The sequence below is a fragment of the Pseudochaenichthys georgianus genome, chromosome 12, assembly GCF_902827115.2.
Source record: "Pseudochaenichthys georgianus chromosome 12, fPseGeo1.2, whole genome shotgun sequence".
Lineage (NCBI taxonomy): Eukaryota > Metazoa > Chordata > Actinopteri > Perciformes > Channichthyidae > Pseudochaenichthys > Pseudochaenichthys georgianus.
Genome location: NC_047514.1, coordinates 12,858,659 through 12,927,714, shown reverse-complemented (window position 1 = coordinate 12,927,714; position 69,056 = coordinate 12,858,659). Strand labels below are relative to the sequence as shown.

At 41.1% G+C, this 69,056-nt stretch overlaps 4 protein-coding genes across 6 annotated transcripts in view; 3 read left to right on the top strand and 1 right to left on the bottom strand.

Annotated features, from left to right (window-relative positions):
* Positions 1–6,194, top strand: part of ccdc80l2 (coiled-coil domain containing 80 like 2) — a 12,026-nt gene extending 5,832 nt beyond the window's left edge. Inside the window, exons 10-12 of the mRNA XM_034095442.1 lie at positions 1–40; positions 5,442–5,522; positions 5,606–6,194. The exon at positions 1–40 is cut by the window's left edge and continues 64 nt beyond it. Coding sequence (XP_033951333.1) covers positions 1–40; positions 5,442–5,522; positions 5,606–5,895 — 411 coding nt within the window. The 3' untranslated portion in view covers positions 5,896–6,194. The remainder of the gene's footprint in view (positions 41–5,441; positions 5,523–5,605) is intronic.
* A 2,142-nt stretch (positions 6,195–8,336) lies between these two features.
* fyb1b (FYN binding protein 1 b) lies at positions 8,337–26,299 on the top strand. Of its 3 annotated transcripts, none has more exons than XM_034096015.2 (19): positions 8,337–8,520; positions 11,749–12,706; positions 14,280–14,409; positions 14,499–14,551; positions 15,419–15,441; positions 17,582–17,649; positions 18,021–18,153; positions 18,312–18,471; positions 18,644–18,764; positions 23,285–23,304; positions 23,434–23,503; positions 23,635–23,721; positions 24,174–24,214; positions 24,485–24,554; positions 24,639–24,738; positions 24,983–25,145; positions 25,288–25,321; positions 25,514–25,545; positions 25,638–26,299. In XM_034096015.2, the coding sequence occupies exons 1-19, from the start codon at positions 8,518–8,520 to the stop codon at positions 25,658–25,660; spliced, it is 2,289 nt and encodes a 762-aa protein (XP_033951906.1). In that variant the 5' UTR covers positions 8,337–8,517; the 3' UTR covers positions 25,661–26,299. The 3 variants fall into 3 exon arrangements, with proteins under 3 accessions (XP_033951906.1, XP_033951905.1, XP_033951908.1); XM_034096014.2 differs by having other exon boundaries at positions 11,749–12,727; XM_034096017.2 differs by lacking the exon at positions 23,635–23,721 and having other exon boundaries at positions 11,749–12,727.
* A 20,051-nt stretch (positions 26,300–46,350) lies between these two features.
* pde6b (phosphodiesterase 6B, cGMP-specific, rod, beta) lies at positions 46,351–54,662 on the bottom strand. The gene is made up of 23 exons (XM_034096227.1): positions 54,504–54,662; positions 54,016–54,327; positions 53,198–53,350; positions 51,375–51,464; positions 51,145–51,285; positions 50,976–51,050; positions 50,770–50,834; positions 50,587–50,653; positions 50,436–50,483; positions 50,157–50,306; positions 49,861–50,004; positions 49,658–49,723; positions 49,321–49,470; positions 49,131–49,238; positions 48,875–48,984; positions 48,034–48,121; positions 47,852–47,952; positions 47,621–47,728; positions 47,479–47,542; positions 47,315–47,389; positions 46,866–46,949; positions 46,586–46,730; positions 46,351–46,397 (listed from the first exon to the last, which is right to left on the bottom strand). Exons 1-23 carry the CDS (start codon positions 54,660–54,662, stop codon positions 46,351–46,353), a joined length of 2,550 nt encoding a protein of 849 aa, XP_033952118.1.
* A 10,663-nt stretch (positions 54,663–65,325) lies between these two features.
* rbp4l (retinol binding protein 4, like) lies at positions 65,326–66,599 on the top strand. Its single transcript, XM_034096480.1, has 4 exons — positions 65,326–65,442; positions 65,534–65,670; positions 66,177–66,289; positions 66,376–66,599. The coding sequence occupies exons 1-4, from the start codon at positions 65,326–65,328 to the stop codon at positions 66,597–66,599; spliced, it is 591 nt and encodes a 196-aa protein (XP_033952371.1).
* Positions 66,600–69,056: the final 2,457 nt, after the last annotated feature.

The following is a 69,056-nucleotide window of genomic DNA, read 5'->3' as shown; positions in this document are numbered from 1 at the left end:
CAGCAGCTCTCTGCTCTCAGTGGACAGGGGTGTCACTTGGGTCGGTCAGACACACACACACACACACACACACACACACACACACACACACACACACACACACACACACACACACACACACACACACACACACACACACACACACACACACACACACACACACACACACACACACACACACACACACACACACACACACACACACACACACACACACACACACACCATACTTCTGCTGCACAATACACTGCTTGTCTTCTCTGTAGTTTTCGGTGCAATGAGGAAATGTTTCAACAGTCACATTTCCTGCCTGACCTTCCAACCAACGGTGCCAGTTGCCTTATTGGGCAGAATTGCATAATAACTATTTTTCAAAGAAGGACATACATGTATATAAGTGTACTTTATTATTTTACTATAACGTATTCTTATGTATTACAGTTTTTCTCAATTGCTAAACCCACTATTTAGAATCAAAATTCATTTCTTCAAAACAAGAACATAGCCATCTAAACAGAAACACACTTGCCATAACTCTGAATATCTTTTGCAAAATGCACTTACATGACCAAAACTGAAAATACTGGTCACAAAAAAGAATAAGTCGATCGAAACAGAACAAATTGTCCTCTAATGAGACAAATGTGTTTTCATAACTGACACTCCGGTCACCATAATAACACATTCTACCATAACAATATACATTTCTTGCAAAGTGCTCGAAGGCACTCAAAACTAAAAATACCCCTTCCAAAACCAGATACCTTCTCCAAAAACAAACATTTGTCAGCTCATTAGAAGACTATTTGAACAGTCATTACTAAGTGGCACACTAAATCTAAGTGGCACACTAAATCATGTAATCAATACACACACCTCAAGCTATCGATATTGGAAACTGAACGGAAAACTGACAAGTTGGGAGAAACAAACTTACATATAGGAAAAACAGTATGTTACTGTAAATATTTCATTGTTTTTATTGTCTCATTTTCAGAAGAGCACCGTAACAGAAACAAAAGATGAATAGCAATACACTGGGAAAAAAATAGCATGGGTAAATGATGTAAATCAGCAGTAAAGCAGAGAATGAGATCTATATAGCTTTACTGATCTGCTCTTTGGCCTCTGTCTGGCTACATAGCCTCATCTACGTCACAGCCTATATCTCCTTGCGTGTCGACACCACCCTTGACAGGATTCCGCAGAGATGTCCCGACAGCCAGCATTCATTGCGTCCAAAAGGGGCATTCTGTCATGAGGATGATGGTCACAAACCTTCCATCTCCAGGCAGAGAAGAACTCCTCAATGGGGTTTAGAAATGGGGAGTATGGAGGGAGGAACTCCATGACCATGTGTGGATGAGCCTCAAACCATGCCCTCACGTCACGAGAGTGGTGGAATGCAACATATGACCACGTGAACCGACCTCACTTGATCCCTCTCTTCTGGTGGCACAAGTCGGTCATACAGGACATCTAGGAAGGCAAGGACACGTTGCGTGTTATATGCTCCCATTACAGGGATGTGAGCAAGGACGCCTTGTGTCGAGATAGCCGCACACAATGTTATGTTTCCTCCCCTTTGACCTGGAACAAAGACTGTTGCTCTTTGCCCAATAAGGTTCCTCCCACGTCTCCTCACTTTGGAGAGGTTGAAGCCTGCTTCATCCACATACAAAAACATGTGGTAATGCATTGCCTTCCAGCTCCATCATTCGCTAAAGAAAATGAAACAAACAGAGGACCGTTTTACATTACTGTAAGCAGTCTGACATACTACAAATATAGGCAAGCCATCACTGTGATTGAGGTCCTTACCTGTACATATCGGTGCCTTAATACCGGTGCCTTAACTCCTTCACACGGTCAGAGTTGCGTTCAAAAGGAACCTTATAGATCTGTTTCATTCTGAGGTGGTGCCTCTTTAACACCCGGTCATTGGTTGCAAGACTTATAGATGGAATGTTACTGAAGACATCCTGGTCTGCAATTATTCTGGCCTGAATCTCCCTTAAGCGGATTTCATTGTTGGCCACAACCATATCAACAATGGCAGACTCTTGTTCTGGAGTAAAGGCCTTTCCTCTGCCACCAGAGCGGGGTGCTCTTTCAGTTCTATCAATACATATTTGAGAATGTTATGTACTGTAATATAAAAACAGTGATCGAAACCTACATAAAAATAGAAATGCATGAAGTGCTGTAAAAAAGGGTTACAGTAGCTTACCTATTTTCGTGCCTGAAGATCCTAATAATGGATGCCACTGTTGATCTCCGTATATTGGGCTGAACCCTTTGGCCAGCCTCACTGAGGGACATGCCATGGTTTATGACGTGGTCCACAATAGTTGCACGGGTGTTGCACGCATTGGTCCCCTTTCAACTCTTCCACCACGCATACGTACAGCTCTCCCTCTTCCTCTGTGAACATCAGGGTTCCCTCTTCCTCTCTGAACATCAGGGTTCCCTCTTCCTCTGTGAACATCAGGGTTCCATCTTCCTCTCTGAACATCAGGGTTCCCTCTTCCTCTCTGAACATCAGGGTTCCCTCTTCCTCGCTGAACATCAGGGTTCCCTCTTCCTCTGTGAACAACAGGGTTCCCTCTTCCTCTCTGAACATCAGGGTTCCCTCTTCCTCTGTGAACATCAGCCCTCCCTCTTCCTCTGTGAACATCAGGGTTCCCTCTTCCTCTCTGAACATCAGCCCTCCCTCTTCCTCTGTGAACATCAGGGTTCCCTCTTCCTCTGTGAACATCAGGGTTCCCTCTTCCTCTGTGAACAACAGGGTTCCCTCTTCCTCTCTGAACAACAGGGTTCCATCTTCCTCTGTGAACAACAGGGTTCCCTCTTCCTCTCTGAACAACAGGGTTCCCTCTTCCTCTCTGAACATCAGGGTTCCCTCTTCCTCTCTGAACAACAGGGTTCCCTCTTCCTCTCTGAACAACAGGGTTCCCTCTTCCTCTCTGAACATCAGGGTTCCCTCTTCCTCTGTGAACAACAGGGTTCCCTCTTCCTCGCTGAACAACAGGGTTCCCTCTTCCTCTCTGAACATCAGGGTTCCATCTTCCTCTCTGAACATCAGGGTTCCCTCTTCCTCTCTGAACATCAGGGTTCCCTCTTCCTCTCTGAATATCAGGGTTCCCTCTTCCTCTCTGAACATCAGGGTTCCATCTTCCTCTCTGAACATCAGGGTTCCCTCTTCCTCTCTGAACATCAGGGTTCCCTCTTCCTCTCTGAACATCAGGGTTCCCTCTTCCTCTCTGAACATCAGGGTTCCCTCTTCCTCTCTGAACAACAGGGTTCCATCTTCCTCTCTGAACATCAGGGTTCCATCTTCCTCTCTGAACATCAGGGTTCCCTCTTCCTCTCTGAACATCAGGGTTCCATCTTCCTCTCTGAACATCAGGGTTCCATCTTCCTCTCTGAACATCAGGGTTCCCTCTTCCTCTCTGAACATCAGCCCTCCCTCTTCCTCTGTGAACATCAGGGTTCCTTCTTCCTCTCAGAGCTCCTCTACCTACTCGATCAGCCATTTTGTTCACACAAACATCTTACTGAAGTGAGGGAGGTCTTTTATAGGATTCTCACTAATTACGATTACGATGGGAAAGTCATTGATATCAGCTAACAGCAACATCATTACTGTAAGGTATACAGTACATTCCATGCGGTTACCTTTTTCAATGGGGTGATTGACTGATAACAAGTGTTAATATTTTGCACATCAAGTGTCAATTAGTGTAGCTATGGTCTACGTTTATGAGGAGTAAGTGTTATCCACTGTGAGAAGATTATTTTGTTTTGTAGACATGAGTTACACAAAAGATTGTTGATGTTTGTGTAGAGCATTGTAACTTCAGTTAGAGAATTGTGTGCTCTGTTTTGCAAAACACTGCTTAGCATCTGCATTTTGTGTGATATCAATGATAAATGGTATACTGTTGTAGAGAAATGGTTTTCTGTTTCGATGGCTGTGCTGTTGGTTTGATGAAAGGAATTTTGATTCTAAATTGTGGGTTTAGCGATTGAGAAAAACTGTAAGCGGATTTCATTGTTGGCCACAACCATATCAACAATGGCAGACTCTTGTTCTGGAGTAAAGGCCTTTCCTCTGCCACCAGAGCGGGGTGCTCTTTCAGTTATATCAATAAATATTTGAGAATGTTATGTACTGTAATATAAAAACAGTGATCATAAAAATAAAAATACATAAAAAATACATTAAAAATACATAAAAATAGAAATGCATGAAGTGCTGTAAAAAAGGGTTACAGTGCCTGAAGATCCTAATAATGGATGCCACTGTTGATCTCCGTATATTGGGCTGAACCCTTTGGCCAGCCTCACTGAGGGACATGCCATGCTTTATGACGTGGTCCACAATAGTTGCACGGGTGTTGTCCGAAACTACTGTTCGCATTGGTCCCCTTTCAACTCTTCCACCACGCATACGTACAGCACTCCCTCTTCCTCTGTGAACATCAGGGTTCCCTCTTCCTCTCTGAACATCAGGGTTCCCTCTTCCTCGCTGAACATCAGGGTTCCCTCTTCCTCTGTGAACATCAGGGTTCCCTCTTCCTCTCTGAACATCAGGGTTCCCTCTTCCTCGCTGAACATCAGGGTTCCATCTTCCTCTGTGAACAACAGGGTTCCTTCTTCCTCTCAGAGCTCCTCTACCTACTCGATCAGCTATTTTGTTCACACAAACATCTTACTGAAGTGAGGGAGGTCTTTTATAGGATTATGACTAATTACAATTACTATAGGATTGATATCAGCTGATTACAGTACATTCCATGCAGTTACCTTTTTCAATGGGGTGATTGACTGATAACAAGTGTTAATATTTTGCACATCAAGTGTCAATTAGTGTAGCTATGGTGTAAGTTTATGAGGAGTAAGTGTTATCCACTGTGAGAAGATTATTTTGTTTTGTAGACATGAGTTACACAAAATATTTTTGATGTTTGTGTAGAGAATTGTAACTTCAGTTAGAGAATTGTGTGCTCTGTTTTGCAAAACACTGCTTAGCATCTGCATTTTGTGTGATATCAATGATAAATGGTATACTGTTGTCGAGAAATGGTTTTATTGTTTCGATGGCTGTGCTGTTGGTTTGATGAAAGGAATTTTGATTCTAAATAGTGGGTTTAGCGATTGAGAAAAAATGTAAGACAGCTAATTGCAGAGGTCGACAATTACAATACATTTACATTTGAGTACTGTACTTGAGTACAATTAGAAGGTGTACTTTTAGTGTTTTTAATGCCACTTTATACTTGGATGCTTCGACATATTTTCAGAGTTTATTACATTTTTGAAAATACATTATTTATGTAAAAATATATAAGTAATTTTATAATTGGCCATCCTGCAAAAGCTATTTTTTTAAACATTAAATAAATCTTTAATAAAAAAAATGTTGGGTCTTTCCTCAGGCATTCGCCACTTTGCCATGTTGAAGCTGATTGGAACTGGGAACAAAGCAACAGGAACTGTTGAACTATTTCCCCTAAACGGTAATAAGTTCATTTTTGTAATTCCTTCAAACAGTCTTTATCGAGAGGAAAACATACTTTTCACCTTGTCATTGTTCTTGCAGGTCATAGTCAGAGTGAAGTCGAACCTCTATCCAGGGACATGGTAAACAATCTGAGAGAACAGCTGAAGATCAGTAAGGACTATTTCAGCATGCTGTTTGTGGGGAAGGACAGCGACGTCAAGGCGTGGTTCCCGTCCCCCATGTGGACTCTGGATAACGTCTACGACCTGGTGGACTCCACGGAGCAGCGGGTGCAGGAGGAGAAGCTGCAGAAGAGACTGGGGATCCACTGCCCTGAGGACAGAGGGAGAGGAGCCAGTGATGCATACTATCACCAGTCACAGCAATGATGAGAAGGAAGGAGGAAGAAGATTTAGTGGAGTGAAGAAGAGCTTCCTATATTCTGGAGATGACACAGCAAACACATGAACATACACAAGTTAATAACAAGGACCTACAAACACATCTTCAGCACAATAATAAGCTGTATATGTTTATGTTTGCAAGAAATAAATGTGAAAGCTGAACAGAAAATGTTTCAGGAATGGTTTCATTCAAGAAAGACTTAAGGAAAACACATGTGCAACTTGTTTAAATTGTATTTTAAAATCTGGTATGCTCATTGAAGTAACAATGAAACATTAAACTGTACTCCAAGGACGAGCAGATTGAGCTCTCTGGCAACACTTCTGTCCACTCTTTCTCAAACACAATCACTGTCTAAAATGGAAAAATGGAACTTCCCTCTGCTGAAACGCTGTGATAATCAAATTGAAACTGTATTTAAACAAAAAACATGTTCTTCATTTTAATTCTGGGCTAAACATCTGTTTTTTAAAGAGCTGCAGTCTCCAGACACCTCAGGGTCAATAAAACAAAGAGTTAGTGATGCATGACACGTTGCATGCTTCAATAACATTCTTAACAACGTTTGATTAAACGGCATAGTCTTTCAGTTCTGAAAAAAACAAAACATTTGACATGTACGTATCTGTATGCCTATGATTAGATAAGATAAGATGGACTTTTATTAATCTCTCGTGGGGAAATTGTTTCTCTGCATTTGACCCATCCTAGTGTTAGGAGCAGTGGGCTGCCATTTTGAACGGCGCCCGGGGAGCAGTGTGGGGAACGGTGCCTTGCTCAGGGACACCTCGGTAGCACTTGGTCTTGCCGGGACTTGAACTAGTGACCTTCCAGTTGCCAAGCCAAGTCCCTATCGACTTCGCCACCACCGCCAGAGTGGTTTTAGAGTACATAAAAGGGCCTCAAATTCCATACAGTACATAAAAAACAATCGTGATTTTATAGGAGAGAGCAATTTATATATATGGGGACCAGTAAATAGAAGTGTGAATAGTCATGACATGGCAACGCTGTAAATATCCTTAAGCAATGCTTCGTAATTTAATCCAGATGAGAAGATATGCAGTGAGTTAACAGGAAATTCGTGTAAAACATCACACATGCCTAAATGTGGATGTTAGTTTCTGCAAGTGAAGCTGCATCTTACAGAAAGGGAAGAAGAAGTAAGTAATTATAGGTTTGGAAACACTCTGGTGGGCAAATAACGTACAAATACAATTAAATATCTAGCAGCGTCTCATTATAGGAATGATCAAATCTGCATGTGGGTGTGTTGTAGCTTCCACGGTCCGAATGAATGGCAGTCAGATTAAAGACAGTTTTAACATAGACAGGAAAATAAGAGTAAAGTCTGTCTATTTTCTCCAGGTACATACTTTGATGAAATATGTATTTCAAGGGTTTAATATTTGTTTGTTAACAATTCTCCTTATTTTCTAAGAAATGTGCTTTATTATTTATTTTCTTATGAACAGTAGGCCTACTTAATTGAACCGCCTGTTTTATAGTCCTCCTCCTGTTTCTATAGTTGGATACATACTGAAGTACAAAAACAAAATACCTGTGCCAATCATGAGGAAGTACAGCTTCCTCTGAATAGTCCCATTGAAATGTGTCATGCAATGATAATATAACCATGACATCCACTAGGAGGACTGCTCAGCTATCATTGGGTTCACTGACCTGTTCCACTTTCTCACACAATGCATTTGTCAACCTCTTTCTTCCAAACACTTACTCATACTTTTCTCTGTATTCAGGGAGATAATCCAGTTTTTCCCACCCTACTGAGTGCCGAAACCACTAACCTAGGTTTAAGTGGCCACAAAGTCAACACAAAAAAACACTACATGGTCCAGAGTAAAAACTAAACTACCAATACAATACATTATACCTGAACTATTACTTCAGAAAGATCAGCACAGACGTTCACGGACCCTATCACACCCCTGAGTGTACCTGTGGTGCCACTTTCAGGTGAAAATCTAAATGTTTACAGAACTTTGTATGACCAAATACCTTAGATAAGTTATACATGCTTATTCGTACATTTTAACAGGCTAACATTGTAAACTTATGGTGAACATCGTTAACATTTTACTGCCACATTTTAGCATGTAAGCCTTATTATCATGAGCCAGTTGCAATGCAAACTTATATGACATTTCTTTCCCCAAAATAGTCACATTTGAAGTGTTTCAAACAAAGGAACAAGCCTCACAGTGTTTTCTCTTCACCTGCCGCTGAGTGAGTGAGTGAGTGGGCACCAGTTGTTGAGCACAGAGGGAATGTGCAGGAAGTTTGACAGGGATAGGCAAATCCGTCAGATAAAAACACACAGATAACAGAGGCTGGGACACTCACACAAAACATACTTACTACTAAGAGAGGAAGTAGTCTCCTACCAGAATGTTCATCCCCCCAACATACAAACACACACACTCACTTAATGCTTTGTCACAGTCGCTGTCATTCACCATATCTTACCTCTCTCTCTTCGACAGCAACAGAAACTCACACACACACACTGATCAAACACATTCTGCTGCACTTCACACACCAACCATTCGGACGTAGCAGAGGTACCTGGGGCTGCTGTTCTCAGTATGGTGAGTACAACTAAACTGGCAATTAAAACTGTTAAGTTACTATTGAAAGCTACAATTTGAAATATGTCGCACTATATGAAGATTTCACAAGATTTATAGTTATATGAGAATTGTGAGTGACAAGTATTTCATTGCAACAACTTCCTATAACATGCTTGTACACATTCATTTACCAATGCAATGTGTTTAAGCAAGTTGTGCACGTGTGATTCAGGAGGATTAAGTTAAATAGAAGTTAAATAGTGCACTGGCATTCAACACACCTTGGACTTCAGAGTCACTGTAGTGATGTGTAGGCTTTTAGTTAATCTAATAAAAGAGCCAAATTATTTGAATTGCATTTAAAGTTTCCATTTGATTTCTTCATTTATATTGTGTAAAAACAGTATTCACCCTCTTGGTATTTTTCTTGTGCGGGTTCGTGTTAACTAGATTGAGCAAGAGAACTTTGGCCTCCACTTTTCATCACACTGGAAATAGAAATCATGTTTCCTCTTTACTTGGACAAGAAGTGAGTTTTTTCTCTTTCATTTCTCAGCTGGTCATTGCACTTAACATGTACCTATGCTTAATGGCTGCATAGACGGCAAAAGTATATGGTATATTTGCAGCAACAGGAAATGTAGCTATAAGCTAACACCTAACTATATTCTAAGAGGAGTTTCAAACATTTGAAAGTTCTTTAAACAAAATTGCAACTGGACTGACATTTAGAGAACCGGTAATTGCGACTGTCTGGTAAAGAACATATTGGGCCATTTTTAGTACACTGTGGTTAAGAAACAGACGCGTGATGAGGGAACTTTCCTCTGATTTCATATGCAGTCACATCATGACAGACAAAGGGTTATGGCACCACTGCAAGATGTTACTGGCACTATTAAAGCGAGACTCCACCCTAAGCCTTTTTTTAGGGCACCAAATACGGAACCTGCTGCAGAGTTTGCTTAAGAAAGGTGGTAGATGTAAAGTAAAAGTGGGCAGTGGCCTTCTCAGCTAAAAACAATGCTCCAACATCCCTTACTTGTCCATTCCCAGACCAAGAATACAGCAATATACCGTAATAAAAGATTTTTAGCCATATTTTGAATGATGGAGGGATAGATAACTGCAGAGCAGAGAAGTCCAGTATGTCAATTAAAGTAGAAAAATGTAATCTGAAAAGCAGCAAAACGTTTAAACTGGCAATCATTTTCCAACAAATATCTGCTTGTAGTAACCTACAACTATGACATTTTCTTATGGTTATGTTTTGGCAAGTCTAAAGGCAGAGTTAAGGTTATATTTTCTCCAGCATATAACAAAAAACATAATAATTTCCTACAACTTCCATGCCATACAAAAGGCACAATCTTGACTGGAAATGTTTTGCAAATGAACATAATTCTAAAACATGAAAGCCAAAACAATTGTCAGGGTCGTGAGAAGACATGAAGCTTCAATCTCGAAACGTAACTCGTTCAGAATTATTAAAAAGTAAACATGAGCTTAACTTGGGTTTGCATGTCTCATAAACATCATGCAGAAATCATTGTTGTTACAATAACACCCAGCAGCTTCTTCTTTTTGAAGCAAGTAGGACTGGTTTTACAATACTGTAGCTAGGTATTTGGTTAAATGTTGTTATTAGATCTGACATTTATTAGTTAACTTCCTATTCTTCTTCAGGTATAACATTATACTTTGCATCACACAGTTTTCCCTTACTTCCACTGCTCTGTTGTAGGACTAACATCAGATGTGTGTGCTCATGATCTTATCTTTACTTCCTGGTATGGTGCTGACTCCAGTCCAACCTGCCTCATTACAATAGGAGTGGCACCTACTGGGTCTGTTTATTGTTACACTTCGTAAAGCGGCATGAGATATCCTGAGTTATAACATGTTGCACATTGTGCTCAAAGGAGAGAAACATTCCAGATGTTTGAATGGCTCAATTGAAAGCAACACAATAGACTATTTTATTTACATTTCCCTTCCCCCAATCAAACTGCAATAAAATAAACAATTGCTAAGGCTCAAAACAGACATTCATTTCATTTCAAACCTTTATTTATGCAGGTGAATCCCATTGAGATCATTGGTCTCTTTTTTAAGGGTGACCTGCTGAAAGTAGGTTCCACATGAATACATAAAACAGAAAAACAAAAAGGACATCATACAGCATATTTACAGTGACTACAGTTTACATAGCTAGTGACATTTACAGGTTCCAACAGTTTCCGATTGGATAGCATCTATCCGTGCTTTAAAAACAGTTAGTGGAACCAAATTGCTCATATTGCAAACATAGCTGCCTCTCTTCAATACATATTTGACAAAAGTAGCTTTTGTTAGCCTGCAGTAATAGAGCACTTTACCTGCAATTACGAGTTTATCTATTTTATAGTTGTGTTTAATTTACATATAAGACTTTCCCTTTATGTGGCGTTTAACTTTCATGAGCTTTTAAGAATGTTTTCTTTATCATTTTGCGGGGAATAGCTTTCAAGGGAAGTCTAAAAAAATAGACTGACAGTATAGCTAACAATATTGGCACTTTTTTTTCTTCTTTTGGAGCTTGTCCTGCTAGCTACTTTTATTGGAAACGGATAACAACACTTGGTTCGTTTTATTTCAGTGTGATACTTTCAAAATCAACTCTACTCTTGCTAGTTTATAAAGATTGCCAATCCAAGCTCTAATAACCCAATGTTGGTGACACACACATTCACACACCAATGGCTTACGTGGAAAGGTGAGCGTTGATGCTAATTATAACTTTGGGTTTAGTGTCTTTTCCTTATGTAGCAAGCCTGAACCTCTGATGAATGGACAACTACTCTTCAGCAAGAGCTGTGTGTGTAGTTGCTCTGTGTGTTTTTATCATGGTTTGTGTCAATAGGTAGGTTTTATGAGTGGCCAATAGAAGCAAACAGAGAGGTTAAGTAACCACAGAAAACAGCATGTATCACATAAAGCGATTGGAAAAGAGAGAAGGAAATCCCCTGAGATGAAATAAGGCTTTTTAATGTTGAGCAACTTTCCGTTCCCATGTGAACTTTCATAAAAGTCAAATAATGAGGATTTCTTTCTTTTTTGCTCGTTCCAGCAGTTTCAGTTTCTGTAGCAGAATATTTTGTTGTGCTGACATTATTTTGCATGCTGCACAGCCCTAATGTTATTTTCAATTCTGCTTTTGTATTCTGATTATAATTCTTCTTCCTGATTCTCTTCCACTCTTTCCAGGCAAACAAAGCCGATGTAAAGGCCATGATGGCTCGGTTCCAAGCAGGTGGGGTCAGCACTGACGAGTCTTCGTTCACACCGCCTGGACGCAACAAACCAACTTTTAACCCCACCCCCTCCTTCGGCCCCATTCCCACCATACCCACAAAGAAACCCGTCCAGGAGTCCTTCTCAGGCGGTTCCATAAATACTCCTTCAAAACCCTCTTATCTGAAAAACACAGCATCAAATAAAAGTGACTCAGAGGTAAATGATCCAAACGTTGCTAAAGCCCCAGCAAGCAGGTTTGCCAGCACCCAGGATGATTCCAACAGCAACAGAAAACCTTTCACCGTTAATAAACAGCAGTCAACCTTGAAGTCACCTTTTTTACAGTCTTTTGAAGCTAAAGGCCCTCTACAGAAGCCTCCCCCCTTCAACAAGCCCCAACTGATCCCCACCCTGTCTGACCCTAAACCTACCTATCCTAAACCACCAATCAACTCCAAGCCCAGCTGGGTGAAAGAAGACAGCGGTGGAGGTTTACAACCAAAACCGAGCAGCAGCATTGGAAAGTTAATGCAGCAAAATGAAGAACTGGCAGGAGCTGGCCTCAACACTGCGAACAAACCTTCACCTCCGGCAAACCTTTTTAAGCCCCCGATCAACTTCAGGACTGCTCAGAATACCTTCAACAAAGAGTCAGATAACGGCCAGGTAGCAGATGACATACCGTCAAACGGGGGAGCTAGAAAACCGCTGCTCACCGCCACCAACTCTGTCCCTCCTCCAAAACCTCTAGCCAGTAAAAAACCCAGCATCAAAAAACCTCCAAAGCTTTTTCCTCAGACAAGCAGCATTACCAATGATGCCACTTCAGGCCCCAAGAAAAACCCCCTCCCCAACAGTTTAGCGTTGGGCCCTGCTCCTGCCAAACCCAACCGACCCCCTAACGTCCACCTAGAGAGCTTTAAAAGAGGTACTGTGGCCTCTGATAATGGTAAGTAGGGGTACATAAGGAATTAAAAGGCTGGTTTGTGACACTATACTGTACATGTACCAATCTAGGGGGTTAATATCTGTATGAGTACAATGTGCAATGCACTACAGAGTTGCTTCTTACAAAGTTGCATTACAGTTTGAGGCATCACCAAATTAATAACAGCTTAACCCCGGTAAGGAAGTGTCATCACACTTTAGGTGCTACCGTTAAACCCAAGCAAGCATTCTTTATTTAGATTAGAGTGAGAAGTTGCAGGCTTCAAAGAATCAGAATCAGAATACCTTTATTAGTCCCACAGAGGGGAAATGTACATAAATACAAAGAGCTCTATATAGGGGGGACCTTTGCTTATTTATCTGCTGAAGATGGCAATTATTCAAGAAAGAGGAATGCCTTATTCCTTTATTTTTATTTTGCTGGATTCAAAAGTATAAAGTTGAATTTGAAGATATTACAGATTTAAATGTAAAAAACAAGCCGATCTCATTTTGTGCATGTATAAACATATTTCAAGTTAGAGAAACAAATTCCTCTTGCAGTGATGATATCTGTATGTTATTTGTGGTGACCTGTTGCCATTGAGGACACAAGGTTTGTTTGTTTTTCTTGGAAGGGATATAACAATTAAAATCTTTAAAAAAATCTTACTTATTTAAGATTTCCTAGAAATTCAGTAAAATTATGTCAACAGTTCAGGTAACTGACTAATCTAGCTGTGATCCTATAGAGATGTATTTCGTTCTCAGGTCTCTGCTGCAAAAGAGATATTGACCTGATACAAAATGTAGGAGGGGTTCCTGTTACAGTTTTATTTCTGTTGATCTTCAGTCCATTTATTTTCTGTCACAGGAAATGCCATTTTAAGCAGGATCTGTAATGCGTTTCAGAAGTGTGAAAAGGACTTCCTTCAATAGTTAAAGTGGACAGTGACATTATCAACGTGTAGCCTGCATTTTTGTGTGTATTTTTGGTCATCTGAACATCTAAGGAATCATTTTATACAGCGTCTACATTTTAAATTGTGTACATTCTGTACAAAATGAATACAAGTCTTGCAAAAGCTGCTTTGCAGTTGTTCAGAGCACAAGATAAGAGACCAAAGTCACTGAAACACCCTTGGTTCCTCTATTTCGCCAGCCAAGTTCCCTGTCCAGTTTCTCCTTTCTCTCCCCCCCACTCTGCACTCTGACAGAATACATTGTTTTCACGATATGAGGAAGTAAATCCAGCAAACAGGAATAGTTTGAAGTGAGAGGTTCTGTATTTAGACAAACACCTGACCTACATTGGTATCCAGTCAGAGGTGAGGGATACATGTTGACTTAAAAGCATCATAAAGAATGAGTAAAAACTGTAACAGCAGAAATAACCATTTTGCGTATTTTCACTCGGTCATAGTGTATATCAGGGGTTTCTGTTTTGCATGAGCAACCACACTAGTCCTTTAAGGGGTCCATAGTTCTCTATGCATCAATGTATCATTGTTGGGCACTGGTAAATAACTTACAGCAATTGTTTTCTTTTTTAATATCCTGTTTTTCTGTCACAGGTCCTGGCAGCTTTAAGAAACCAACCCTCCCGATTCCTTCTCACGCCAGTATCCATAGCAACAACATGACCCCACCTCAACCCCCTCAGCCTGCAGTTCCCAGGCTGCCCCCCGGACACCCTGGAGCCATGTAAGCGCCACATTATTGCAGGGAAAAACCAACTAAATAATGATTGTACCGTATGTTTTCTGAAGGTAACCTCTGACTGTGTGTTTCAGGATGCAGCAGGGTGAGTTCCACGAGGATCCCCCGCCTCTACCACCATCTACAGGTTCAGGAACAATCACTATTTAAATATATGTGAATTATCATGACTGCACTGTGGAAAGGCCTTTTTGTGCCACAGGGAGACATGAGAGGACTGTGTGATGGTGAACCTTGTACCATATTTAGATATCAGAAGACTACATTAGTCAATATAGCTTGGCAGTGAATAGTCGGCCTTACTGACTTATTTTTGTAGTTTCTTTCTTTCATTTATGTATTTATTTAATCATTTATTTGGCAGGGACAATGCACGGTAATGAATACTTAAAACATTAAAATGTGTCAAGCGTAACAGTGCCAGATTTAGCTTTCAGCTAATTTCCATCCGCAGTGCAGCGTCCAGTGTGTTTGTGTGGATGAATTCCCCTAAGGGAGGGGGGGCCAGTCCATGTAAACATTTATAAATGAAACACATACTTGTAAAAGACTTAAAATTGTCAAAACTCAAGAAATTATGTTTTTCAAGAATGGTACAGTGGTGGTATGAATAAGGCTTTCTGTCAAACACCTTGATAGCTCTCTTGTACAGCTGTTCTATTGGTTTCAGGTTTGTGGCACAAGCAAACGACCAGTTTGTAAAACAGTATTCAATGTGGGATAGAATCATACAGTGGAGGTATGACTTTGCAGCATTGGCAGTTAAGAAATGCTGCAAAGTTGTCTATTTATCTCTAGACAGTCTAGATTTCCATTCAGTGTGAGTGCAACCTCAAGAAACTTTGCTTTACATGATTCAGAGTCAAGAGATAAGATGTTTACGATACACTGTTAATGTTACTAAAACCACTCAGAGCTCAAGTTAAAGGCAGATGATGAGCTTTTCCATAAGAATCATATTCTCCTGTAATGTTGATTATTTGTTTCTCTTTAGGTCATCCCAGTCAGAGAGCAAAGGTGAGATATGTTGATTTCATTTCACATTAATACAGATTTGCATGTGATTACACATTTAAATGCAGACATACTGTACTCACTTAGATAAATAGCGTGCATGTTCAAGGTTCTTTATTTTGTCATACAAACATAGCTACAGTGTAGTTATGCCGATGAAAATCTTAGGTCACACAGGCTTCTCCAACAGTACAACACAATAACACAGATACAGACATATATAGTGCAAGTAAATAGTAAATACAAAAAGAAAAATAGTTTAAAAAAGTGAAATAGGGAAATAGGGAAATAGTGCAATAAGAGTCTATATGCAAGTTATTGGAATGATATATTAGAGAAATAGATAAATAATTACTAAGTAGCAGATGAATGTTATGGATGTTGTTTCAACAGTTCAGGTGTTTAACAGATGTTGTTTCAGCAGTTCAGTGGTTTAGCAGTCTTATTGCCTGTGGTATGAAACTGTCTCGGAATCTGGTGGTTTTAGTACAGATGCTGCGGTATCGCCTGCCTGTGTGGTTATAAATGCATTTGAGGTGGTCAGCACATGTATATTTTTCAAATGAAGCTATTGAACATTAATCAAATGCTTGTATTGGCTTTGTACCAAACTGAATGTGACATCTTGAAGCACACCTAAAACAGACTGAACTGCTGCACCTATGCTAATTAGAATCATTGCTTAACTTCACGCTGTATAATCCCTGATTCATTCCCTTAGTGACCAATTACTGAAATGCAATTGTTCTGAAGGAAAAAGGCAAATGAACAGTTCAGTGATTACAAATATTTGAACTCAACAGGACAAAGTGTTGTGAATCAGCAAAGTAATTTGTGATTACCACAAAAAGACATGTGACTAACCCAAAAACTAAACCTTACGGTGCAATATGTAGCAACATGTATTGGAACATCCAGCTACAGCACGATTTAGAACAGATGATTCTTGTAAATGATAATAACTTACAGTGTATGCACAAAACAAATAAAATATGCAAGTTAGATTGTTTTCAGGATACATTGTTGGTGGTGTGTGACTATATGTGCATTTAAAGGTGGGGTAGGTAAGTTTGAGAAACCAGCTCGAGATACACTTTTTGTTATATTCCATGGAATGCTCTTAACATCCCGATAGCAATGAATATCTTAAGTGCTTTGACAAAAAATCCATAAAAACATTTCATCTGTGGAAGCCGTAGTACTGTAAAAAGCACCACCAATCATTTTAGCCGGCTCGGCTAAAATAACTGGATGGCCTACCTGCCTGTCAGCCTTCCATCTGTGCCAACACAGTCTCACGGCATTTCATGTTATAGTCACGAAATTAATCTATTGATTCGTGTTCACCGACACGATTTCGCTATTTTTTTCGTGTCACACAGAAGGATTTTAAAAGCAACGTAAATAATAACAAATTAGAAGGAAAAACAGATTACAAAAAATACAGATTTCAGTATTCTGAGGCTCTGAGCCCCATTTCTTTTCCTCGCTGACGGCAAAAAAACTCCGACATTATACAATTTAAAATAAAAGGGATAGGGTTTGGTTTAGGGTAAGATATTGGGTAAGAAAATGTTTTTATGAACCACACAGCTTCTGGTATTCCAAGACCCGACCGGACAAAAATACGTGGTGCAGGCACGAAACATAGAAATACATTGCTTTTACAATCGTTCTGTGTGACACGAAAAAAATGCGAAAATCGTGTTGGTGAACACGAATCAATAGATCAAATTAATTTTGTGACTAACACGAAATGCCATGAGACTGGGTTGTCTGTGCACAAACTTATCTCGTGCCCTCATTGGTCTTGTGCGCGTTCGTGTGTGTTGGAGGAGGAGCTCTGTAAGGAAGTGGCAGATATTTTCCGGCTGTCTATTTTCAAATTCTAGCGCACTCGGGCTGGTTTCTCCAAAATTACCTACCCCACCTTTAAGTATTGTGCAAAGAAATAGCAGATATTCAAAGAGGAGGAATTAAAAAATTATAATTATTGGGGCAAAGAAAGATAGAAAATGAAAACCAAATGTGGTAACACGAGGCTACAAGGTTTGAAGTGATTCAAGTATGAACTGAATCATGTATTAAAGTAAACTAATTTCTGCTGTTCTAACTATTGCTTCTTTATGTGTGTCTTGGCCAGGAGGAAAATGTTGATCATGATGATGATGATGAAGATGATGACATGTATGAGGATCTTGAAGAACGATGGTGAGAGAGTGTTCTTCATTAAATCTTCACCTGTTTATCCAACATCTTTTTCATATCTATGAAAAAGCCCTGCCAAAAAAACTAGGTTGGCTGATTTTAACTCGAACGTTGGTTCAGATCCCAGTCCAGCTGTGTTTATACCTACCTTTACCGACACTGCTCTCTGGTGGTTGTTTTGCAACCATACAAAAAGTTATGTGTCAGAAATGAACATTTGGAACCATTTAGTTTATTTCTTCAGGGTATTGTCTACTTTTCTTTGTCAAATAGGAGAAATGTGTTTTCTAATCTTAGAAATGCTGTGTTAATCTACCCATTTGTCAAATTTTATAATTTACTGTCTATTGTCAACCCTCTTTTGCTCTCAAAAGGGAGGAAGCTGAACAAAAACAAGACAAGCAGATAGAGATAGACGAGAAGGAGGAGAAAAAACGATTGGAGGCTGAGAAAAAGCAGAAGAAGGAACGCGAGAAGAAGGAACAAGATGCCAGAAAGAAATATAAAGTGAGTCAACAAGAATGGAACAAAATATGAAACTAAAACCAGCAGGGAGTAAGCTTAGCTAAGCATAAAAAGGGATACATATCCAAATGAATGTAACAATCTATTATTTCTTGTTTCTTGTCTGTTTGCATGTGTTTGTGTATGGCTTGGTGTGTTAGTTGGTTGGCTCCCTGGACGTCATCCACCAGGGGAAGGCGTGTGTGGATTGTAAAGGGAGTAAGACCGACCTGGCTCTGAAGCATGGAGACTGCCTGGACATAATACGTGTCATGGGCAACCCCGAGGGGAAGTGGGTGGGTCGACTGCAGGATGGATCCAGTGAGTCCACGTAGTTAATCCTCAGCTATTTCACGTATCCTTGTCTTAACATCCTACAAAACAATCTGTTAATACAGAATAAGCCTTTGAATATGTCTCTGATTATCTGTTTATTTTCCATCTATTCATGAGCTACACATGCAATGACTAATACCCAACATCTATCCAACAGTTGGTTATGTGAAGACCACTTCAGTGGAAATTGACTTCAACACTCTGAAGAAGCATAAATCTGAGCCGGCATACGACCCCGAAGTATACGACGACATCGATGTGATGTCTTCTGATAACAGGTACTGAATTATATACTCTTACTCGACACCAGTTTGATGCACAGACAAGTTGCACCTGACAACCCTGTCTCCTAAAAATTACGTTCCCACAGAACTAAACTGCATTCTCAATTACGTTTAGCTAGAAACGTATTTTCTCCCACGTTACGTTAGTTATGAACGTATCTCAAATACGTTTATTTTCTACATATCTTCTAGAAGCATATTTTCTTCCACGTTACGTTAGTTATGAATGTAACTTAAATACGTTTATTTTCTACATATCTGTGCCATTTATTGTCTTGCTTATAATAATGATAATTAGTTATTTATAAATATCATTTTAGAGCACACCTTTGAAATCGACAATCGGGCTCGATATATGGTTAAATTAAAATCAGTAGGCGAGGCTGTAATTTCGCCAGCTGTTACTCTCATGTGCGAGGCAGAACATAATAGCTTTAACATGCCAAAAAGCTGCTGTGTCGTTTATTGCACCTCAAACATTAAAACAAATCCAGAGTTACGTGTTTCTGTACTTCCTCTAAGAAGAAAGGACAGTAACAGAAGAGCTCTGTGACTTCAGGCTTGATCGCCGTTCAAATGACAGCGCTGGTTTCCCCAAAAGTGGGCGGGGCTGTAAAGTGAAGTAGATTTACTCTCATCTATTATTCAAAACCATTCTATTTATTCTAACGTAAATTACATGCCAGTGTTTTATCTTTTATTTATTTGTTTTTATTTTAAATCGTATAATGTCGGACTTTTTTTCCGTCTGTGAGGAAAAGAAATGGGGCTCAGAGCCTCAAAATACTGAAATCTGTATTTTTTTAAATCTTTTCCTTCTAATTTATTATTCTTTTCTAAATAACACACTGTTATTTACTCAACAATAACACACAATTATCCTTGTTTTTATGTATTCATTTAATTCTATAATCTTGGGCTTTTTAGCCGTAAATAAAGTCACCGGAAACAGACGGGACATTTTGAGCGATACACACCACAAACCCACTAAACTGATTACCCAAGATCCTCAGCTTGAAGCTTGTTGATTGGATGTTTTAGCCGCAATGCACGCTGGGATATGGTGTTGATATGGAGATATGATATCCGACAACGAAAAATAAAATAATACCTAATTCAGAGTGTGCTTGCTTTTCCCTTTGGAAGTCATCACATAACGGCATTGTAATACACGGTTCGGCTGCATTACATATTACACATCTGCCGTAATTCTTTATTTATAGAGAGAGACAAACAGGAGAACTGCTGCCAAAACTGAATACTTGACGTGGATCATAAATATATCAACAAATAAACAACATCTTCAATTTCTTTTCACAAAATACGTCTCCTTGCAGTATCAATAGTAATTCGGCTGACTTTTATATTTGATCCAATTGGTATATAGGTTATATTTACACCATAACGGTGCACAGCTGATCGAAAAGGACTTGTAGTTTTTAAAGATATTACTGATTTTCTTTGAATATAAGAATCTAAATACTGAGTTGAGAGAATAGTCAGGGGATTTGGGTGATGGGAGACACATCTATGGAATCACAATTTCAATAGCTTACTATTAAATGACGGATAGCCTATGCCTTTCTGTCTGTGATGTTTTACAAATCAGATATTAATGTGTAGAAGTAAAACAAGAGAAATAGTATAGCAATATCCTGTAAAATTATGTAAAAACATGAATAAAACTACACATCTTCAGATGTTATACATAAGTGTCTACACTAATAATACAAAGTTATTATTAGTATGCTGTGTGTACCTTGTGTGCACCACCTAGTGGTTAAAGCATGTTATTGAATTATTTTTGTTGAATAATCTTATTTGATCAAAACAATATTAAGAGTACATACTTTCATAGGGGGAAAGTAGAAGGTCAATGATAGAAATATAGAATATAAAAAGTCAAGAAGATACTAAGTGATCTCTACAATAAAACAGTTTAGTGCTGGATGTACAAAGATATTAAGGAGGATGTGCAAAACAGAAAAACGAATTAACCTTTATTAACACATTAAAAAATACTTTAGGTTAAGGTCTTCTTTTAAACAAGAAAAAAGCTCTGGGGGTATCTATCTACAGATGAATATTAAGCCTGCCAAAGTACTTAACGTCTAAAATATTGCTTTCCTGCAATGTTAACTATGTTGAAACACTTATTTTAAATGATATTATACACATTAATTATACTCTTATGTATGTAGATAGAATAAGAAATGTGCAGAATATGACAGTTTAATGGTGGAGGTATACAGACTGTATACCTCCACCATTAAACTGTCATATTCTGCACATCTATCAATATGTGTGTACTGTATAATACAGTACACACATATTGATAGATGTCTGTTGAGGAACCTGCGACCCAAGTTGTGTATAAGATCAATACACCTTAGAAAACCTTGAAATCTTGAAAGGGATATGCAAAATAGCCATTATACAGTTTTTAATTAACTATTAGTAGAGAATAACGAGTAATGAATATACTTTATAAAGATCTGCAGATAAATGTTTAGTCTTCTCAAGCACCAACTATCAAATATCTCTCCTGATTGTTGGCACTTGACAATCACCTTCCCTGAATTGTATTCAGGTGTAACTAAAGTCTGCTTTAAGGGTTGTTTATATTCCACATCATTAATCAGAATCTGCAAAGTAACTAAACTAAATGTAGTGGAGTAAAAATACCAGGTTAACCTCTGAATTGTAGTGGAGTAGAATTACAAAGTAACAATGAGCTGTCGTGTGGGTATATATTAATTATTATGGATACAAGCGATTTTCACCCATTTAGTAATTACATGTTTTAAATGTGTACACACCAATGTGTTTCCTATCGCCTAAACCTCCAGGGCTGTACACAGTGTAATACTGTCAACTTCTACATTTGGGAAAAACGTCTTTTAAAACTACAATTCCCAGTAGAGACGTGCCATAGAGAACATGTTGCGAAACACAATAGCCAGCATGTGTAGTTCTGGTGCGGCGTTCGAGTCTGCCGTGGTTTCGTTCCATTTCAAAGAGCTTGACGCTCGGCGTAACCTTGGCGCAACATCACGGGGTTTGTCAACGGGACTGTAGTCCCAAACGATAGCTGGGGATTATGGGTAGTGTAGTGTCTTGGGCCATCCTAAATCTCGAAATGTCCCGTCTGTTTCTGGTGACTTTATTTACGGCTAAAAAGCATGCTAAATGCCCAAGATTATAGAATTAAACGAATAAATAAAAACAAGGATAATTGTGTGCTATTGTTGAGTAAATAACAGTGTGTTATTTAGAAAAGAATAACAAATTAGAAGGAAGAGATTTTAAAAAATACAGATTTCAGTATTTTGAATCTCTAAACCCCATTTATTTTCCTCAAAGACGACAAAAAAAGTCCGACATTATACGATTTAAAATAAAAACAAATAAATAAAAAGATAAAACACTGGCATGTAATACGTTAGAATAAATAGAATGGTTTTGAATAATAGATGACAGTAAAATCTACTTCACTTTACAGCCCCGCCCACTTTTGGGGAAACCAACGCTGTCATTTGAACGGCGATCAAGCCTGAAGCCACAGAGCTCTTCTGTTACTGTCCTTTCTTCTTAGAGGAAGTACAGAAACACGTAACTCTGGATTTGTTTTAATGTTTGAGGTGCAATGAACGACACAGCAGCTTTTTGGCATGTTAAAACTATTATGTTCTGCCTCGCACATGAGAGTAACAGCTGGCGAAATTACAGCCTCGCCTACTGATTTTAATTTAACCATATATCGAGCCCGATTGTCGATTTCAAAGGTGTGCTCTAAAATGATATTTATAAATGACTATTATCATCATTATAAGCAAGACAATAAATGGCAAAGATATGTAGAAAATAAACGTATTTCAGATACGTTCATAAGGAACGTAACCTGGGAGAAAACATGTTTCTAGAAGATATGTAGAAAATAAACGTATTTGAGATACGTTCATAACAAACGTAACGTGGGAGTAAATACGTTTCTAGCTAAACGTAATTGAGAATGCAGTTTAGTTCTGTGGGAACGTAATTTTTAGGAGACAGGGTTGCACCTGAAATGACTGGAGAGAGAACAAGAGAACTTCAGCTTCAGCAACACAGACAAACAGATATTAAAAAGTTCACATTTTCACTGTATATTATTGTAGATATTATTAAATAAATGTTATTTTGTTTTCTGTGATTTGCTCAGAATATTCAAAGTTGACCCTTAAGGAAATATGTTTGATTAATATACATTTCTTGCAGAGAGTTAGATGGCATTATATCTGCAGTTTTAGCTTAGCTTAGCACAAATAATTGAAACAATAGCCAACAGGTAGCTTGTAAAAGATTAAAAACGATACAAATACCAGCACCATTCAAGCTCATAATTAACCAGTAATGTACACGTTACATTGCAAGATGAGTTTAGCTTTATGACCCTATTTACTACATGTATCAACTTGCCAAAACAAAGGTTTACTCAATCTATACTGTTTATCTCAACCCTTCTTACCCTACAGTGGAATGAAAAGACCAGGAGGTATGTTTAAAACCTAAAAATGAACATATGAATGTCCTCATATTTGTTTACAATCTTTTCATTCAGTTAATATCATGGTTGTTTTTTGGTAAAATATGTTATCGTAACGTCTTTACTGTTTACCTGTAGTTGTCCTGCCCCCACCTCCAGGAGACGGAGAAGAAATATATGATGATATTGATCCAAACCTGGACGTCATGTAGGCATTTCTTTTTTGTTTTCAATAGTCAGATGGAGTACGATTATCTCAGTACAATATGTTTATGTGGACAGGAAAGTTAAAAGAATTGAAAGAAATGCAGATATGTTCATGATTGGTTGGCTCTTTAGTCCCACGGACTGCAGGTCTTCTCCTAAGAAGCCTCGTAGCTTCCTTCAGATGTTTGACCGGAACGGACGTCTATCCAGCACTAAAGAGTAAAATACACTCAGTACTAAGACTGATCACAGATCTACTGTCCACTGTTCATAATCACTCAGCACTCATTTTTTGATATTTGAGTTCCTCTCAGATGAAGCTGATTTTGAACTTTGATTCTCTCCCCAAATTAGATCACTTACTGACTAACACTGAAGGATGACTAATCTACACATTGTTTCTGTTATAATCAGTGCATTAACTGTTGATGATTTTATTAACCTTTTCAACTCATTTGCATGTCTTAAATTAATATAAGACTGTTAACCAGATCGTAGTATAAAGGAATTGTCCGTCAATGTCGAGTATACTAACTAAATATTGTGTTCAAATCAGTGAATGTGATCCCCATGTGTGGTTGCTCTGATTCATACTAACCTACTTTTGATTAACGATATTGCAATGATATAAATTATGTAAAATGTTAACTATTTTTCTTCTCTTGTGCCAGAATGCCTCCACCAGAACAGTTCAATGCGGATGGGAATTCAGGTATTACTCACTGTAATAGTATTATACCATGTGGATATGTAATGAAAAAGGATACGTGTTCCCAGTATTTGTCCTTCCTATATAATATAAAGTAGATATGTGCTAGTTTGAATCTCCGACTGACACACCTACTCTTCAAATCATGCTGATGGTCTTTTTTAGTAGTTTGTTTAAAATGTGCCCCCTCTGAATTCATCTAATGTCAGTGGTCTTTGGTATTAAAGTAAAAAATATTCCATAACTAACTTATTTTTGTACGTGTTGTCACAGCAATTGATGAGGATATATACGACGATGTTGACTCTCAAAGTGGGCCTCCTGTTCCTCCGACCATCAGCAGGTACAATCATTCGCAACTACCTGTATTTTCAAAACTGTCAGAGGTTTAAAAAAGTGACATCAAATATGTATGTTTTCTCTGCAGCCTTCCATCACTAAAAGGCAGAAGCAAGACTCTAGAGATGGACCCAAAAAAGCAGAAAAAGTTTGAGAAAGAGGAGAAGGAATTCAGGAAAAAGTTTAAAGTGTGTTGCTCCATTATGTCTTCAAGCATGTTTATTTGACCGCTGCAAAACAAAATTAAACTGTCGCTTTATAATTCAAATGAATTCAGACTACAGCTAAAAATAATACTTTAAATCAAATTCAATTTGAAAATTTGGTATAATAATACTGGTGAATATAAAGTTAAACTGGCAAAGCTTTTCCTACATTAAAAACAAATGTGGTGTCAATAGTCGCAACATTAATGATGTCATTCTCTTTCAGTATGAAGGGGAGATACAGGTGCTTAACCAGGTGACCATCGCCCCGACACTGACGAATAAGAAGTGGAGTGGGAAGGAGCTCGCAGTCAGAGCAGGAGAGAAACTTGACGTAATTGTTAACGCCGTGGATAACAAACTGATCTGCCGGAACGATGAGGGGAAATGTGAGTATCTGCAGCTCATTGTTAGGGGTTGCAAACACATTTATAAATATTCAAGATTCCCACACAACAGTTTTTTTGTATTCGTCGCAACACAAAATTGGACGACCCAAGTCTAAAATCTGCTTCTGTGTGTATTTTACAGTTGGTTATGTTTCGACCGGCCACATATTTACAGAGTAAGTACCACAACCATTCACTCACATAAGTGCACACAAGTCTGGTTATACTGACTTTTTGAATATCTTGTGAATTGTAAGGTGACCTTGGCTGTTATGTAAGGCGCCTCCAAATACAATGTATTATTATTATTAAGAAAGAGAGACATAAGAACATGTTGTCGGTACTGATCGTTTTGTTTTTGTTTACAGTGATGGTGATATCTACGATGATATTGGAGATGGTATGTTTTTTATTACCTTTTTTAAGCAGTGGACCCCAATCTCCATTTTAAAAGAAACACATTTTAAAATAAATATTGTCTTTTCTTTTCAGATTGCATCTATGACAACGATTAAAACCATTGCACTGGGTTTATAGTTTCACACTCATACTGTTCATGTTATTTATTATTTTGTATTGATAATATAAATTGGGAGCTGCTTTTGGTTAGCCTAATAATTAGACCAAATTTCAAATGTTCTCTTAAATATTTATTTATCAACATTTGAGTCACAGAATAAATTAGACATGTGGGCGGTGTTTCAGAGATCTGGAATTCGGCCAGCTTAATTTCTTAAATGTCATCCTTTAAATGTAGTTTTCTTCAAAAACACAAAACAAACTATTGGAATAAGGTTACTTGCAACTTTTCAGCAAAATGGGAAACATTTGTAACCAAACAGTATTTTCGTTAAGCATTTAAAAACTCCACAGCACTGTATTTACATGTATGCTTCTATTGTGCTCTGTAATTTGGTAGGAAGATCTACATGTTTTAAACATTATTGTTTTTCTGTTTTTTAAATGATGTCCATAATAGGATACTGTAAATTCCATTCCTAACTTTAAGGCCATCTGGCATTTTAACAGCTCCGTAGTTAACTCTGTTGTCTCTGTCTCAAATTTTAACATGTAGAATAAACAACTGTTGGTGCCAAAATGTCTCTATTGTACTGTACATACATTAATAAAATGCATATTGATTTTTGTCTAAACATCTTTATGTGTCCTTTTGTATAAGCAATAGCACATCTGCTATAGAGAGAGAGAGCTCAATCCGTGTATCTACCGTCCAATTGTTTTTCTTTATTAAACACGTAAAGGGAAGAGCGTTTGAGAGGCCTTTTTGCTTTTTGCTTTTTACCTTACTAAATGGTCTAATGGTCATTGGAGCGAGGGGCGGGGCGAAACTCACGGAAGTGATTTCAAAACAAAAGCACTCGTTTGCTAAAATCACACTTTGAATCACGAGAGTATCCTGCTGAAGGACCAGTGATTATTATAAACAAGGGGAATTTAGCGATCACAACGAAAACGGCCAAGACAGATATTGAGCCCAGAAAATTGATGTTATTAATAAGGGCTGTAAATATAATAAGCCTATGTCTAAAATGGACAACATTGTTAGGAGATTTAAACAACCTGATCTCACCAGAATGCGTGACTCCACCACGACTCCTTAACACCGCATTGCGTGGTGGAGTCACGCATTCTGCTACATTTACGTGTCTGCACCACGCAAACAACCCAATGTAAAGTGAATGAGGCTCTTTTGTCGTGGTGCACACGCGCATTTCTACAACGTCTCGCAGTGAGATTTTATTCTATAAAACGTTTTTTAAATCTACTTTATAGCTTGTAGTAACTCACGGGAGGCTTCTTTTATTTTATTTGTATTCATAATAATTTTTATTTTTCGTCAGAATGTAAAAATTACATTAGTTACGAATTTTTGTTCTCAAAAAACAGTGCATTGTGTGTAATACAACTGTGATTTTTATAAAATTAGTTAGTTTTTAAGGAAGGCCAGAGCTTCAGCTGTGTCAAATAGATTGTTCCCTTTAGTTAACGTTATTTAAAAGATAATGATCATGTCCCCTTTATTGTATTACGAGCATCCATTCCCATTGGATAACGGAGGATTTTTCACCCGGAAGTAAGTATTCTCCTTACTGTCGATTGATTTTACAGTGATATCTGAACTACTCATCAACTCAAAAACACCAAATTATCCTTGTTAATTACACAACATTGATTGGTTTGAATTGTGTGCAATGCTTTTGTATTTTTCCCCTTTGATTCGGAGAAACGAATATTTTTTCGGAATTTTTGGATGGCAGAAGACACTACACTACCCAGAGTCCTCAGCTATCGTTTGGGACTACACCATGTGCTTAGCTTGACAAACCCCGTGATCAGTCCTCAAGCTCTGTGATTGATTGACCTCCAACTGCATTCCATATAAAAAACGTTTCGTAAAAGATAAAATCATACTTTATTCAGCAGTGCTTGCTTTACTCTTTGAAAATCATCACATGAATGCATTGTAATAAATGGTTTGGCTGCATTAAATATTACACATCTATCGTAGTTCTTTATTTATCTACAGAGATCGGGCATCAGAATAGACCGGAAACTATTCTTTTACTGTTCTGTTTTAATTTCACAATAAAGTTAGTAGTAATAATCTGTTTTGATATTATTGTTTTTTATTAACTACTAGACCTCTGGGTCATGTTAAGACCATATTTTCTGTGTTGCTGTGGGTTTTGGGGCGGTGGTGGCGAAGTAGATAGGGACTTGGCTTGGGAACTGGAAGGTCACCAGTTCAAGTCCCCGAAAGAACAAGTGCTACCGAGGTGTCCAAGGCACCGTTCCCCACATTGCTCCCCGGGTGCCGTTCAAAATGGCAGCACACTGCTCCTAACACTAGGATGGGTCAAATGCAGAGAAATAATTTCCCCATGAGGGATTAATAAAAGTTCATCTTCTATCTTCTTTTTTCCATCGCTTTTGTGTTACAAATATAAAAAAAATAACTAAATATTGCGTCGAAAACTAAACCAAAAACAGCAGTATATTTTATTTTGTTAACACTGTAAACTTGACAGCTTTTTAACCCGCACCTCCTACTGGTTAAAGCACGTTATTACACGTTTAGAGTAATGCAATGCAGGTAGATTGTGTTGCTTTTTAATGACTGTTTAAAATGCCTTTTTCTTAATGTCTTTTATTTTTGTAAAGCACTTTTGAATGTGTTATATTTTATGAAAACATTTAAATATTAAGACTCTTAATATTTAAATATGAAGAGGGTGCGAACTGGAGGGGAGCAGGGGGAGCTATAGCTCCCCTAGTGGTGACATGAGCTCCCCTGGGAACATGGTTTGTGAAATTTGGGGGGAGCTCTCTAAAATACTGATATGATGACCAAATAAATTCCATTTTGGGCATGTTTTTTTTTCAAAGGTGTAAAATAAGTGAAATAAAATTATATTTAGAGTTTATGATTCATGAAAAAAGTGTCGCCTGCTTGCACCGTGCACGCTGCCTGCAGCTCCACCCACTACCCACTCACTCACAAGCTCGTTTAGTTAGCACTGCATGTTTACCAGGCATTGTTGCTGCTGCTGACATGTCGAAAAGAAAAAAACAACATACCTTGGGCAATTTCTTTAAAAAGACGGCCAAACAACCTGATCAAGAAGACCAACCGAATGTAGCTGGTGGTAGCACATCGTACGTTGTGACTGCTGCTACAACAGAACCGAGAGAGGAGGGAGCTAAGGTCAGTGCTAGTGCTAACTTGACAGCTAACGTTAACTTGGGGGCTGAAGAGACACAAGAAGTGTGTGGCGTCGCGTCTCTCCAGGCAGTGAGAGGGTTGTGTTGTGCTATAGCTGTATTATTAATATTAATATTGTTCATGGTTGGTGCCGCTGGCTGCTCTTATCGCGTGTGTTCGGCTCTGTGTAGGCTACAGCCGTAATAGGCTATAGCCCATGTGAAACAATGTAGCCTGTTTTTGAGTCATTTTAAGTTGATTTAATTAAACAGTCAAACGTTACATTGGTGGTCCGTGGATTATTTATTATCAAGTTGATTGAAGTTTGCGTAGCCCATACATGCTCGGGAAATCTGTTGACATGAACATGATCCATCGGGACGTTTCATGTAAATGTAGACCTGTGGCACCACAACATATTTTCTCTTTATAATAGGCCTATGTCTGTGCTGTTGCTATTAATGCACGGATCAGCATCCCCCGTAGTTGTGTATATGATAATTATGTCAATAAACCTTAGAAAATCTTGGAATCTTGAAAGGGATGTGCAAAATATCAATTATTTACAGTCTTTAATGAACGATTAGGGAATAACGAGTAATGAATATGCTTTATACGGATCTGCAGATAAATGTTTAGTCTTCTCAAGCACCAACTATCAAATATCTCTCCTGATTGTTGGCACTTGACGATCACCTTCACTGAATTTTACTCAGGTGTAACTAAAGTCTGAGTTAAGGGTTGTTTATATTTCACATCATTAATCCAAATCTGTAAAGTAACTAAAATAAATGTAGTGGAGTAAAATACCACATTAACCTTAAAGAAAGCCCTCAGGATTATAAAAGACCCCCATCACCCCAGCCACAAACTGTTCTGTCTGCTGCCGTCTGGCAGGCGGTACCGCAGCATCCGGACTAAAACCACCAGACTCAGGGACAGCTTCATCCCCCAGGCCATAAGACTATTAAACACCTGAACTTAGAAACAACATCCATAACATTCATCTGGCTGCTACTTAGAAATTATTTATCTAATATATCATATTCACAATGTAGTGACTGCTTTTTTGTCTTTTGTTTTCTTAGTTATGTTCTCTTTTATATATGTGTGTTATGTGTTATGTGTAACGTTGCTGCCTTCTGGGCCAGGTCAGCATTGAAAATGAGATTGTATCTCAATGCTTTTATCTGGTTAAATAAAGGTTAAAAAAAAAGAAAAAAGATTCCAATCACTTGTATATAGACTCTTATTGCACTATTTCACTATTTGTTCTGTGTATCTGTTTTATTGTGTTGCACTGTTGGAGGACCCTGCGACCTAAGGGGGGGGGATAGGACACGTTCGATTCCTGTTTTGAATAGTGTGCCGTCGATGGGTTTCATTCCATTTCAAGGTGCTTTTTGACGCTCTGTGTAAACTTTGCGCACTGCCACTCCAACATCCAATCACAGAGCTTGAGGCCTGATCACGGGGTTTGTCAAGCTAAGCACATGGTGTAGTCCCAAACGATAGCTGAGGATCCTGGGTAGTGTAGTGTCTTCTGCCATCCAAAAACTCCGAAAAAATATAAGGATAATTTGGTGTTTTTGAGTTGATGAGTAGTTCAGATATCACTGTAAAATCAATCGACAGTAAGGAGAATACTTACTTCCGGGTGAAAAATCCTCCGTTATCCAATGGGAATGGACGCTCGTAATACAATAAAGGGGACATGATCATTATCTTTTAAATAACGTTAACTAAAGGGAACAATCTATTTGACACAGCTGAAGCTCTGGCCTTCCTTAAAAACGAACTAATTTAATAAAATCACAGTTGTATTACACACAATGCACTGTTTTTTGCAACCCGGTATCACGGCAAGACGTGAACATGTGACGATTTACCATGCTAGGAGACGTGAAGATGTCACGATTTCGTCCCTTCAAACGTGACAGTTACACGGTATTGTTAACCCATGTTAACCAGTGGAGAAATAACCGGAAATACCAACCAAATGCTACTCCGGCGTAATGATTTATTTTGTAATAGTCACACTCGATTACGCCGATTTTCTTGTTGCCCCAGCTGGTCGACACCTCTTTTAGCAGAAACAAAGGCTACATTAATGTATTAAATCGATGTTAATCCGTGTGTGTGAATGTGGAATTAACGGACGTGACGTTGTGCGATTGAGTTGCCAGGCAACAGCTTCGGTTCATGTTAATTTACAAACTCTTCAACTACAACCGTAGTTATATTTAAAAACATGTTAGAAGGCCTCACGAAATACTTTAATGCAAATTAAAATGTAAATGTGAAGGAATGTGTGTATAACAAAATACATCGGTCATAAACAAAACCGGAAACAGACGTAGGCAAGATCCTCAGCTCGATGATTGGATGGTTTAGCTGCAATGCATGCTGGGATTTGGTGTTTATGTGATGTGAAATCTGAAAACGTTTTTCAAAAATACAATAATACTTTATTCCGAGTGTGCTTACTTTTCTCTTTGCCGACCGTCAGTCAAGACACGGGGGTGTCCGCCACAGAGAGTGAACCCCTCTCCGTGTCGGTCTGGGGCTCATTATCCGCTGTGGCCACAGAACCGGAATCCCGCGCCCTGGCAGGCCGGGACCTGGTGACGACAAGACACGCGGGAATGGATTCCCGCGCTTTACCAAGCTGGGGCTCCCGGTTAGACCTCACCATGGTCTCACCCGCGGAGGATGTCCTCGAGCTGGACTACGAGGAGGACGAAGAGGAGGACGCCCTGGCGTTCCTCCTGTCCGAATCGGATGAACAGGAAGCGGACACCTTCATGTCACTTGACATGTCTCATGTCATGAGCAGCACTTGCCTCAGGCTGCAAAGCCTGAGGCAAGTGCTGCTCTCCCGGGCGATAGCGCACCAGCTTCGCCCGGTCTGAGCATGGACCTGGAGCCCGTGTGCAAACGCCTGCTCTGCATGCCGCCCATGGAACCGCTGGTAGCGGCTCACCTTCTACCAAAGTTGGGCCCGTCACCAAGCAGGAACCCCACGCTGCCAGCAAAGTCGGACCGTTTTCAGTCAGCAATGACTGAACGGTCCTACAAAGCTGCAGCGTTGTCCGCCAGGGCCCTGAATGTGTCCTCGCTGCTAACCGCCTACCAAGCAGAGCTCTGCGAGGACCTGTCGGGTAACCCGGGGGCAGCCACTCTGGACGAGATGGCAGCGGTCACGGACATTTGTCTCCGTGTCCAACGCTGCGCCGTCCAGGCCACGGGCAAGGTAATGGGGATCATGGTGGTGCAGGAAAGAGCGAGATGGCTCAACCTCACCACTCTCCCAGACCGGGAAAAGGATAAAAGGAGGATGTGCTGGATATGCCCATCGTTCCCGAGGGAATTTTCGGCTCCGCTCTCGCCTCCATGCAAAGGAGGTGTGAGACGAAGAAGAGGGAGGACGAGGCACTCCACCTCTGCCTCCCTCGAAGGGTCCAGCCGCTGCTTTCGCAGCAGCAGTCCTCTGCCCATGCTGCCTCGAACTCTGCTCGGTTTAATGCACCGAAGACGCAGAGGCCGCAGCACACCCCGAGTCCCCAGCCCAGGCTGGAGACAAGGGCAAGCTGGCCTAGAAATTCTCCGGTTCCAGCTGCAGCTCAGGCTCAGCCAACCAGAATTTCGGCCAGCAGTTGAGGAAGAAGAAGCGAGCGGCGTGACAGCCCCTCCTTCTTCCCTCCGTGAATGTGTTCCCGCCGCCTCGAGAGATGCCTAAACACCATCCTCAAGTCCGCACAAACACATGTCACACATTGGTTGATCCTTCTGTCATAAAACATTTGCAGCTGACGCATCCAGGCTTCAGGCCGAGGGCGCAGCTCAAAAAAATGAAAAGAAAATCAATATAGCCAATAAACAGCCCGTCAATTGTTCCCTTTCTGAGAGCAGCTACGGCATCTCTCAAAAGGCGGATTACTGACGGGTCTGTGAAGGCACCACTGCCACGCGCATGCGCTGTGCCGGCTGGAGCTGTAAAGGCACCGCCGTCACGCGCATGCGCAGTGCCGGCTGGAGCTGGAGCCAGCTGTGTGACATCTCAGCTGGCTCTGACGTCCACACAGCAGCTTCAGAAGAAACTTCCACCGCTTCCAACGCTTCTCTGCCCATTGACTTTGAATGGGGATGACGTCACTTTGCCTCGCATTTCACCGAACTGCATTGTGGGGGAGCGAAGCGAAGATTTTCAGGATGTCCAGGATTTCCAGGATTCCAAAGTTGAGCAATGTTCAACTTTTGAAGCTGAGCTGGAAGCGCCAGCCACACAACACGTTTATGCAAATCTGACAGTAGAAGCGCTAGCCAATCAAACCGCGTGTAAGCAGGGAGAACCAGACTGCAGTTAATTTCCTCATATTCCAAACGAGAAATTACGGTAGCAAATCACCCGGTTCTTTACGACCAGAACTATTAACGGGATACAAACCGGAGGAACCAGGCATGGAGGGAGGTGGCAGAGACAGTTGGTGAAACTGGTAGGTTTTCGCCTGTTTGGGGAGTTTATATATATATATATTGCTCGCATAAAATCCCCAGGGTTTTTTGCTTTGTATGTCGGTGGCGGGAGATTCATGTGATTGGTTGTTGGTGGCATTGCTCGCAAAAAATCCCCAAGCTGTCAGACACACCCAGCTCCAAGATTTTCAAGATTTTTGAAAAGCTGCTTTGTGGACGTACCGCATACAGCAGGAGATACTCACGACATCTGCCTGGGCTTCTCAAACCAGTTACACATTATCTGTTTTCACAAGCCCAGAGAGAGTCAACCCATATTCTGGAGAGAGAGGTTCTCTCTCTCCTGGAAAGAGGGGTTTTATCTATAATGCCCACCGAGCAGAGTCAGATTACGCAGACAAATGTCCTCGTAAAGCACCCGCTCAACATGGGTCTCATAATAATGGCGCGCGGAGAGTATTAGTTATTATGTAATGCGTAGTGGCACTACACCCGACTTTTCTAGTACGGGACGCGCCTACGGGTGCTGTCCTTTCACGGAAGGTGGTCACCGCGGACGCATGTCAGACAGGCTGATAGGGTATTTACGAAGGTCGCCCGGTGAGAGGTCTCTAGAGCAGAGACCTCCAGCGGGCGCACGTAAATCACCCGGAGCTTTTAGCGGTGGTCCCCACCCTAAAACGCTTTCTGCCTTCTCTCAGAGGACACCATGTCCTCGTGAGGACAGACAACACGATATCGTGTATGAACCGCCAAGGGAGGTTGCGTTGTCTCCAGTCACACACACTGGCACACAAACTGATCCCTTGGAGCGGCAGACGTCTCCTCTCTCTGAGAGCGACACAGGTACCGGGAGTGATGCACCTCGGGACAGAACTACTGTCCAGAGGTGCACCACTCTATGCAGACTGGACTCCACATCCAAGGATCGTGAGTCCGCTGTAGGTGCGTTACGGCAGAGCCGCGTTAAATCTGTTCGCATAAAGAAAAAATGCTCAATGACAGCTGTTCTCTTTAATGCACGATTTAAACGCACTGTTAGGCGGGGACGCACTCGTACACGATTGACCTCCGGGTCCTCTGTACGCGTTCCCACCCCTGGCTCTGTTACCCCCAACTCTGGTCAGAGTGAAGGAGCAACGCCACACACTTACCCTGATGGTTCCGCCCTAGCCCGCAACGTACGGGCTGGCGGAGATATATCAGCTGTTGTGTGTTCAAGAAGGACACATCTATTTTCAATGTCCTGTCTGGGTGATTTTATCATTTCTACAGGACTTGATCGATAAACACAGAGCTTTCTCCACAATCATGGTGTACCTGGCTGCTATTGCTGCATGCCATGTGGGCTTTGAGGGCAAGACGGCTAGCCAACATCCTTTGGTCTGCCGTTTTATGAAGGGAGCTCGCAGGCTCCTCCCTGTCTCCAGGTCGCTGGTGCCCTTATGGGACCTGGCAGTGTTTTTAAATGGGCTCAGAATGACCCCATTTGAACCCCTGGAAAGAGCTGACATGAAACATCTGTCACTCAAGACAGTGCTGTTACTGGCCCTGGCATCCGCCAAGCGGGTCAGTGATATTCATGCACTGTCTGTACATCCCTCATGCACTCAGTTCGCCCCAGGGCAAACAAGAGTGTTGTTGAAGCCCAACCCTGCCTTTACACCAAAGGTGGTTGGTTCGTGTACCCCAATTGACATTGAGGCATTTCCTCCGCCGTTGGTTTCCTCCGGGGAGCAGCAGCAGGATCTGTTGTGTCCAGTCCGGGCTTTACACACATATATGGACAGATCAAAGGAGCTTCGTCTTAATGACCAACTCTTCGTGTCCTGGGCTAACCCTCACAAGGGCAAGCCCGTTACTAAGCAACGGCTCTCCCACTGGATTGTGGAGGCAATTGCTTTGGCCTATACGAGTCAGAATTTGCAAGCACCTTCGGGTCTGTGGGCTCACTCGACTCAGGGCCTGGCTACATCCTGGGCTTTGTTCAAGGGTGTTTCCATCCATCTGTGCAGCGGCGAGCTGGTCCTCGCCACTCACTTTTGTCCGCTTTTACAGGCTAGACGTCTCCGCTCCAAGCGTGGCCCGAGCAGTGCTGGGCACCTTGTTGAGTCGGGACTCTACCTGTTAAGTTCTGGTTGGTTGGTGATTTTCGAGATAAGCTCGTCTGGCAATACGGGAGCTACAATTTCCCATAGTGAGACATCGAACGGAGTGTTATGAATGAGAACTATAGGTTCTCATTCATAACACTTCTCCGAGTAACATGAAGTGAGATGTCTCACCAGACGGCCCTCCTTGCTATGGTGAAGCGAGAAGAGGTGCTTATTTTGAATGACGCATGCGTCGTGGCACAGGCTACTTATAGGGGGTGATTTCCCCTGACGCTGACGTCAAAATCACCAGCCAATCAGGATTGGCGTAATGAGATTGATGCTTCTGTTTGCTCCGCGATAAGGCGCATCCCATAGTGAGACATCTCACTTCATGTTACTCTGAGACTGGGGTTACGTAAGTAACTTATAGTTTCTCTGCTATTTTGAATAAACGTTAAATATGATATTGTTGGACAGAGTATTTTAAGAGGATGGTAGACTTGATATCAGCAATACTTCCAGTCAGTACTCCGGCAGCAGCATATGTACCCCTTGGAAAGTCTATAGAGTCTGGCCTGGATAGCTGGTCTATCCTTCAGCACACTGACACGCTCAGTCACTCTTGTTGGCCTCTTATGATGCTGCTGTCTTTTAAAATATGATTATTTCTCTGCTCCTAGTTCATTCCTCGCAGATTCTTCCATCAGTCCCAGTCATTGCATGTCAGTCAGTATAGAGCTTTGAAAAATGTGTCCAATTCAACAAAATGTTTTTTTGTGAGTGAAGGCCAGAGCTAAATTATAGATTGTTTGATTGTGTAATTACAAGGTGAGAGAAAATAAATCCACATCCTCCTATGAAATGTATTTTATTTCCTTTTCCATGTTATACTTATACTTACTTGCATTATAACATTTGCATGTTGAACTACATGATAGCTTCCCCAGCCTCAAGGAAATACAATAAAATAAATGGATTCATAATTTTAAAAAAAATGATAACAATCTATAAATTAATAATGTTGTGTGCAAACATTTCAAATTGAAATATAAAATGAAAAATAAGTTTACTTTTGAAATTATTTCTCACAAAAACCTTTCGAAATGATAGTAAACTATTAAAAAAGTTTTGGTCAATATACGTTTTTCTGCCTAAAATAGTTGAAATTGAACGTAAACTGTATCAAACACCACATCCATGGCAATTAACCAATTTTTGCCCGCTATTTAAATTGACTTTGGTTAGTTAATACAAATATTGATATTAGGCCAAGACGAATTGACTTCAACTCGATTTAACGGTGCAGTTAAGGAGCAAGAAGGGAAGCACTGACATATAGTGGCAGCCAACAGGAACTACAAAAACAAACCTGACAGATTTTGGATAAAAGTAGAAGTCAATGTTTGATGTTCACAGACTGTATGGTGCTGTTGGTTAAGTTATTGACACACATGATAGATAGAGGTTAGAGACAAGGTGATCTTTCTACCCAGTGTTATTACGTTTTTATTTATTGGTGGAGCTGAATTATAAGTTAGTAATTGATAGTTTGATGAATAGAGAATGAATCAGCAACAATATTGTAAATCTAATTGGTTGAGTAATTTTTTGAGGGTTACAGCTTTGCTTGAGTCCTTGCATTATCCCTCCTTTATTTAGCACAATTTATGCAGCCTCAAAAACTAGACACTAGAACATCAACAAAGCAACGGTGTAAATGCTTCAGGAAGGTGCTGCAGTGTGAGCTAACCGGGAGCTAACGGGAGAATAAACTCCCGTGGAAGAGCAGCCAATACTGCAGCGGTCGGTAAATGCTGCAGAAACACATTAATAAACAATGAACCACGGCACTCTGGAGCAAAGTATAAGGTTGGAGAAGTCGTTATTCAATTTATTCTGGCTTCGTGTGATTAAAAGCAACACGATCATCGACCCGACGCAGTTCCCCATTGTTGTTGTTGTGAGCGCCGTAATGGCTGCCGTTGGGGAGCAAATCAGCGATGTAAACGGTGACGTCATGACGCAGCAGGGGCAGCTCTGGGGCGCCAGTGGGCGGTGTGAACAGAGCGGGAGCTGAAAAGGGAAACCGGAGCTGAACCAGAAAAGCTCCCGCTCGGAGCTAGAAACTGAAAAGCGCTGGTGTGAAAGCCGCATGTGTGGGACTGCAATGAGACTTCAATGAGGAGAGAGCATGGATGTAGCCTGAGCACCTGGGGCTAGCAGCTTTCAAACCGTTAACTGAGAAAGTAAGAGGTGACATTAAACACGGGAGATTTCATATTTCATATTTCATATTTAAACTTAAAATAAAGATAGCTAGGTCGTATAACCCATACGTTTAAGGTTGAACTTTCCTCAATTGTTAAGTGAAAAAACGAGAGAAAAAGCCACTTCCGCTCTGACCGGAAGTCACTTCATCCCTTTACCAATGTAGCAGTGATGCATCACATCAAAGTCAAAACCATAGTTATACATACAGTAGATACAACCAGAAATGAGGTCATCTCAAAGGTAGGCTACTTTTGTAGTGTTATAAAGGTATAGGACACTATCATAGCACTATAAAGCAGTAAAGTCCAGAGTTGCAGGTGTGGATCTAAAAGGAAATGTCTGAGTGAAAATCCACACTAGGACCACACTAGTTGTACTGTAACACAAACACAGTTTGTATCGATATTCCAAAGAGCAATTTTTTTGCAAATGTCGTAGTTTTTTTTTAAACTTCTGATATTATCCTATTAAGAAGGTTATCTTTCAAACAATTTATTTTCCAACATATTTTGTTTAGTCAACACAGTCTCACTCCCTGATCGTCCAATAGCGACGCTTGGTCAGGGTCCTTTGGTGTACATTTGTGACGCACCGAGTCTCCTTCAGCTTCATAAACGGACACAAAGTAAAGAGCTTTCAACTGATTGCAATGTATTCCCATCAGCGGCGGTAGTTGACGCTCAAGGAAGCACCAGATTATCCTTGTTAATTACACAACATTGATTGGTTTAAATTGTGTACAATGCATTGCCAATTACAGAGGCATCACACTACTCAGCCTCCCCGGGAAAGTTTACTCCAAGGTACTCGAAAGGAGGGTCAGGCCGATTGTCGAACCTCAGATTGAGGAGGAACAATGCGGATTCCGTCCTGGTCGTGGAACGACGGATCAGCTTTTTACTCTCGCAAGGATCCTGGAGGGGGCCTGGGAGTACGCTTATCCGGTCTACATGTGTTTTGTAGACTTGGAGAAGGCGTATGACCGGGTTCCCAGGGAGTTACTGTGGGAGGTGCTGCGGGAGTATGGGGTGAGGGGGTCTCTACTCAGGGCCATCCAATCTCTGTACTCCCAAAGCGAGAGCTGTGTCCGGGTCCTCGGCAGTAAGTCGGACCCATTTCCGGTGAGGGTTGGCCTCCGCCAGGGCTGCGCTTTGTCACCAATCCTGTTTGTAATATACATGGATCGGATTTCGAGGCGTAGTCGTGGGGGGGGGGGGTCTGCAGTTCGGTGGACTAAGGATTGCACCACTGCTTTTTGCAGATGATGTGGTTCTGATGGCTTCATCGGTCTGCGACCTTCAGCACTCACTGGATCGGTTCGCAACCGAGTGTGAAGCGGCTGGGATGAGGATCAGCACCTCCAAATCTGAGGCCATGGTTCTCAGCAGGAAACCGATGGACTGTCCACTCCAAGTAGGGAATGAGTCCTTACCCCAAGTGAAGGAGTTCAAGTATCTCGGGGTCTTGTTCTCGAGTGAGGGATCAATGGAGCGTGAGATGGGTCGGAGAATCGGAGCAGCGGGAGCGGTATTGCAGTCGCTTTACCGCACCGTTGTGACGAAAAGGGAGCTGAGCCGGAAGGCAAAGCTCTCTGTCTACCGGGCCATTTTCATTCCTACCCTCACCTATGGTCATGAAGGATGGGTCATGACCGAAAGAACGAGATCGCGGATACAAGCGGCCGAGATGGGTTTCCTCCGCCGGGTGGCTGGTGTCTCCCTTAGAGATAAGGTGAGAAGTTCGGTCATCAGGGAGGGACTCGGAGTTGAGCCGCTCCTCCTTCGCGTCGAAAGAAGCCAGTTGAGGTGGTTCGGGCACCTAGTTAGGATGCCACCTGGGCGCCTCCCTAGGGAGGTGTTCCAGGCACGTCCAGCTGGGAAGAGACCAAGGGGTAGACCTAGGACCAGGTGGAGGGATTATATCTCTTCGCTGGCCTGGGAGCGCCTTGGGATCCCCCAGTCAGAGCTGGTTGATGTCGCCAGGGAAAAGAAAGTTTGGGGCTCTCTGCTGGAACTGCTACCCCCGCGACCCGACCACGGATAAGCGGGAGAAGATGGATGGATGGATGGACAATGCATTGTGTTTTTCCCCTTCGATTCTGAGAAACAAATAGTTGTATAGGAATTTAGGATGGCCGAAGACACTACACTACCCATAATCCTCAGCTATCGTTTGAGACTACACCATGCACTTTTGCTCGACAAACCGAGTGAGCTGGCACGGGATCAATTCATCAGGGCCCTCCTCCCTGCGGACTTGAGGGTTGAGGTACAGCTGCAGCATCCACAGTCCTTGCAGGCGGCCTTGGAGTTGGCTGTGGAGAGAGAGAATGTGTGGAGTGTAGCTGCTAGGAGCAGCGAAGGGCCGGTACCATCGGCTGTGAGGAGCTGCAGAGAGGAGGAGAAGCGTGCATGGGTTGCTGAAATGACTTAACTGATAAGGGCTGTGTCTCTGCAGCCAACAGGCAGGCCAAGTACCATCGTCTGCTGGTGGTGTGGTCAGCCAGGACATTTGGCCAGAGACTGCCCCAAGGCACACCGGGCCCAGGGAAACGACGTGGGGCCCGCATAAAGGGGAAGATGCGGAGCCAGGCCCAAAAAACCCCAACCAAACCACATCCTTATTGCCACCAACACAGACATCCGAGGAAGGAGCCCGACAGCACAGCCGGGGGAGCCAGGCTCTACTCCTTCCTGAAGAAGATGACAGCACATGCTTGGAGCCTGTCGTTGCGGTGGGCCGTGCTGGTTGTGGGGATTCCTGTTATGTCCCTGTCACTGTAGAAGGGGTGCCCTGCACTGCACTGGTGGACACAGGCTTGACAGTAACCCTGGTGAGAGCAGATGTTGTTGCCCAGTGGGACTCATTTAGAACTGACAGCGGTGCGTCTATGCACAGTCACGGGAGAGCTGGCACCTATGAGAGGAAAAGGCATGCTGACTGTGTCGGTGGGGGGAGTTGAAGTGCATCATCCGGTGTGGATAGCAGATGTACAGGACCCATGTATTCTGGGCTTGGACTTTTTGAGGGCGTCTAGTTGCCACCTGGATCTTCAAGCAGGCACAGTGAGTTTCCACGGGGGGCCTGTGATCACTATGACCCGTATCCACACCCCTGCTGAACCTGCTGGGAGACCCCCTACACACCCCGTGAGTACCCTAGAAGCTGAAAAAAATCCTCCCTCCTTGCCTTTATCCCCGGTGACGCCCACTCAGGGCAACTCCGCACCTGTCACCCCCGGCCTGTGCCACCCGACCACAGCCCCCCCCCTCAGTTACCCCAGACTGGGGTGGAAGAGGCTCAGTCTGCAGTATTGGAGGTGTGGAGGAAGAACTGTGGCGGCCTTAATCCCGAGCAGCAAGAGCAATTGTGGCAGCTGCTGCTAGAGTTCCAGGGCAGTTTTGCCATGAGTGAGGAGGAGGTGGGCCGAACTCATCTGGTAGAACACGAGACTTATACAGGGGACTCACGCCCCATCCAGTGTCATCCTCGTCGACTTCCCCTGGCTCGTCAGCAGGCTTGTGACGAGGCAGTGCAGAGCATGCTGCAGGCAGACATCATCGAGCCATCCGACAGCTCATGGTCTTCTTTGGGCTGTGCTCAGACTACAGGCCGGTGAACGGGGTCACCAAGAAGGATTCATACCCCCTTCCCCGCATCGACCTGGTCTCAGGGTCGTCATGGTTCTCTTCCTTGGACCTCCGCAGTGGGTATTACCAAGTCTCTCTTGCCCCAGAGGCCAGACCAAAAACAGCTTTCTGCACTGGCCAGGGGCTATGGCAGTTCAAGGTCCTCAGTTTTGGGCTTTGTAATGCCCCTGCCACCTTTTGCGGTTGACGGACAGGGTGCTGTCTGGTATCCCCCGTCAGCAGTGCTTGGTTTGCCTGGATGACATCCTGGTGCATGGCAGCTCGTTTGAGGCGGCCCTGGGATCTCCAAGAGTGGTGCTGGACAGGATCAGAGCTGCTGGCTTGAAGTTACACCCAGAGAAGTGCCATTTCATGCAGAGAGGTCACTTTCCTGGGCCACAAAGTGGGGGGTGAAGGCATCAGCACCCTGCAAGAGAAAGTGCCGGCGGTCGCGGGCTGGCCAAATCCTCGCAACCAGAAGCAGCTGAAGAGTTTCCTGGGCCTGTCCTCGTACTACAGGAAGTTTTTACGGGGTTTTGCTTGCACTGCTGCACCCCTGTTCCAGCTGCTACAGAAGGACAGTGATTTCCTTTGGTCTGAGCAATGTCAAGCAGCGTTTGACAGCCTTCGGCGTGCCTTGAGTGAGGCCCCGGTTCTCGCCACAGCCAACCCCAGTCTGCCATTCACCCTGGACACAGACGCTAGCGGCGTGGGTGTAGGCGGAGTACTCTCCCAGACTACACCAGAGGGGGAGCGGGTGGTGGCATACTTCAGCCGGGCGTTCAACAAAGCAGAGCGACGATACTGCGTCACTCGCAGGGAACTCTTGGCAGTGTCCATCAGGCACTTTAAATACTTTAAATAAATGCTTTCGACTTCAGGATGGAGCACCGGGCTGGGGTGCGTCACACAAATGCAGACGCTCTCTCCCGCCGCCCGTGTGCCACCGGCTGATGCCATTACTGTGAGAGGAGAAAGACCTGTGAAAAGGAGCTGCTGGAGGAGGACACCGTCTGTGCTGCAGCTCGACAAGTTGAAGAGGTTGTTTGCCGGGAGCTCCAGACAGTGGACGTGGCAGAGTGGAAGCAACAGCAAGAGCTGGACACAGACCTACAGCCTGTACTGCAGTGGTTTGAGGCGCAGTAGTGGAGACCGTGGGAGGAAGTGGCAGTGTTCTCCAAAGCAACCAAGGGGCTGTGGTCTCAGTTTGAGGCTCTGCGTCTGTGTCAGGGCGTACTACAGCGTGCGTGGAAGGAGCCAGCAACGGGGGAGAAGAGATGGCAGGTGGTGGTCCCGAAGGGTCTGCAAGAGGCTGTACTCAAGGCCATGCATGGAACGGCAGGCTCAGGGCACTTTGGCGTCACTAAGACTCTCCGCCGCCTTCGCCAGGGCTGCTACTGGGGGCAGTGCCGGAGGGATGTCGAAGACTTCTGTCGCCGTTGTGACCCTTGTATAGCTCGTAAGGGCCCCCCTGGTCATTCCCATGCTCCGCTGCAACAGTTTCCCATGGGGGTCCCAATAGAGAGAGTAGCAGTTGATTTGGTGGGGACGCTACCTCTGTCAAACAGGGGTAACTGCTACGTCCTCACTGCCATAGACTATTTCACAAAATGGCCAGAGGCGTATGCCAGGATCTGTGATCAGGAAGCAGTGACAGTCGCAGATGCCCTGTTGGCGGGCATGTTCAGCCGGTTTGGAGTGCCGGAGACCCTGCATAGTGACCAGGGGAGGAACTTCGAGTCCCGGGTGTTCGCCTCCATGTTCACACAACTGGGCATGCACAAAACACGCACCTCCCTCTTGCGGCCTCAGAGCAACGGACTAGTCGAGAGATTGCATCGCACCGTGGGCCAGCAGCTGGCCATCTTCACGTCTCAGCACCAGCGTGACTGGGACGAGCATCTGCCCCTTGTGCTCATGGCATGTCGCTCTGCAGTCCAGGAGTCCTCAGCCTGTTATCCTGCCCTCCTCATGTTAGGGAAAGAGCTCCGCACCTCTGCCGTTTTGGCGTTTGATCAGCCACCGGATTCCCTGGACACTCCTCCAGGGCCTGAGTATGCCAGGAGACTTCAGGACCGCCTTGATTCCGCTCACGCCTTTGCCCGCGATCAGCGATGTGTGAGACAGAAACGGAACTATGATACCAGGACAAGAGGGCAGCACTTCCAGGCCGGGGAGCTGGTCTGGGTCTACAGCCCGCAACGGAAAAAAGGCCGGTGCCCAAAACTTGACAGCCAGTGGGTTGGTCCCTGCAGAGTACTGGAGAGGGTGGGGGAAGTTGTCTACAGGGTGCAGCTGCCTCCCAAGGGGAGAAAAGTTGTGCTCCACAGAGACAGGTTGGCCCCGTATAGAGGAGTCGCTTCTCCACATGCCCAAGGGACACCCCCACCCAGGTCCCTCGGCGAGCGGGGCAGCGGCCCCCCTGTCAGTGACTGAGTCCCCCCCCACTTTCTTTCCCTTTTCCCCGCCTGGACCAGAACCGGCACCCCCTGTCCCCCTGACCCCAGCCCTCCTGCCGAGAAGGCAGACACAACCCCCGAGTCGGTTCAGAGACCTTCCTAGTTCAACTAAAAAAACATGTGTAGCACGTTCTCGCTGCTGTGGGTTTGTGTTTAGTTGTTTATTTTTGTTCTAGGTTTTATTTGTTCCTCGTGGGCGAGGAACTTTGTAGTAGGGGGGTAGTGTAGCGACCCTGTATAGGGTGCTGAGTGTGTCACTCAAGCATCCCCCGTCTCTCTGCCAATCACAGAGCTGTACAGTGATGCTGGTCGGTGTGCGGGCCTGTGGTTGGGGGAGCAGAGGGGGAGGGTGGAGAAGTTGTGACGTTGACCCTGCTTGTGTGTGTGAGTTAGTGAGTACAGTACGGAGTGATGATGAACCTGCAACCTGTAACCTGTAACCTGTGACTGTATGCGATCAAAGTTATTAAACCCCAATGACTTGAAGCCTGTTTCGACTCCCTTTGTCGAACGTTACAATATATATCACTCAGTATAACAGGCCTACATTACTCTCTTTATTTGTATGCTTTAGTTTAGTAGATATCTACAAACATAGTCGATATTTTTCTAAAACCATTTAGTGCTTCACATAATAAAATACACAACGTGTGTGGGTGCGTATGCGTATGCGGCCGACAGACAGGTCTCAGTTGGTTTGGTGTCCTCTGCTTACTTTTAATAATTGTTTGGCCCGTAATTTCATTTCCCCATTGTAGCGACCATGCAGAGAGGGGGGGTATATCCAGTCTCTAATAGTGTTACGTTTTTATGAGAGTGCTCTCGTTTGAATCTGAAATTGTATATATTTATATATATTTGTGTGTGTATATGTCCGCATCTGTAGCCTGTTATTGTCTCATTATACTGCACTGTGAATAAATTAAAAGTAAATATATAAGTCATCATGAACACAGTTCTGCCCATCAGACAGTGCTGCTGTTCCTCCTGTCATCATTAATGGATGTCTCTTTAAAATGACTGCTCACTAATTTCTAATTTCTCTAACCGCCTGCTGCTTCCACTCCTCTCTCCTCGGTTCCCCTCCCTGACTCCTCCGCTTGCATCTCCTGTGGGCGGGACTAAGACACGAGGATAGGAGTCGAGGAGGGGAATTAGAGAATTGAGAATCCTTCACAGAGTAAATGTGTGTGTGTGTGTGTGTGTGTGTGTGTGTGTGTGTGTGTGTGTGTGTGTGTGTGTGTGTGTGTGTGTGTGTGTGTGTGTCCTTCAGTAGGAGATGAGCCTGTTTGTAATCCTGGCCAAGCAGCAATCCCAGGATTGGGGTCAGGGACCAGTAGTAAAAGGTGCAGTGTGGACAGAAATGTTCCCTAAATACTCTTGCGTTGTGTTCTGTTAAAACCTTCTTACATACTCTACCTTACCTTGTTGCATAAAGAGTGCATGCCATTACATTGTTAAAGGTCATTTAATTTTTCTGACCCTCAACATTAGGATAGTGATATTTCGATGATGTAATTCAAAAGTAATTTATTTTGGTTTCGAGGCAAGTTCCAGGAAAAAGTGAGAAAAGTAATTTACGGAAATAAATTCACAGTTATCTCGTAAAAATATACTTGCTTTATTTGTGTCATCAGTGTAAATAAGAGGCAAGCTTTACAATACTGACCAGCCAGTAATTCTACGTATATATTTTGCATGCGTATGTCCACTGCATAAACACTTGTATCTGATAAATGCACGCTAGTAAACGTAACTACAAATATATATATTTTATTCATCTACATTTGGCTCTCTGCAATCAAGGTAAACAACACTAATTTGTAAATGGTAAGTGACTGGAAGGAGTGAACATGAAAGGATCATTTTAAAATATATGTACAGTACAGTAGTTCAACTATATATCTATGTACTCATTTTCTAAAATGTGCATTCTGAACCCCTAAATGAATATCATATGTATGTACAATTTACAGTTTGTTTGAAAACAGCTCCAAACAAGATATACCATCTGCTGTGCCTTGGACTTTGCATTAAAGAATTGTATAATGTGTTACATAATATTGTACATGGGCATCACTTACAACACAGATTAACATACATCTTTTTTCAGTATTGCATAACTTCAAATAAACTGTGGAAAGAAATGTTCATCCCACAGCAAACAAACAAGCACCGATAACCATATCTGCATCATCTGAACTAACAATAATCCTTAACATTTAAGGAAGCTGATACTATATGGGGATGAGTGGGTGATAACCTGAGATTCAAAAATCACCCTTACCCTTGATCCATATCTTAGTCATGACTATTTCTAGGTTTTTTCCAAGAGTTCCTGTCTTCAAGAAAAAAAATGTTAAGTGTTCCTTAAAGATAAACGTTTTTCCTTCTTTCGATTCAACCAGTTTGTCTGAAAAAATGCTTCCACTATTTGCATTTACTCTAGTTTCCGTCTTTATTTCATGTTTTCCTGGTCAGTAAGACTGAAGTCAGTCTGTCATAGGTTGCCCGTGTGCCTTCCCATCGCGTGAGAAGCTTTCCGACCTTTTAGCACATTGAGCAAGTCTTGGAGCCTCCACTGGGGTTTTGAGGAGCTGGTAGAAAAAGACATACAAAAGAAAATATTCAATATTTTTATAAATCAGCACATTGGTATAGGCTATCATCAACAGGTAATACAAAATGTTACGCAATGGCACAAATATGAATACAATTGAAAACAAATCATTGCAATGCTTCTAAAACATTTCACAGTTGTGCGATATCAAAACAATCACTACACCTTTACTGGTCTCTTTAGCTGCCTTCTCGTCCTCTATGGCTTTGAGTGATGCCTCATACACCTCTTTTCTAGCATTCCACTCCTTCCTGTTATTCAGGATGCCGTCCAGCATGGGCTTGATTTGTGGGTGGAAGCGGTAAAACTCCTAAGAAGAAAGGGACAAATCACGCTTAAAAAAACAAATGCAAGGATAAAAAAAAGCACTAGGAGAAGGGGGTTATGATGAAAAAAAGGTTAACTGAACAGACGCAAATAATCAGACTGCAATACTAAACATTACCTTATAGACAAAAGTGCAGACAAAGTCAATGAAGCCACACTGCATCTTTGGAAGTTCTGCTGACTTGTTCCTGTCCATCATGGGCTGGTGGGAGAGACAGGCAGTATTTGAGTCAAAAATATATCAACATAAAAAAATCTATAACTTCTTGTTACTAAACACACCTGCCTGACATCATCTCTTTCCTTCCTGGTTATTTTCAACATTCTTATGTTAAGTAGCCTAATAAGCACACATTCTGATACGGGAGAGTCATTTTAAATCAGTTTAATCAACATTTTTTATATTTGTCATTTATATTATAATTGATTTAAAATGTCTGTGTTTAGGACATGTTAGAAACCATAAGTAGCCTACACTCACTGATACTAACATATGCTTTCTCATATGCACATTTTCAACAGAGATGAAAATCACGACATATTTACAAAAACTATTTGTAAACTCACAATAGGTTGCTGCTCAAGGACTGTCCTCTCCAAGTCACCCTGCTCCCAAAACTCTGCTGCTACAGACAGGGCAACCTGAAAGAGACACACAAAAATAACACATTCACAAAAAACAAAAAATACTCAGCTAGACACTGATTTATGACATATTTTCTTCTTCTCACCCTGCTCTGTACCTCCCAAGGCTTGGCGATGGCTGACAAGTCACATGCGGTCATCATCATTGCCCTGAAAAAAAGATTTTTTTTAGAGGAGCAGATATTTTTTAAAGGAACAAAGAACAACTTACATGCTCGTTGCACTCACATGACAATTTCTTTTCTGGTTGTTTCAAGGGACATGAAGTCGACCCACTTCTTTTCATCCTCGTATGTGTGGGAAAGATCCACAATCTTCTGAAACATTGTTCTTTTCCTGGCAAAGTAGGAGGAGAGGAGTCATTTTACCATTAATCATCATGTGTTTTTATGGTTTGAAAAAACAAGAAAGAGCGAGGTAATAATAAAGTAAAGTGAGACTATAAGAGATTCTGCTTACTTGAAATAAAGAGCCAGGTCAGTGGCAATGATAGCGATGTCTGTTAGATGAATCACATGCTCAACCTGCCGCCTGTTAAGGTTCTGGTAGATATTCAGTGACTGTGGATAGGATGAGACGGATGGGCGTCACTTATAGACATTTCAATGATGTTCCAGTCAACTTCACCTCTCCTTTCTTACCTCGTCAGCTAAGAGAAACTTTCCCATCTCTAGATGGTGTCGTTCCAGGATGGAGGAGCCATGGAGTTTAGCCATAGGGTTGCCAGATCTGTTGGCATAGATAAATTCAAGATTAACAACAATATCATCAGTTTTAAAGGTGGGGTAGGTAATTTTGGAGAAACCAGCTCGAGTGCGCTAGAATTAGAAAATACACAACCGGAAAAAATCCGCCACTTCCTTACAGAGCCCCTCCTCCAACACACACGAACGCGCACATGACCAATGAGGGCACGAGATAAGTTTGTGCACAGATGGAAGGCTGACAGGCAGGTAGGCCATCCAGTTATTTTAGCCGGGCCGGCTAAAATGATTGGTCGTGCTTTTTACAGTACTACGGCTTCCACAGATGACATTTTTTTATGATTTTTTTGTCAAAGCACTTAAAATATTCATAACTATCGGGATGTTAAGAGCATTCCATTGAATATAACAAAAAGTGTATCTCGAGCCGGTTTCTCAAACTTAGCTACCCCACCTTTAAGTCTAAGGCTTAAACATTTACATATCAAAGGACTTTATGGGCCTTTTACAAACATTTTTCCCGAACTCTCAATGTTACTTTTTATTTTCTTCTTTGTTCTATTAAATTGTTTTATTCTCTTCAAATGTAGATTTTTCAAAATATGATAAAGTGTGTTTACTGTCAGCAAACCGTGATATTAAGCAGTATTATGGGACTGAGACACATCAGTGTTACTATTGAACCTATCTGATTATCTCTATTAGCAAAGTGTATTTATTTGTGTGTAGATTGTATTATTTTTCCACTAAGAAATGTAAAAAAATCAACAGCACTTACTTGACTTGGTACAAGTTGTTGGTCCCTCTGTGATCAAGATCATGGAGGAAGCCTGCCGTTATCATGGCCATCACCTCCAAGTCAGTGTAGTACCGCTTTAGCAATCCCGTCTGAACACACACAGAGAGGTCATAACAAAGAAAATCATAACATTTTGTAGATAGTTCACCTTATTTAGGCTTCCAGGCTTTAAAATGAACATAATAGTGCATGCCGACATTTAAATACAGAAGAAAATTATATTAAAAAGCGCTACCGTTAAGAGTGTAAACATGGTCTGGCCCACATTGAAGCCGTGACGCCAGTTGTGGTAGGTGATTTTTCTGTAGCCTTTACTGAGCGAGTACATGAACCGAACCAGCGCCTGACGGAAGAGAACTGATGAGTCAAATTGTCTTTGTTTTTTATAATCAAGTTAAATAATATTATCTGTGTGCCAAAACCACCTCTTGAGGGACCTGGAACTTCTTGACAACCCCGACCTCATAGTACATCTGCACCCCGCACTTCACCAGCTCCATCTCTGTGCAGTTAAAATCCGAAAAGTGGAACTCGTAGATCTCAAACTTTTTTATGAGAGGAGGTAGGTCTTTTTTCTAAAAGGGAAATTAACATAACAAAGCAGAGTAAGATGAAACTGTTTACACGGCACATTCATAGCAGAATGTGAAGATACGATAGTTATGCTTAAATATAGGAAAGTGACAATTTGGCTACTCTCCTAAAGATTAGGTTCTACTTAGGCACATTGTATATTTGGATACTCAATTACAGACAAGTTACCAGGATATCCAGGAGCTCCTCCTCTTCACAGTCTCTGGGTTCACGGCCGTACACTTCTCTGGTGTTCTGAGATATATTAGAAAAAAAATGAAGGTTGTACTGCAAGTATGAATTGACTGAATAGCAAGCCCAACTACATAGGTAGTTATACAGTAGGATATCATAGTTAAAAGCAAATGTGGAAAACATTAAAAAGAACTGACCAGGACATCCTGAATCTCATCATCCCGGCATTTGATGTGGTAGAGCACCATGTCTTGAGCAATGTCTTTCCTATTCTCCAGCTTGTTCATCTTGTCGTAAGTGTCCGGGTTTAAAACAGACCAGCCCAGGAACTGGGTCAAAGCCTGAGAAGATAGAGTTCGGGAAATGAGCAGAATGCACTGTGTAACTCACAGAGATTCATTGCTACACTTTTATTATCATTCCAAGAAGAGCTGTACTACAGTTTCTGATTTCACAACATAGTGAGTGACTAATGCATGCAGTGTTAATATACCTCCATGAGCTGTTCATCCTGATCATCAAAAGGTTTTCCGTCTTTTCTGTTGTAAAAAGTGGCCACACCAACTATCTCTTCCTTTTTGTTGACGATCGGCAGCGAGAGGACATTTTTTATGGTCCAACCACTGCTGTCGAGTGGCTCAGTCTGAAATAATGCATCGACAAGCAAAAGCATGTGATACTCGATGAAAATCTCTAAACATACTTGCCTGTTTTATTGCAAAGCCATCTTTTTTTACCTTCTAGCTAAACTTAGCTGTCTTAAGTCTCTTACTTGAAACTTGAACATCTCGTCAGCAGCTGTATTCATAATGTTACAAATCTGAAAAACAGAAATAAAACATATTGATCGAGGTGGAAGATGTGTGAATACATTCATTAGTTTTTACCTGATTTACTGGTTGTAGTAATGTAAAGAAACTCACAAAACCGCTCTCAGCAACATAAGTAGGCAGGCCGCTAATCAAGGCCCAATGATCTGGAGTCGGATTTCTGTGTGGCAGTAAGGCAAGAGGAAAGGTAAGCACATCTAACACAGATTTAAAAAAAACAAAAAAAAAAACAATAATAATAATCAGACTAAAGGAAATAGTCAAATGATGACTTACGGTATTACTTTGATGTCTTCTTTTCCGTGTAGTATATAGTCAATGACTTTGTAGAAAATGATCTCCTGGAGGGAAAAATAAAACACAGACGTTATGCTTAAATGGAAAAATAGACCAAGCAATGTATCTAATATTTTCACTGCCAAGCGAAGTTATACAATGGATTAGTGATGATAATGTAAGTTAAATTAGATAAAACAGTGTACCCTGCCATCAGGAGTGACAGGACCAGAGTACGGGGCCTGCTCTCCCATCAACACAGGCCAGATATCAAAGAACTCCTGGAAGGAAACAGACAATCAGCACCTCAGGGTAACAAAGGCAAGAACGCAAATCATGGGATATATCAGGAAGGGGCACAGAAATTCCCTGTACCTTCTCCTTCGTCATGTCTAGTAAACCGACAGAGTAGCGGTCGCAGTTGAGGTAGGCTCGGACTGTGTACAAGGCCTTGTGAAACTGTCGCTCAATGTCTGTCAGCTCTTCAAACACCTTGTTGGCAGACCACAGCAGCAGCTGGGGAGTAAAGCACACATACAGCAGTCATGAAAAACATTCGGTAATGCAGTTTTTGCTGTTTTTTAGTAGAATAAAAATCCACTCACCTGTCCTTTACGAGTCTCACAGTTGTGGAGGTAACTGAGGTGGTAGATCTTCAAGTTCAAAGTTGCAATTTTCAGAAACTTTGAAAAAAGCTTAACGGACAATCAAGAGAAAGAAAAGCGATATAAAACCATTATAAAGACACTCAAAAACACAATTTAACATTTAACATTATACATATTCAAGCAATAAACAACTTAAAGGGGACCTATCATGCAAAATGCACTTTTGTACGTCTTTTATACATGAATATGTGTCCCCGGTGTTCCAGGGAACTCACCAAGTGTCAGAAAACACAACCCTCTCTATTTTCCTCCATACCCAAATCTCTAAAAAAGGGGCTGCAACGGATCTGATACAGACTGATCCAGATTTGAACACTGTCCTGACGTCAGGACGGTGGCGCTACGGCTATTGGTCAATTCTCCACCTATCAGGTAAATGAGAGGTTGGGCCACGGCCGGCCATTGCTGCTCGAAAGTGCTGGAGACGCTGTAGTACATATGCCAGGCCTGTAAGTGGCGCTGTAGTCTGCCACAAAAGCAGCGAGGAAGACTTCCCTTGCATGGTTGCCATGGTTGCCCTTCTGTTTATTCTCCGCTGTGGCTCTTTTTTTCCCTCCCCAAGGCAAGCGTTTGCACCTCCTGCTTTAAAACAAATGAATAATGACTCTATATAATCATATGTAAGGGATAATGTGCAGCGACGCGGTCATTATCCCGCTTATTACATGGCCACATTCTCAACAAAGTAACAATATGACTCCCAATATTAATTGAAATGCTTTTATGGATTTAGAAAATGATTTTATTGATTTAATTTTTTTTTGTATATATTGATTTAAATTGACATGCATCCGCTAAGAAAAATAGTCCGTTGTTACTGTTTGAACTAACGTAGCAACGGCAGGAACTGCTTCGATAGCGTTTTTGAGGAGCTTTTTGATTACAGATTTGAAAACATCGTTGCTTGCTTTAAAAGTAGCACAATTCATTATGTCAAACCTTGGAAAGTATCTAGATATCCCTGCCCTAATGCCAAAGTAACTGCCAACTCCCCTCTCCTGCAGGGGGGCGTGGTCAGTTGCAGCTCACAGAATCAGCCCCCTGCAAAAACAGGGCTGGAAAGAGCAAATAGAGCGAAATGAGGCATGGCTAAAATGCAGGATCTGTTTGGTATTTTGAAAAAAAACTGTATTTATATACTTTATATAGGTATGGCCCTACAATATATGTTTCAAATATAGCATGATAGGTCCACTTTAAAATGTCCCACCTGTCTAGATCTCTAATACTCTCTGTATTTACAGACATAACTAATAGACTGACTAGATCGTAAGTAAAGTAAATAAGGAAATATTTGTAATGTTTTAAACTCACATTGCGCTACTGTAAAGCTACATAACTCAAAGCCTTATGTCAAAACTGAGGCACATAAAATGTGTGACTTAGTGTTTTTTTCCTTATCTGCAACAAGCCAACAAAGTAAGAGTGATCTTGAAAACTTTGATTTTCAAAAACGAAATGTATTTTTCATGTTCATTAAAAAGTCATGTTTTATTTAATAGTTTAAAAGGAAATCAAGATATTCAGGCAGATAGAAACCCTAGCAAATACATATATAAGAACGTGCTATAGAGATATAGTAGTAAATATCTTGATTTCTGCTGCAGCTATTATATGCGACCAACCTGTTATTGTTGTGCTTATTTTGTTGTGTAATGTTAAGAACAGTAATTTGCCTGCTGTATATCTTAATATCTATATTGACAAGGCCTCTGTACATCACACTGATCTGCTTTAAGGTTATATTTGCTTTTGCTCACATCTTCATCCTCAGCAGTGAAGTGTGGTCCAGTGGTCTTGTTTAGAACCATGATCACAGCCACCAAGTCTTTGCCGTTGAGGATGGGCGAAGCCAGAATGGTCTGGGTCTTATATTCTGTGAGGTCATCGACAAATGAGCTGAAGTGCGGGCTCTAAAAGACAGAAAATACACGTGTTAAGTTTACTGTTTAGAACAATACTAACAGGACTTAGAAGTGTCTAGTTCTTTAAATGCCACATGTTAGGTAGGTCTTAGCCACTAAAGTATTACCATTTTGACCGAAACCAGGATAATTATTGTGCAGTTCCCTATATGGAATATTTATTTAATGAGTCCCAGTGCTAGATTTTTTTTTTATTATGAAACTGACGTTCAATTTAAATGGGCATACTATATGTTCAGTCTGTATGATGTAAAGTAAAGTTGTTTTGATCTGTTTCCTGCTGACTAAATGTCAGAGGTGTGTAATCCACAGCTTGAGCAGAGGCTGTTGGGATCTGGAAATAACTGGATCATGTCTGACAAGGGGATTTACAATCTCACTTCAACAAGTATAAATACTTGTACATTGATATTCATTCATTTATGTCCCTCTTACAAGGCACAGTGACTTTAAGAAATAAGCATGCTTTCTACAAGATTAATATGTTATTGTAATGAAGAAAAACATTTATTTATTAGACAAAACCACAACATGTGGGAATTAACAATTGAAGGCTGTGGCCTCATCTGGTGGTTGTTTCATGAATAACACTGTGACAGACTATTTTCCAAGTTTAGGAATTCTGTTAAACGTTGCATTTTTATCCTACTAACCTCTGTGACATCTTTCACATTAACAGTCTTCTTGGTCAGGGCCACATGTCCGATTATTCCCATGTCCAGCGGATAGAAGATCTCAGAGTCCGGTGGCACCACACAGTCATCAAACTGTGCCTCTGTGCTGACATTGAAGAGCCTTGTGGCCAGCTCCCCGATGCCGTTCCTCTGCCGGTACATGAACAAGCTGCAGCGGTCGGCGTGGATGAGCGCAGTGACTCTCTTCAGGATCTTGAACACAACCTTTTCCACGTTGATGTTCTCCTGCATGTCTTTGATCAGGTCATACATGATTTTGCTTTCTTCAACCTTGAAACAAAGTGAAAAACCACAATTGTTAGAATTTGGTTTTACTGGAGAAAATTAGGAACTTCGTAATACATACAAAAGGTTTGTCAGAGGTTATATTCTATGAAACTATATGTATGTGTGGTAACTGTGACACAACCTCTCCTAAATAAACAACTTGAAATAATTAAATGTACCTGAGCGAGCTCCTGGAACTGGCTGAAGTCAATCTGTGTGTCTGGGAGTCCTGACACCTTCGACATGGAGGCAGGGCTCATCTTCTTAGCAAAGTACTGTTTAGCAAATGAAGGGTTTTCCTTCAGGAAGTTTTCCACGTCTTCCTTCTGTGCACACATTGTTCTTCCTTCCTTCTCTCCTTCCAAATGTTCCTGTCTTCTCCCTCTTCAGAGTGACGGAGCTCCCGCTCGGTCCAACACTTCCCTGAGCGAGCTACTTCCAACTTCTCTGAACAGAAGCACAAGAAAAGAAAATAAGCAAAACAAAGCACTTCGATTCTGGTTTATCCAGATAATACCCTAAAGAAAAGCTAATCTTACCCAGGTATTACACACAAAGGGGGGAAACAGAAGTGGACATATCCAAATGCAAGTATAATCCCCTCTGTTAGTGGGATGAGGGAACTGAGTGAGGGAGATCCCTAAGGAGAAGGCGGAGGGCTGAATCCAAACAATCCATCTGTCATCAGCAGATAGTGCTGAAGGTTAGCAGGGATCTGCCTCTGCTAAACTCATCAGCTGATCTTCTAGAAACGGATATGTGGGCCAAATTATCCTGCCTCCGGAGTGCATTCAATACCTTTTTAACATCCCTATTAGATCAAATAAATCAGCAACAAATTCCCTCTCCTAATTTTTGACTGCATTCTTGAGAGTATAATTTGGGTTGAATACAATTCCTTTACACATAATTAACCATTACAACAATCAGAGGTAACAATACAAGTAATCAGCAAACATAAAACATACAACAAAATGAAGTTGAAAAAGGCAGAAAAGCAAAACAAAGAATAGTCCTTCAAACAAAAGCATGAAACTTAAATGTTTGTGCATATAAGAAATCTTAGTGCTTTGTGCTTTGGGAAATGTAGCAACGCCTGTATTTCTGACATTTGCTAATAAATGAATGATAAACTATACATTTATGAGTACTTTTAGTATATCCAATATCTTGTTTGTGGTGTCTGTAGTATACTGTATGTGTCTCTCTCTCACACACATGCTGGTCTACCTATACACACTCTTTAAGTCCTTATTAAACAAGGCCTCCTTTGGCATAAGCCCTATTTAGTCAGGCCAATAGCTGATTATTTACACACGGCATCTATTGCACGACTGTCCGTCCTGGGAGAGGGATCCCTCCTCTGTTGCTCTCCCTGAGGTTTTCTTCGGAGGTTTTTCCTTGTACGATGTGAGGGTCTAAGGACAGAGGGTGTCGTATTGTCATACTGATATTCTGTACACACTGTGAAGACCACTGAGACAAATGTAACATTTGTGATATTGGGCTATATAAATAAACATTGATTGATTGATTGATTATGTCAGTACCCCAACTCTCTCCCTTTCTCCATGTGCAATCTTTATTGCAGCCTACCTGCACAGCCTCTTTAAGTTTTTCCACATCAATGATTGTCATTACCATGTTTAGGAGATTCATGGTAAATAGTTTCCTGAGAAGGATGATAGAGTAACGCCAGCTAGAAACTAGGCTGAAGGCACTAATGTAACATTATTGAGATTGTAGTGTCAGCATCAAACACAAACAAATTGACACAGTGTGTTGTGCTTCTGTGATAGATGTAATCCTTCATTTAGGGAGGGAGAACCAGTCTATAATAAGATTCCATAAACACCAGATAATCTGCTTCCAATATAATAGACGGTAGCAACGTGTGTCTACTGTACACGCGTTGTACGTAGTCCCAAACGATAGCTGAGGATTCTGGGTAGTGTCTTCTGCCATCCTAAACTCAACAATAAAACAATAAAGGGGACATGATCAAATAGGAATATAATTATCTTTTAAATAATGTTAACTAAAGGGAACAATCTATTTGACACATGCTGAAGCTCTGGCCTTCCTTAAAAACGAACTAATTTAATAAAATTCACAGTTGTATTCAGGGGCGGTTCTAGGGGGGGCAGGGGGGCCCAGTGCCCCCTAACACTGACTTTGGACCCCCCTGTGGCCCCCCTAAAAAAGAAAAAAAAAAAGAGACAAAAATAAGTTTATGATTAAATGATTTCTTGGCTGACGGAATAGGCGGAAGTAACGATATTTGTCATTCTAGTCGGACCCATTAGAGCAGGGGTCTCCAACACGTCGATCACGAGCTACTGGTATCTCGCAAGCCCTCAATAGCCCCCACTTTACAAATATGTTTTTGTTTTTTTAATGCAAGCCGTCATCGCCACGGAGGAGCACACAGTCTCTGTGAGCGAGCGAGACAGAAAGAGAGAGAGAGCTAGAGAGAACACACCTGTATCAATGTAATGTGTTGTAAAAAATAAATAAATCATCCCAATGTGTACTATAGGACAGTAAAAAAAAAAACAGTTTGAAAGGGGAGTGATTAGTGAAATATGCATGAATAAAAAGAAAGAATACTAACGGTAACATAAGATAAGAATAATCTAGTTTAAATTATTTGTTATTGGTTGTGATCATATTCTAAAGATGTTTTGATTATTGAAAAGTATACAGCTCTCTTTCATATGAGTGTTGAGAGCTGTAACCATCAATTCATTTTGTGCTCAAAGTGCACCAGATTGATGCATTTAACTTCAACATTTAAAAAAACATATTCCCGGGGCTGCATGCCCCCGGACACCCCTAGAGAAGGTTAGGTCCACCCCCAAATAAAGCAGGTTCAAATAATTAAATTGCATACATTTTCTTTTAGTAAACACTGAAAACGGGTCCCACAGACCCAAACAGCACACAACGGGAAGCATATAATAATGTGTAATGAAACAAATACCAATAACTGTATTGCATTGTTTTCTTAGGTGTATGCGCAATTACTTCATACTGTCTTTGTCTTTTTCGTCCTGCATTTATTGTGCCCCCCTCAGACTATAACTGGCCCCAGCCTGGCCCCCCCAGTCAAATTGGTCTAGAACCGCCACTGGTTGTATTACACACAATGCACTGTTTTTTGAGAACAAAAATTCGTAACTAATGCACCATAATAGAGAGGCGAAGTCCCTCCCTTTCCGGGAGCCTCCATGGGACCCCGGAAGCGTAAAATTATACATTGAAGTCAATGGAGAGAGAAAGGTTATCTTTTGATCCCGTTTGAATTGTGCCACGAATGACACATATGATGTTTGTCAATTTAAAAGAATATTTTGCAAGTCAAAAAAATTAAAATGTGTCGTAAAACTGTGAAGTTACACATTTTTTTGTGTGAAACCGCTGAGTGAACTACAGGTCTCTTGGTCTCGCACAATACGTGTCACCATCACAAAGATGGCCGTCACGTTAGCAAATTTCACCTGTTTCTTTCAGAATGAGAATAAAAGTATAAAACGAGGTGACTACAAGTCTGGAGACGTTGAGAGCTGTACATACACGAAAGGGGAGTTAGTCGGTTCTGTAAGAGCAGCGGGACCGGCTTTACAAGGTTTCGGTGAGTAATATGAGTGCAATGTGTAACGTTAATGTCAGCTAGCTAACATTAGCTAACAAGGTACACTAACGTGTTTTGTTTCAGTAACTAGTGTTCTCCTTTAGAACTTCGTGGTCTGTGTGTGCTGTGGATAACATTAGTGTTCACAAGAACAAGGTAAACTCCCGTGTTTTGTTTTAGTTGCTCTTCAGATTGAAGCGGCCAGTTTTATAGTCACTATACTGTATGTGTGATCTCCTTTTACATCTCGTTGTGTCATTTGAGTTTATTTGCTGTGTGTAGATTCAAGGGTTTTGGTTATCTTGTCAATTTGTTTGGTTATCCAGGCACAGCTGTGTGTGACTCCCTCGGGTACACTGGTATGTGTTTTCCTAATGTAGAGAGCATTGATTAATTAATTAACTACACACTGAGTCTAGATCCTGACCAAATCCTTTTTTATTGTTGATCAAATGTTTTTCAAAAATGTATTCATACACATTTAGAAAAATACAATGTACAATCACAACCAGTACAACACACATTACAAAAAATACAGAAAAAACAAACAATAACAACAATCAGACAAAACTATGGAAAAATAACCCCTCCCACCCCAGATCCGGACCATCCTTGTATTATTGCTCATTCAATCTATTATAGCATGCTAACAAACATGGTACTTACTTTATTTGTACAGATCTGCATGGGAGACGATGGCGCGATGCAGAGCGCTGTCTGTGATTGTGCACGGGGGATGTACAAATGCAGCCACGCTGCAGCATTGGCAATATGTGCCATGTGGCAGATCAGCTCCACAGATGTTGAGTGCCAGTGGAGGAAGCCTGGCACTTCCAAAGTAGTCCAGCCGGTGTCTCAACTTTACCAACAGTGAGAGGAGACATACAACCCACTGGCCAGAGACATCGCCACTCAGGATGTAGACTGGTTCAGGTCTGCACTGAGGGGCGCACAGTGTGGCATGGCATGGCTTTTGTCACCTGAGCCAGAGCCGCGGCCTCAACATCAGGCCATTGTCACCGTGCCGGAGCTGGTGAAGGGGCATGGGGGTCGGGGGCTTGAGGCAATTCCTGCCTCAATGCGACTGAGCAGAGACCAGCAAGCTGCCATCCAGACAGCTGTCACTGTCATCCACTCCATGCGCGTCCCTCATGAAGAGGGTGCTCGGGGGGTACAACTTGGACGGAGTCATGGCTATCAACTGGGGGGTTGTAAACGAGGCCGAAGGGGTGAAGGCTTTTGTGCAGGCCTATCAGGAGACAGTGTTCGAGTCTGGTCTCTTTGTGAGTGAGTCGGTGTTTTGGGAGCATCCCCCGATGGACTTGTGCAGCCATCTGCCCTGCTGGAGGTGAAGTGTCCACCATCATTATATAGGATATATATATATATATATATATATATATATATATATTTGTATACATATCTGTAAATTGTATGATTTTATTTGATTTAAAAGTATTTTTGATCTCTGTCTATAAACACAAACTGAGTAAGATTGACAATAAAGTTGACTTTGAATTTGAAAAATATATATATTCTTTATGAAAATAGTTGACGGTTGTTAAATGAATCCAAATGAAACGTTGGACTGAACTACAACTACGCCTTTAAATCTCTACGGACTGTTCTTCAGTGGGATGGCAAGTTCCTATCTTTAAACATTTATTAGTTTTTTCTCAGAACAGATTTGATTTTCTGAAGTTAATTTAACTTTGGCGATGTAAGGTCATTATTAAAAAGGTACAATCAATTTGTTTAGGGTTGAATAAAATAATGATAAACATTTAATTTGGACAGAATAAGAAACTCAATGATGCTCCACTCACCTGTTCCTTTTTATAAAGTGAAACCGTTGAAACGATAGATTTTAGTAAACTTAAAAACAACCTTCTCCAAAAGCTATCAAGGAATATACCGAATACTTGTTTTAGAACTTTATTACATATTTTTATATAAATAGTAATAATTGAGTGATCCATAGTTGACAGAAGCTTGTGTTTACACTGACCTGTTACTCATATATTAATGTCTTTGTAACTTCTTTAAACCACTACCTCACTCATTTATTTCATTCATCACGGTTCAGTAAACTAAGTGACACATGAACCAGTTTAATCATTATAATAACGTAGGATTGCAACTCTTTGAAACTGTAGGTGGCTCTTAAAAGAGCCGTTGTATTTGGGTGTGCTGGTCTCGGGTCAGTTTAAGCCCTCTCTCCGCGGATGCAGCGGGCCAGCTGGATGTCCTTGGGCATGATGTTGACCCTCTTTGCTTGGTTCATCTTACTGGGGGCAGCTACATGGATGTCGGTGCAGTCCACAATCATTGTGCAGTTGAAGGCAGAATGAATTTATTATTGACTCCGAATGAAGCACAACTTCATGTCATACAATACATTGACTTTGTTTGTAATTGTGTAAACAAATAAAGCATTGATTAGCAAGCAGGACCTGCAGGAACAGAGCACGGTGATGGATGGAGCTGGGAAGAGAGAAGAATAAAGAAAACAGATCAACTTCATTATCGGATATTAAAAATTCAATTTCAAAACAAGTTGCCGCTCCTACAGTTTTCTAGTGTGTAAAGATGATTTCACTTGACCTATGTACAATATCACACTCAATACATGTGTGTCTCTGGGGGGTGCATTGTGCCTTTGATGTATATAAATAATATACCATAACCAAATACTATTACGTACAGTGGAAATCAGGTTGCCAGGGCAGGTCAGTGTGCATGTTCCTCAGGGTCTCAGCAGTTACAGGTGAGGTAAAGAAAATAAAAGAGAAAAAGGTCAGTAACAACACTTTAAAGTAACAACACTTTGAATAATTATCTCTTTTAATAATGTTCTATCAGTAATCACTCAACTACTGTCTTTCCAACAAACAGATTGACTCACTATCATCACAATGAAACACGTCCAGAAGAATGGACCACAGATGGAAATTAGCTATTAGCTATAATCTGGCATATTGCATCTCTTCTCTTTGCTGAGATTAATGTTTTTGTATGCATGGTCCTTCTATAAATAAATAAATGTCATGCAAAGCTGCCTGCCTGCCTTCCTTCGACTCTCCCTGAACTGCCTGATCGTTTAATGTTCAATGTTAACCATTTGAGCAGATAGCATTAAGTAGAAAAGATCGCAGATGCTAATCTGCCGTTAGCCTACCTCCCGCCCCCTTAGCACCTGGTGGAGGGGGCGATAGGCTCCTCTTCAAATGTTTCACAAAATACTTACCATCATGACTACTCTTACTGTTTAACATTTGGGTTCATTTCATGTTAAGGCTAATACAAATGACAAGGCTAAGTAATGTGATGCTAACTAACGTGCTCGCTAATAGCTATGTAGCTAGCTTGACTGTGTTCCATGCACAACATGTGTATTACCTGATATGTTTGGTCCAACGACTCCTGGTCCTTTCATCAGACGGGAAGCGATAGAACGAGCTATGATCTATAAGTATGATCACTTATGTGATTACAACCTGGTACAAAGCACACAGGCATCTTGTAAAAGTGAATTTATTTTTAGCAATCTCTTATTTATTGGAGGGAATAAATCAGTTATGAGATCTTCTTCTTCTTCTTCGCTTTAATTACGAGTCGCAACCACTTGGAGCATTATCGCCTGTGACATCACTTACGCGAGCCAGAATGGGATTTGGGATTTGTAGTCTTTGTAGTCGCGTATTTTTCATAGTCTTATATTTCAACAGTTTTACGACAAAATGTGACTTTTTTGACATGGAACTTATTGTTTAAGATTGACAAACATCATATGTGTAGTTCGTAGCACAATTCAAACGGGATCAAAAGATACGTTTTCTCTCTCCATTGAATTCAATGTTAATTTTTCGCTTCCGGGTCCCATGGGCCGGAAGTAGATGGGCGTGACTTCGCCTCTCTATACATTCTGACGAAAAATAAAAATGATTATGAATACAAATAAAATAAAAGAAGCCTCCCATGAGTTACTACAAGCTATAAAGTAGATTTTAAAAACGTTTTATAGAATAAAAGCTCACTGCGGGACGTAATGCGTGTGAGCACCACGACAAAGCCTCATTCACTTTACATTGGGGTTGTTTCCGTGGTACAGTCAGACGTACGGTGCAGACACGTAAATGTCGCAGAGGCCGTGACTCCACCACGTACTGCGGTATTAAGGAGTCGTGGTGGTGTCACGTACTATATTCTGGTGGGACCAGGTGGGTTAAAAAGCTCTTTATTTTCCAGCTTTATTACATTATACAGTAATTTCCAAGTGTGTAGTGAACGGACTAGATGCAACATGGCTCCAAGTTAAAGGCACGTTGTTCATTTAAGCTGGCCATCTTTTGTTGGGTAGATTTAGTTGAAAGTAACACTATGGAATTAGAACAGTACCTGATATATTATATAGCCTACAATCTCTTACCACAAGGACCACAATGAGATTTGTAGATGTTTGATGTTATATTGATTAATATGCTAGATTATTGCATTTACACAGAATACTAAAACACTTCTAAAATTAAATCAGCACCGTCTAGCTATTTTTCATTTTCCTAATGTTTCACTCATCCATAACTTGCTCTCTCTTGCTGATCTACTACAGTAGAATATATTGACAGATTGAACAATAACGTTGAATTGTATTTGTTTCATTAAACATACCAAACATAAGGCCAAATCTAACTTGAAATAAGTGTTTTACGTCGCTTCTATTTAACCAATAAACGTAATACTAATAGTAAACACGTACTTGCTGCAATTCTGATATCCACCACAGGGTGGCAGCAGTCCCATATTGTTGAACCTGTACACATTGAAGCCCTCACATAGCCCTAGTCCCTAAAAGAGGCTAGAAAGTGACATTCAATATTATGCTTACATAAATTAACATGAGTTTGTAACTTACTACGAATTAAGAGAGCAATGGTCAGTGCCTTTGACTTGAAAGATGTAAGCAATGAATGTGCATATCAACACTAAACAATGGATAAGGATATGTCTGAAGAATATAGAAGTCAGATCTTCCTAATCATTTCAAGGCCCAAAAACGTATTTAGACAGTGGATGTTTGCACAGTCTCTGAATATGACAGGCCTTAAATAGATGTAAATACAGTAGTCATGATGGTCAACAGATGGCTAATGGTTGTGAGCCTTGTCCTGGTTCAACCCGAGTTACCAGCCAATCAAATTCAGCTGATGATCATGACCTGATGCTCGGAGCATACTCTGTTGATGAAGCTACCCGTGGGGTGGGGTCACTAAAGATACAAATATGTTCAAATACAAATCTATTTCAGGACATACAAGTATTAAAGTGCTGAGCAGCCGAGTCAGTGGAAGAAATAGATTGTCTGTCTGTATCCACACTGAGGTCACTGTTTACTACTAGCGTAGGGTGAGGCTGCACTTGTTACCTTAATTTGTTGTGTTTTATGTACAACACTATTAGATTAAAAAACTCTACTGCAAAGATTATAAAAGAAGAACAACGCGATGACCGTTATGTTATTACATGATATTCAGTCAGTAATCTTTTGTGACCGGGGCTAATCCAGGAAATGAGAGTTAATTAGTTCACAGTGCGAGAGAGAGGTGTGTGTTTGTCTGTGTAGGTGTAATTGCATAACTGCATTCAAAGTTATAGGTATAAGGATTCCCATTTCATTTAATATACAGGTAATTGACAGGTAAAGCCTTCTCAAACATAGTATAGTAAATGCACTGTTATGTAACTGAATTACAAGTGTTGTTGTTGTTATAAGCTGTTCATCCCATTATTCACAAAGAAGAATGCTAAATATATGCATTCATTCATCTTGAATGTAATGTAATGTAATTCATCATTACACTTTGTAAAGGATTCAACCATGTGTACTTCTAGTGAATGTATTTATTGTGGCTCTTATGTACTCTTTATTTTATGTGCATTATTTAAATTCCGTTGTAATGCAATGACTTGTGAAATATTTGAAATAATAGTCTGTTAATTTGAACAGTACATGCATCGGTGAGCTCAATCAAAATATTTGAGATTTTAATCTCACTCACAGAAAGTGTATGTATGCTTCAGTTAAAAAGTGGACATTTTCTAGATGAACTAATAGGTAATTTAGTATAATTATGTTGTTATTGATTTGAATAGCTGTATGGTTTACATTTTAATTGTAAAGTGTTTAAGCTTGCTGTCTTGTTAATGCCACTCAGGTGTGGACGTTTTTCAAGTTTAGTTTCATAAGCGGATTTGTGACTTTTGTACCAGTGGGGCCCTTTGCCATAAACATTTTCACAACAATTACACGACATTGACTTGGTGTTGTGTGCAAATCAACAGATTTATAACCTGAAAAATAAATCAATGAAAATCCCTTTCATGCCATACGTAGTGCATATAGGTACTGTGCAAAACTTCTTTCTAATAATAATAATAATAATAATTGTGCATATACTTTGCATTGACAAGATGATATTAAAAGCCTGTTTAAATCATGTGATTATTTTCTAAATAAGCAAGAAAAAAACTCCAAATGTTTTGTTGTTAACCTGCATTGATTTGTCTTTCAATCAGAAACAATTCCATTTATGTCTAATTTATTTATTTTATTGACACTTAAAATTGTAGTCAGTTCAGTAAGCTCTCGCACAAATCATCGGATATCAATCATGCATGTGCCTGTATCATTGTGCTTCCCAATAGTTCCACAAAGGTCTAATTGTTTTTATGGTAAGTCCCGGGCAGGTTTTAACGTGGAAGCCAGATTACAGTAAGTATTTCAACCCAACAGGATTACTTGTAGATTTAAGCACCTTATTTAGTTCCCAGCAATGAAAATCAGACATAAGCCTGTCTGTGGAGTGTGTATATAAAGGCTGCCTCACACACAGAAGAACCACAAGACTGAATCTGGTGGATAACCACGAACAGAACTTTAATCGCCTTTGCTTGTTTGACTCAGAACAGGTAAGACACTCACATCTCACTCTGTTTACCTTCTACTTTTGCTAGATTGTCTGTAAGGGAACTGTGGACTTAACAACGTACACTTTCTTTTGTCAACTGCAAATGGTGATAATCACTGGACTATATAAAATGGTTTTACAGTGTAAAGATGCAAGATTAGTCCAGGTTTATGGTATTCATATTTGAACTCAGAATATCTATTTGTATTGTGTTGTGTTGCTCCAGTCTATCAGATAGTGCTACATTTTTCTTTTACTAATGTCAATTGCTACAACATATTGTTGTTGCACTTACAGTATATTAGGAGGCTATAAAACAGATCATGGATGTTATCCCGAAAGCCAAACATGCACAGTTTAGTGTTATATAATGATGTTTACAAAATGTGTGTTCATCACAGAATGGGATCCTCTAAGGTGACCCTGCTGCTGGTCCTGGTGTCCTGTGTAGAGCTCAGTCTGTCTGCTTCCTGTGTGGTTGACAGCTTCACCGTCAAAGATGACTTTGAACCTAAGAGGGTAAGTCAATTGAAACACAAAGACAATATGCATGTTGAGAAAAGTAAGTAAAAGCATTACTGACTGTCTGCTTCCTTCCTTCTCATCGCAGTATGCAGGAAAGTGGTACGCACTGCAGAAGAAAGATCCAGAGGGCCTGTTCCTGCAGGACAACATCTCCGCTGAATACACCATCGATGATGACGGCTCCATGTCCGCCTCCTCCAAGGGACGCGTCACTCTGTTTGGGTAAGACCTATGGCCAGGAGAGACAGGGATGAGACAATTTTCACCAACACTTACCATTATTGACGGATACGATTACCATGCAAATCCAAGGTCACTGGTCTATTTGCTCACAAAGACCTGTTTGTATCTCCAGGATAAGCATCTCGGATTTCAAATATTCAGTTTCCAGGGTCAGCAGGGTGGAGTGCAATTTTCTGGAAGAACATTCTGAACAGTATTAGCTACAAATCGGTTTGCTCTGTATTATGGATGATTATAGATAAATGAAGGCTGGAGACATGGGCTTTTAGACAGGAATGTGGACTCGAATGCACTTATACATGTATGAAGTTCAATTGAAAATGCTGCCCATGTCATAGATTAATAGTCTCATTTCAATTTTGACATTAGAATTGTTGTATGTTACATTTATAATGTTACTGTAACTGCAAGAAATACCACTGATTTGTTGAGAATTGTTGACTTTGATGCTAACTTGTATGTGTTTTTCTATCATTGTGTTACAGTTTCTGGGTTGTCTGCGCTGACATGGCTGCACAGTACTCTGTCCCCGACCCTACCACCCCCGGCAAGATGTTCATGAACTACCAGGGTCTGGCCAGCTACCTGTCCAGTGGAGGTCAGCAGCAAACATGTTCCCCTCACACCCCTATTTCATCTCATCATTCCTCCTCGGCTAACCTCTCCTTTCCTTTTTTGAAACAGGTGACAACTACTGGGTGATCGACACCGACTATGACAACTACGCCATCACCTACGCCTGCCGCACCATGAAGGAAGATGGTAGCTGCGATGACGGCTACGCCATCATCTTCTCCAGGAACCCCCGTGGCCTGCCTCCAGCCATCCAGCGCGTCGTCCGTCAGAAACAGGATGACATCTGCATGGCCGGAGAGTTCCAGCCTGTTCTGCAGTCTGGAGCCTGCTAAAGAGAGAGAGAGAGAGCGAGAGAGTGTGAAGCTGAGAGAGAACCAGGGGGAGAGAACGAGGGGGAGAGAAAGAGTGCGAGTGTGATAATGTAAATGGACAGATGCGATAATGTATGGGAGAAGTGAGAGGAGGAAGAAAATTAAGCAAAAACAGTGAAAAACCTGGACAAGGTTTCAATCAATTTCCTCCTCCTACTCTGTGTCCATCCAATGTTTATCCAAGGAGAATTTACTGCTGCTGTGGTGAATTGTGTGAACTAGAAAGATAAAAAAAAGAAAGAATATTTTTCTAAACAATATCACTGAAACGTTGTACTTTTTGTGCTGTTAAAATTGTATATTTCACTTTCAAAATATACATTTGTGACTGAATATTAATCCCTTGGTATTAATATGAAAACAAATCATATAGCTTAGCTGTTCGGAGCAGAAAAAACAAATATTTGTAGGCATTTGAGTTTGAAAACATGTTGCACTTTGGTCATGTAAGTGGCTGTGATCCCTCCTGAGCTCAAGAGAATGCAGCCAAACACAACACAATAAACGAGTCATTCTATAATTTAGGGTACATTTCACATCAACAAAACTGTAAAAAAAAAGTGTTCTTTCTCAATAGAACAATCAGTGGTTCAAGTTAGTATATTCCTCAGTGTAACATATCCACTAGTTGCAAAGCTTAAACTTTTTTTATTTATTTTTTATTTGAAGGGAAAGGATGTTTTCACTACTCAGTTTGTCAACTATGTTACGGACAAACTTGATGTCATTACAATCATTTGATTAAGTCCTGCACTTCAAGTAAAATCCAATTTGAAAAGCTCTTGAGTCTATTCTACCATATATCCAAAGATTTTTAAAAGATTCAAAAATAATTGTATTAAAGTTTTGTTTTTTCATGTAATATGTTTAGCACTGTCATTAAGGATAGGGATATGTTCTATTATAAAACTACCATACAGGTCATTTTGATAGTTTTAAGAGATGTCACGTAAAACTACAACCTGTGTAGATGTACATTATGCTATAAAGGATATCAGAAGCACTATTTTATATATTTTAAATTTGAAAAAATGAGGTGCAACATAGTTGACAATGAAAGTCACACATTTGACGCAAATAACATAGTTGACTGGACACATTATTAACCATCAGCACTATGTTTATTTCAAGGAAGAAGTGCACAATTCAATTGAAACTTTCAATTAATTCAATTATGAAACACCAAATTCATACAAAATACATTACATTTGAAATGTACTAACAAGCAAAACAAAAAATCACACAGTGCAAATTAAACATTCCCTCTGATCAGTAACCGGTGAAGGGTTGGAACAAGTTCTTCTAATTCAGACATTCAGAATTCATTTCTAATTAAATTCCTAGAGAACAGTCTAAATAGTTTACATTTACATTGAGAAATGTGACGGTTTTATCGAAAGTGACTTGTATGTCAGACAAAGATCAAAACCACAGTAGAGGAACAAATAAAGAACAGTTTTTAAAGAAATGGTTTTGTAATGTAAACCGTACACCCCAGCACGTGCACTTCGCTCTGCATCAGCCAAACGACTCGCTGCACCCTCGCTGCGAGGGGGACCCAAGTTCCCATCAGCAAAAACACGTGGGTTTGCTATCCTGGCTCCAAAATGGTGGAATGAGCTCCCGTTGACATCAGGACAGCAGAAAGCTTACACACCTTCCGGCGCAGCCTGAAAACTCATCTCTTTCGACTCCACTTCGAGCGATAGAATTACTAACAAATAACTGCTAACAGAGCACTTATATACTAATAAAGGACTGGCTTATCTAAAGCCAGTTGAGTAGCACTTGAAACGATTGGCTCTTTGAAACCTGATGTTCTTATATGATTCTGTTTTCTTCAAGGTTGTGTCTTCCTGGTCGAATGCACTTATTGTAAGTCGCTTTGGATAAAAGCGTCAGCTAAATGCAATGTAATGTAATGTAATGTAATGTAATGGGTTCAACCAGCACAGGGGTCCAAGTGAAGCCTTACCGAATAACGAAATATTAAAGAATAGTACAGTAACATTAATATTCAACAGAACAGTACTATTCAATTGCAACATTCAGTTGGACCTTTTAGAAACTAGACCAGATGTCTTTGTCAATCTCCACGTGGCGTGAGGTCACTGACTTTGGAGGAGGAATCACTCTCAAAATGTCCTCAAAAGGGTACAAAAGCACATCCTCTCTCAGTGGCCAGAAGAACCGGTTGACTCCGGCAACGTGCATGCACTTTACCTGCACATGTGTGTCCATGACCTCCTGAATGACTCCTGGGTAAATGTCTTCATCATATTTAAGGGCACACCACTGGCCAATTGAATCAGGACCCCACAGCCTTTCATTCTCTTTGCTGTTGCCTTTAGGTGCTTGAGGCAGCGAAGAGGTCGTTTGCTGAACCTCAAAACTAAAAGTATGAGTGTCATCACAGCG

Bases quoted from the DNA above. Each gene is read 5' to 3' on its own strand.
- fyb1b (XM_034096014.2), top strand. The intron at 25,322-25,513 runs GTAAGTACCACA...TTTTGTTTACAG, and splicing joins ACCGGCCACATATTTACAGA to TGATGGTGATATCTACGATG. The intron at 25,546-25,637 runs GTATGTTTTTTA...TTTTCTTTTCAG, and splicing joins CTACGATGATATTGGAGATG to ATTGCATCTATGACAACGAT.
- pde6b (XM_034096227.1), bottom strand. From the start codon at position 54,662: ATGTGTGCACAGAAGGAAGACGTGGAAAACTTCCTGAAGGAAAACCCT. The intron at 49,471-49,657 runs GTAACTTGTCTG...TTTCCCTTTTAG, and splicing joins AGGAGCTCCTGGATATCCTG to AAAAAAGACCTACCTCCTCT. The intron at 47,729-47,851 runs GTAAGCAGAATC...CTACTTTGCCAG, and splicing joins GACCTGGCTCTTTATTTCAA to GAAAAGAACAATGTTTCAGA.
- rbp4l (XM_034096480.1), top strand. From the start codon at position 65,326: ATGGGATCCTCTAAGGTGACCCTGCTGCTGGTCCTGGTGTCCTGTGTA. The intron at 65,443-65,533 runs GTAAGTCAATTG...TTCTCATCGCAG, and splicing joins ATGACTTTGAACCTAAGAGG to TATGCAGGAAAGTGGTACGC. The intron at 65,671-66,176 runs GTAAGACCTATG...ATTGTGTTACAG, and splicing joins GGACGCGTCACTCTGTTTGG to TTTCTGGGTTGTCTGCGCTG.